Raw genomic sequence first — 72,089 nt, 5'->3', positions numbered from 1 at the left:
GTTTGAATCCATGAATCAAAATTTATTTTCTAAAGTATCACCTTATCTAACACATTATCATTATAAATCACTGGTAATTCCATTTTAAAGTTAATCTGAGTTATTATTATTATTATTATTATTAGCTAAGCTACAACCCTAGTTGGAAAAGCAGGATGTGATAAGCCCAGAGGCTCCAGCAGGGAAAATAGCCTAGTGAGGAAAGGAAAAACGGAAAATAGAATATTTTAAAAAGAGTAACAACATTAAAATAAATATCTCCTATATAAAATATAAAAACTTTAACAAAACAAGTGGAAGAAAAATAAGATAGAACAGTGTGATTGAGTGTACCCTCAAGCAAGAAAACTCTAACCCAAGACAGTGGAAGACCATGATACAGAGGCTATGGCACTATCCAAGACTAAAGAACAATGGTTTGAATTTGGAGTGTCCCCTTCTCCTAGAAGAGCTGGTTACCATAGCTAAAGCGTCTCTTCTACCCTTACCAAGAGGAAAGTGGTCACTGAACAATTAGTGCAGTAACCCCTTGGGTGAAGAAGAATTGTTTGGTAATCTGTTGTCAGGTGTATGAGGACAGAGGAGAATATGTAACGAATAGGCTAGACTATTTAGTGTGGATGTGTGTAGGAAAAGGGAAAATGAACCGTAACGAGAGAGAAGGATCCAATGTACTTTAGTACCATCTGGTCAGTCAAAAGACCTCATAACTCTCTAGCGGTAGTATCTCAACGGGTGGCTGGTGCCCAGGCCTGTTATTAATTTTAGAATTTACCAAACATTTTATATTCTACAAAAACAGGACAGGAATACATAAAAAGGCAAGAAATTACATAAACAGGACAGAAATATGCATAAACAGGAAAGAAATATACATAAAATTTCCCAATAGAACAAGCCCTTGGTAAAGGTCAAAGTGGCTACTCGGTGAACTGACTGGGGACTGGGGCTTCGAAGCTGCCCACCAATAACTACAGACAACTTGTTATAAACTTTGACAGCCAAGCAATAAAATATACGCCTTTTAAAGGACTCGGGTTTGTATAATTAGAAAAATGCAAAATACTTGAAAAATTTATATGAACATTCTTTAGGCACGGTGAGATCATCTTTGTACTGGGTTGGTTTTGAAAATATTATCCAAAAAAACAGACTTGTTTATGTTTTTCTAAAGATAAAATATAAAAAATACCATCAGGAAGATTGTTCCAAAGTTTTGCTGTGAAGGGAAAGAAACCCTTCCAGTATTTGGCAATATGACATTGAGACATTTGGAGTGACTTTGGAAGCTTATTCTCTCTAAAATATAGGGTCGTGTTGTAAAGGATACAGCAAAAGTTTTATGCTGTAATAAAATGTATGGAAGATAAGGTAGGCTTAGAAATATGACGGTGTAAACTATAGTTTGTTGTTGGGTTTGAAAAACAAAGTAATTTTGGTTATATCACCATTCAAGGATGCTGGTGCTCTATGCAATCATGAGACCAAATCCTTCAGCAAAGATGAACTGAGATATGGAACATTTAGCAAAAGGAAACTTTTTGAACAATACTTAACTTCCTGATAGGGTTTCATATATTTTGGTACAATGGGAAATATAAGGTTGTAGTTCCAGGTAACATGAAAGTTACTTTGTGTAGTCAAATAATCAAGAGTCGCGATTCAGTATTTTCTATACGCTGGGATCTTGAAGTGAGGAAGGATAAAACTGAAAATTTGGACTGATAACTTGAAAATATTTGTCCCCTAAAATAGGTTTCAGAAATTTCCAAGTTATACATTAAGTAAATGGGAAAGAAAAGAAATATTTTTGTTGGAAATTATTGCATAATAGGCAAATATCAGATTACTTCTAATCATTTTGATCCCTTTACTACTCGTAAATATGAGTATTTAAATTAACTGGTTGAACTAACAATTACATTTTATGTTTATGAAGAATTCTGTTTATTAGTATCCAGGTACAAGTTCTTTCATACAGGGCATCAACCCAATTATCTTTATAATTTTCTTGTTTTTATGTGTTAGTGCCTTAGCACAAGACCATTGTGTAATAATTTTCTCTCCTCTTTGCACCCCAAAGACGTTACACAAGATGGTTTGGTGATGAACAAGTTGCTGCTCAAGAAATGGCTGCATATGGATTGCAACATTATAAGCAGTGGGAAGAAGATATAGAGGCATGGCAAACCCCCATTCTTCAAGATAAGTAAGTTTGGTAAATTGTACAGTATAGATATTGCAATTCTTCGAAACGTCAAAGAGAAATTTAGAAAAGGAATAGTAGTGTTTATTTTTAAGAATGTTACCTAATGTTCACATTACTTCTCTCTGTAAGCTTGTGTTTATCAACATTTACCCCGAAAACTAAAAATCTCACATATTCTTTCCTTTCAGTAGACCTATGCCTCCCGTAAAGTAATGAGCCATTCTAGTGGTTCATGGTAAGAAGCGATGCTCGGACATGTCATAGAATCCTTCTCTTTTCAATCTGAGAACTGCCCCAAACTCCAGATTGTTCAACTTGGCATTTTAATGTATTTAAAGATGGCATCTTCTGGATTTATTAATAACTAATGCATAAATTGCTTAATGGATTTTTTTCTGGGAGATCAGGATCCACATTCTTTTTTGTCACCTGTCAGGGACAATATTGTGATATTTATAACCGTTGTGAGGAATGCAGAGGATTTAATATTCCTCTCATGGAAAAGTATGTTTCAGTGGTTGCTGATCAAATTAAAAGTTCCAAATGCAAGGAAAACCTTCTTTTAGGTCAGAGAGAAATCCAGAGAAGGACAGGCTAGTTGTTTATAGCAGGGATCATGACGAGAATGGCACGTCCTGTTTTAGCAAAGGTGAACTTTTTACCTGTTGTCGGGAAATTTGTCATATTTTCCAAGAAAGGCTATAGAATAAAAGGGATAGAATTACTTTGAATAATTTCCAATGAAATATTTGTTCCTACACATTTGTAAACCTTTTATCTTTTAAAGTAGGGAATATATACAGAAGACCTGGTACAGCTGTTGAGTTCGTTAACAACAGGTAATGCTCATTGGCGGGCCTGTCGTAGCCTCTTTCACTTTTGTCTTTGGCCGTGATCTTTTTCTTTTATTTTTCAGAAAGTGAATGCAAGCTATTGTTGTATAAGATGGATGCAGATAAGCAAGAGATTCGTACTTAGCAGGGAAAGGGTGGACACTGCAACTGTGCTTCAATTAAGTGGCATGATTGTTTGAAATTATTCGTGGGTTAGTAAGAGGAAGAAATGTATGTGTTCCTCTTCCTCTTCCAACAACTCTTCTTCTTTTGAATCTGATTCTGATGCTCCTTTTAAGAAGATGAAGAAGTTGAGTTGTAGTTTTATTGAAAGGGCTTCTTAAGACACCACCACCTCTTTCAGGGAGTGGAGGACACCCTAGTGGTTCTCGGCCCTATGCATTGTCCATCTTGGGCTGGGGTCACGGCCCTGTGCATTGTCCGTCTTGGGCTGGGGTCACGGCCCTGTGCATTGTCCGTCTTGGGCTGGGGTCACGGCCCTGTGCATTGTCCGTCTTGGGCTGGGGTCACGGCCCTGTGCATTGTCCGTCTTGGGCTGGGGTCACAGCCTCATGCATTGTCCCTCCAGGCCTGGGGTCACGACCCTGTGCCACGCCTCCCTATGTTTCCTCAGCTATCCTGGTAGCCAGGCAGGGCAGAGGTGTACAGCCTCATACACTTTCTGTTGGCCATGTATAGTATTGAAGGAGCTTCCCTCCCTTACCTTTTCTACTTGGACAGGTACCCTTCGGTGGCACTACTCAAGGCTCTCATTGTAAAGTTGTGTGTTGCCCACGAATATGAGGGACTGATACCCGATCAGTAAATGGAAAAATATAAGCTAATTCTTCTTCCCCTGCCATAATCATTGCCAGTGATACTTCATACAACTGTTTTTGACTGTCCTGGTCTTTCTTCAGCCCCTGATTACATTGCTCGGTCTGTCTTTGGGTCAGAGTGCTCATATTTGTGTGCTGGGGTAAATCTCCAAAACAACCTGCCAGACCCTCTACCCAGGCTGGGTATCAGTGTTAGTGAGGTACCTGAACTTAGTCCAGTAGTGATGAAGGCAGATAATCCAGAGTCAGAGTGTTATATGCAGAAGTTCTTACACAAATTTGTGAGTAAAGCAGACTGGATGAGGCGACCTTAGCTCCACCTTCGGGGAGAACTTCGGTCATTGATCAGCACTTCTGTGCCCCTCAGTGGTCGAGGTCATCTCTGGAGCTGCCTTGGTCAGATCTGACTAGTTTGGCTCTGGATCTGAGAACTCTCGCTTACAGTTGTTCAAACAAGATCCTGACCCCACACTCTTAAGGTAGAGAAGGTTCTCTGCATCATTGAAAGTTGACCAACCAGCGTGCGCACTGATGGGAGGACTCCCCTTGGGTAAACTCAAGTCAGAAGGCACACCCTTCTCAGCTGCTGATTCTGCAGTCATGGCCTCCCTCCAAGCTGTCTTTTGGCTTGACAAGTGGTCAGGCTCTGTGGTGTACTTTGAAAAATCAACCGGGTTATTAACCTCAAGAGTCTTTGGAGAAGTACAAGAGTCTCATGCTGTCTGGTGGGAAGGCAGTGACCTTTCTAGCACACCAGTCAACAAACCAGTGGGGTAACAAGGTAAGAGGACCAATTAATTTTTCGTAGATCCGGAAAAGATATATCCACAAATTTACGTTTTTTACTGATATTACTTATTGCAATGGGTGTCGACTATGGTCTTACAATCTGGATGTATTAGATTTTCCTGGAGCATTAGGGATCAGATTCAAACACAGTACTGTAACTGCACAATTTCTTGCCATTTGAGGATTTAAGTACTGTATACTGTATTCAAGCCCTAATATACACTTAATTTTATTTATATTTTTCTCATAGCGGGCACTTGATATGATCTTGGATGAGAAATAAGACAGTTTTGGCTGTTTATTTAGAAAAATCTCAATTGATATATTGATTGTATGCTTAAAAAACTCAGTGATTTAAATGGAATGTTATGCATTTTCTGTTCATGGCATGAGGTTGGCTGTCATAATTTAATAATGATTATAATAGAAAGTGATAGTAGTCAGTACCACAAAGTTGAAGTTCATTCATGAGGTACATGTAGTTGTTGTTGTTATTTTATGGCATTATGCACTGCATTCTAAACTTTGTTCATTATACAGTAATTTATTTAATGATACTTGCTGTAATTGCTTCAGATATTTTACTGTACAGCACAGTATTTAATTTCCTTCCCAATGTATTGATTAATTTTCTTCGATTTTCAGAGGTCTTCCTGACTGGTTTAAAAGTGCAATTTTCAATGAACTCTACTTTATATCTGATGGCGGTTCTCTATGGTTAGAAATGCCAACTGTCAGTGCCCCTTTACCATCGTATGATTCACGGTATGTTGACAGGTTTATATTTTATGTAAATATTTATATGTTTTGTTTGCTAATTTTATTTCATTCTGCCTCATAAGAATTTCTCTTGTCACTTGCAGAGATAACTTTAGTGACGTGTGATGGATTGATTTATACATTCCTGTACTGAATTCATGAAAGCTGATGCAGATTGCAACCAAACTCAACAAGATAATGCTACAATAGAATGAAATTTGACACCTTATTGTATTTCTGTATTTTAGAATACTGTATTGTATTTTAGTGCAGCCTATTTATCATAATAATTTTTTTTGGGCTGGAAATTAGTTTTTAGATTCACATAAAAGCGCATTCAACTAGCATCCTGTCAAGTTGCAGACAAAACAACAGTTTGAACCAACTCCATCACTCATTATTCATTTGCATGGCAAATGATAAACCGTTTGCCTTTCTATTCTTCAAATACCTGGTTTTATATCTTGGATCATTTGTTTATGAGAATTGCATCATTGCATCATTATTCATCTCCACTTCCATTTTCACTCATCTTTATTTAGCATATTTAGGCTGGGAGGAACGTAGAGAGTAGAGGTCCCCTTTTTGTTTTTGTTTCTTTGTTGATGTCGGCTACCCCCCAAAATTGGGGGAAGTGCCATGGTATATGTATGTATGTATGTATAAAGCAAATGTCGGGTGAGGCTTCTTGTGAAGTAATAAGTTTTTGTTTAGCTTTCATAGAAAATTCATGTTAATAGTTTTTATTCTCATCATCTTATTTTTTAGGACTGAGTATGGTCGATTTGCGTACCTTGAAAGTCACGAGTATCGTATGTACAATACTTACGATGTGCACTTCTATGCATCTTGGGCCCTAGTAATGTTGTGGCCCGAGTTGCAAAAATCCTTGCAATACGATGTGGCCCACTGGACTACTTCAGCAGACCTTACACCTCGCACTCACCTATTTAGGGGAAACAAAGGCGTGAGAAAGCTGGCCAATGCGGTGCCTCATGATATTGGAGACCCAGGTATACAATATAAAAGAAATTCCTTCACATTCCTTTGCATCCTTTTCTTAATCACATTATCTAAACTATTAAAACTTGTAGTTTTCTGTGGATATTGATCTTATTTCATTCTAAACCTATCATTCATTTCTAGTTGGCATTTGCCATCACTAATCTATTGTCAAACAAAAGAAGAACTAGAGCTGCAGTGCATGCAACACTGAGAAGCTCAGGTACCCATCAATCATCTGCTTCCTTTTTTATCTGTCAAGCTGGGAAAAGCTAAATGTAGTTTACCTGACTTTTTGGAGTATGAACTGTTTTTAGGAGAATTTCCATTATCATTTGACGCTTTATATTTGTTAAATTTGGAACCGATTTATTTTTTCTGAAAGAAAAAGAAAAGAAAAAGAAGCTGAACATTCTTAATAATACTAGTGAATTTTGATAAGGGTGTGAGGAATCGCATGTCTAAATCGAATAGCGTTACTGTATAATTAAGTGAAGTTCAAATAACCTTTAGTTATACAAAAATTTAACTTCTAATGTTGAACAGCTAAATACTGTCATGCAATTTGATGAATTGATATGTCAAAGATTTTCACATAACTTTTATAGACAATGGCAAATGTCTTATGATGTAATATTAGTACAGTATTTTGTTTTGACTTGATTCTTGAATGATTTGGGAGGGCATCAATATTAAGAACCTTTATTTTTTCTCTTAATTACAGAGGATGAGCCATTTGTTCGAGTGAATGCTTACCAAATTCATGATATTAGTTTCTGGAAGGATCTGAATCTCAAGTTTGTGTTGCAGGTGAGACATAAATATACTTCGATTTAATTTTATTTTAAAAAGTAGAAATAGGCTCAGAATGAAGATACACTCCAGGAGTATTGTGCTAAAGATGTTTTATCCTGTATTTCAATTGTCAGAGATAAACACAGAAAGAATCCCAATGTGGAATTACAATGGTGTGGACGTAATTGCATAGTGGAAAAACCCTCTTGCATATGAATTAAAAGTGCAATAGTTTATCCATACTTCTATCAAGAAGGTAATTTCATCATGAACCCATTACTTGTAACATAGCCTTTTTATTTGTTACACTGAATACAGATATCTCCAACCTCACTATAAATAGATTAAAATATTTGCGTCACCTGATGCTCATGTATCTTCTAAGTCACTGGTAGAGACTGTTTTAGTACTTGCTTAGTACTGTCCTTTTTATAAGTATAGTACATGCTAATATACTTATTAATCCAGTGCTGAAATAATTGTACTGATAATTACAGTACATATTAGACTCAATATTAAATCAAATCCCAGCAAGTTATATCTGACTAGTAAACAATTTAATGACAATTTAGATCCATTTATAAATTTGTCGGAAATCTTCCAGCAGTGCCCACTAATCTCCATTAGCGAATGGTGGATTTTAAGTTTGCTCCTCTGCTTTATAAGGTTCAATAATGATATGCATGAGTCTTAAAGAAGTCATAACTATACTCATAAATATCGTTCATTACGTAGACACAGTTCAGAAATACAGTAATTCAATTTTGACCAAAATCGAATTTTTTCCGTAACCGAAATACAAACCACGCTATTTACATTGGGTTTACCTTTTAGCGCAGCTGAAATGGCGAGCCATTAGAATTTAACGAGGGTGTATTACCCCCGCGCTAGTTAGCGGGGGGGTAGGGGAGTTGTAGCTAGCTACCCCTCCCCCCCCTCACACACAGATGAATGCTCACTTTCACTTTTGGCTCGGACTGTGACAGACGTCTCTGTCTTGGTCCTCTCTTGGTAGCCATTGTCTGTTTTGTCTTTACTTAATCGCTTACTTTTCTTTTACTCAATATATATGTAAACATGTTTTCATGTTTGTATATATATTTGAGTATAGAAATCAGTAAGTTTCCTTTTCAGAGTTGTGTATGTAGTGCACGATATCTACGTGGAGTCCTCGGCAGTTAGGCCACCACGGCGTAATTTTATGGGTGGCGATCGAGTTTGACTTCGGTCTCTCTCTCTCTCTCTCTCTCTCTCTCTCTCTCTCTTGAGGTCGTTCACCCTTTTACTACGTGTTACTACGCCCTTGTAGCTTCCTTTTCGTGTGGGGGGGTTGCTACGCCGTACGTTTGTCTCAATTAGTTTATGAATCTAATTGTAGTTGTTAATTTTTCAGCTTGTAGAACGATTCCTTTCGGGGTTTTCGTTCTTTCTTTAGTGTTCATTCATTTTTAAATTACATTATTACATAGTTTCATAATTATAATTGTTATAATTCAGTGTTGGTTACAGCTCTCCTTCCGTGAGTGTAAGTGGTTGTGAGGGTATGTGCCTGTTGTGTAATTCTTGTTTCCTTTCCCTCGGGATTCCTCTTCGGAGCCTTCCCGGGGGAATGAATGTGTACTAATGATTCTTGTTTTATTTTTTTACAGTTACCGATCTAGTTCGTTTCTTTAATATGGCAACGGTGTGAGCTGTCTTGTTGAGGCCTGGGGATTCAGCTGTTGCTGCCTCCCCCCTTGTATTTTCGTCAGGGGCGTGTCTCCTTCTACTGGAAGTCTGGAAGTACTCCCGTGACGACGGACAGCTCTCCAGTTCATTTTAGAACTCTCAGGAGGCTTGCCTCCTTGGGCGGGTAACTTTCCTTCCGAGGGAAGTTTTTCCTGTCCAGGCTTGAGTTTTTCCCCTTTTGGGGTGTTCTTCTCTTGCCTTTTTTTCGTGCGACTATGCTCTTGGTGCTGAGTGGTCACACCTGCAGTTTCGCTCAAGGGGCTGGGTAACTGCAGGAGCTCCTCTTCGGAGGATTGCTCCTTTTAGGTCACTGGCTGACCAGTCTCTTCTTCGAAGTGTTTCTCTTTTGTTCGCGAGAGAGTACACTCATAGAGACTCCTCTTCGGAGGATTCTTCTGCTGCTGTTGCTGTTGGCCTCCTTCGTCGTAAGGGCCTCTCATCTCCCTATAAGGGTGCTAAGAGGCGCCTTTTTGAATCTCCGTTTGCAGCCTACAACTCCTTCTTCTTGATCTTCCGCCTTGGTGCAGATGGACAGCAGTCTGATCTCGTCTTCCGACGGGCAACGGTCCTCCTGACGGACAACAGTCTTCCAACGGACATCAGTCTCCCGGCGGACAGGCAACGGTCTTCCAATGGACATCTGTCTCCCGACGGACAACGTTCCCTCCGGGGCAAAGGGGTGCCTCCCACGGGGGTTCTTCCCTTGCGTGTCCGGGTTCCCCTACGCGCCCTTCTGCTGTGTTCTCTCCTGCTCCTGCTCAGTGTTAGCGCACAGGCGCTCTCCTGCTCATCAGCGCTTCCTGATCGCTAGCGCTCTCCTGTTCGACGCTCTCATGATGATCATCCCTGCTGTTCCTGTTGGTTCCTGTTACGCGCCCTGTGCGCCCACGTTCGCCCTCGCGATCTAGAACTTCGGTTCAGGTCTGGGTCAAGGACTCTTCTATGCGCAGGCTTCCACGCGTTGCCTTCTGCTCGTCAGCGATCATCAGCTCGCCAGCGATCACCTGCTCGCCAGCGTTCACCTGCTCGCCAGCGCGCACAGGCGATTTTAGTATCGCCTATCCAACAGCGTTCTACACGTCAGCGATCACCTGTCTCTCGGCGATCTCCGGATCGCCCGCGTGTGTTACAGCCGGCGCGCCAACGTTCTCCAACGCTTCTGAAGGAACATGATTCGCCAGCTACTAGCTTGCCATCGCCCGATCGCCCACCTGCGCATGCTGCTCGCCATCGCGCGATCGCCCACCTGCGCATGCTGCTCGCCATCGCGCGTTCGCCCACCTGCGCATGCTGCTCGCGATCGCGCGATCGCCCACCTGCGCATGCTGCTCGCCATCGCGCGATCGCCCACCTGCGCATGCTGCTCGCCAACGCGTCGACATGCCACAACGCGCCATCGCCAACCTGCGCGTCAGCACTCACCACCGATCGCCTGTTGATCCACATCGCCAGCGGTCTTCCTCGCCCACGCGGCAGCGCGTTTCCTCGCCATCACGCTAACGCTTGCGTTCGCCGCCTCGGACTCGCGCTCATTCACCTGCCCACCCTCGCGACCGCTCGCCTGCGCGACCGCTTGCCTGCGCGACCGCTTGCCTGCGCGCCCACGCGATCATTCGCCTGCGCGTCCACACGCCCACGTGCCTGCACGTCTACGCTCATGCGCGTCCGCGCACATGCTCTCTAATGTTCGCCCGCGCGCGAACCGACGGTATTCCATCGCGCGGACGGACGGTGTTCCGTCGCACGAACCTACGGTGTTCCGTGGCGCGAACCTACGGTGTTCCGAGGCGCGAACCGACGGTGTTCCGTGGCGCGAACCGACGGTGTTCCGTGGCGCGAACCGACGGTGTTCCATCGCTCGAACCTACAGTGTTTCTTCGCACGAACGTCGGCTTAATTCTTGCAGTATCCATTGCTCGTCTATGGGTTATCTCTCGCCGACCACCAGCTCTCGCCCTTCCTACCACGCTCGCCCTCCTTCTGCGCTCCTTCGCTCACCTTCGTTTGCGTTCCTGCGTAACCGCGCATGGGCACTTCCACGTTCGCCCACGCGCAAAGCTTTGAATTACCATCGCGCGAGCTCCAGGGCGATTGCGACCATGATTCCCATTGGGGTTTTCGCAGCATGGCCAGCCTGGCGAGTTCTTTTGGAGCGTATTTCCAGAACACGGCCTCACCCCGTAAATGCAGAGCATGGCACTTGCAATAATAGGAAGAAACTTCAGGGAGGTCTGAGCAACACTCCTCTTTCCGGAACCTGGGTTAGCCCTTCCCCGTCATTCCCTGGAAGGATTTTTGGCGGGGGGCTTTCTGTTCAAGATTTCTCCATTGGCCAAGGGGTGATTGCTTACCCCTTCCTCTGGGGGCTTACCAGGTTCTTTCCCTCCTCGGTTACGGCCCGAGGTTTGGTTCAAGGAAGCTACAGGAAGATCATGGGTACTTTCCTCCTCTCGGGCTCAGGCACCTTGGCCTTTCGTCGTTAAGTATCTAACTTGCGGACGAGCTCGATGTTGTACCATCTGGACGCGCTGACTGAGGGCTTCCTTCGGGTGTCTCATCTGTGGAGGTCGACAACCTCAGACACCCTTCCATCCTTGAGAAGAGTTTGTTTGTGCCCAAGGACAGAGACTTAGACAGCAGCTGTGCGGAGGAAATCGACTTCCGTTTTCACTCCTCCAAGGCGCTTTCTTCCAGACTCTGCAGGGCTCCAGCGCCTTTTTCTTTCAACCACGTCGGCCTAAGTTATCGGCTACGACAACTGAGACAAGGTGTCCAATTGCAGTTTCCTCCTGTCAGGAACCGATGGCACGGGAGGCTCCCCCGGGGGGGCATAGTCCTAAAAGGAGCGGCAGAGTTCACGAACTCTAGGATTGCAGGTTTCTTGCTGGAAGGATGCTTAAGGTTACTCATCCGGATGACAGCTTCCCGATGCCCATTCCCGCACGATCTCTGTGATCAGCCAAGGATATCGCGCCTGCCGGCTTTGTCAGCGAATTCAGTATCTCTGAACCTCTATGCCATAGCGCCGGCAAAAGTTGCCCGGTTGGGCAGAATGATCCATACCTTAGGCGAAGGTCCTCCATAGGATCATCGACGGCTTCACCCCCAGCCTCTAAAGTCGATCCTTTCTTGTAAGGAAGGATCTGAGAGGGGAGTTCCGTAGTCGACCTCTCAGCCCTGATCAAGTTTGTCGAACAAACTTCGGCCAACGTAGAACAGCAGAATCGATCAGACTGGTAACGAGGCGACAGGACTCCTTAAACCCTGGATCGGAAGGACGGGTACTTTTAGTTTCCATTCCATCCATCTTCCAGGGAGCTCGTCGAATTCAGCCTGGACTGCAAGTATTCCTGCTTATGATGCAGTATGGCTATCCCGCCGTGGCATAGCAGGTTTTTATCCCCAGAGAACTCTCCCTGCCTTCCTCATGGCCGCTCAGGTGCCGGCTTCCGCCTCCTCTGCTGTTTGGAGGGCTGGTCAACTCCGGTAGGCTCAGGTTCGACCTTCTTCAGCGCCGGGACAAGCTTCCGGATGCTTACCATGAGTGTGGGTTCATGGTATTTTGCTTGGAGCCTTCTCTTCTTCTGCCTCAACATCTGGAGTATCTGGCCATGATATTGAGTCAACGGCCTTACCACGTTGGAAACCCCGCTTCTCGTCCGTCCAGCGAGGTTAAGCAATGTCGGTTCTGGTCAGTACTTGGATGGGTGACCACCTGGGGACGCCAGATTCTGTTGCCACATCTTCCGAGCCTTCCTTTCAGTTGACTGTGGCAAGACCGAGGAGAGTCGCAGTACCTGTTCTCAGTCAAGCAGAGCTTTCAGCCCTACCTTGGAACGTTTCCTAGTTCTCCTTTCCTCATTGACCCATCTATAGTCCGAACGGTCGCCTCAGGATAAGTTCCATGTGAGGCGGTCCAAGTTCCGGTGGTTTCAGGCAATGTTTAACCGCGCTTCCTGGCCCCTATGGGACCAGCGGAACTATTAGACCTGCAATGGGTGTTGGCCTATGGAACCTCTTGATGGTAGTGGATATTCTCGTCCTTTCCCCACATTCTTGATGCTGTTCTCGGACTCGTCAAAGGAAAGGGGGGGGGGGGGGGGGCATGTTCCGGTCCAAGCCTATGGTCAAGACCTGAAGGATACCTCTCCATCATTCAGGCAGGCTTAGGGGCCGTAGTCTGGCCCCTCTACAGATCCTACAGCTCCTGCCGAGTCGCTCCGTGCGCGTCGACTTCATGATTCTGGCATGTTCTAACCAGCAGGGGACGCATTTTCACACCTTCACATCTTGCAGTAGAGATACCGGGATGATTGAGATACTCTCAATACCACCATCGGCTCTCTCATTCCAGGCAGAGGAATGTTCTCTCTGACTATCCGAGCAGAGCCTCGTAGAGAGAGTGTACCTGGGGGTCTTTGACCATGAGTAACCAGCAATTGCTGGTCTGGGGGACCTGATCGCGACAGCTTGGAACCTCAAGCTTCCGCTGTTCTTCCCCCCAGTCTCAGACCCCGAGACTCTGGCAAGATGCACTCCGGTGATGGTGGGACAACTTCGACGCCTGCGTCTTCCCTCCTTTTTGTCTGTGGACAATGGTTGTCTGTCAACCTTTCAATGGGAGAGCTCCACTGGGACTATGCGCAGAATGGTTTCTGGACCCTCTGCTTCCCCTGACGGAACTCCCGGGATAGCTTCTCCCACGGCGCAGACTACTCAAACAACCACACTGCAACATCTCTCCTGAACCAGGGCGTCGCTTCGGCTTCATGCCTGGAGACACTACGCCTCCTCAAGAAGGGACAACCCGCTACAGTCGCGGTACGGAGGTCGCGTCATCTGCAATAGTCATCCGCAGGGGTCTTCCAGGCAAAGTGAAGAGTCTTCGGTGGTTGGTGCCGTGGAAGATATACCTCTTCCCTTGAGGCCTCTTCTCCAGCAATAACGGTTTTATTGCCTTTCGGCGGGAGGAAACTCCTTTCCGCTCTCGGCAATGAAGCCTGTCGCTCAGCCTTTCCCTGACCTTCAGGCTTAAAGGAATAACTTTTTCCTGCCCGCTGGATCTTTCCTCGCTCATGCGAAGCTACGATTGTCCCTGCCCTAGTCGGAGGAAGACCTCCAACTTGGAGCATGGCTCGGACTTTTTAGTCCCTTAAGAGATCTTCTCAAGACCCTTTACGACAGGCCACGGACTGTATTCCGCCTTGGGTCTCCTGCTCACTCTGGCCACGGCCAGTGTGTAAGCAATCTTCTTGGTCTCGTACGACTCCGCCCTTTCTAAGGAAGAGGGGAAGGCAACATTCAGGTTCGCTCCTGAGTTGTTGGCTAGACTCAGAATCTGGGGGTCCCGGCCCTTCGGTCCAATTCCTTCAAGATTTTGAGTCTCCATTCTGTATCTGATGTCCCAAGACCTTCTCTTTCTTGCCAGTAAAGGAATCGAGAGGTTAGCTTTGGGAACAGCTGCAGTTTGTCCTCAGTTGCAGCCGATTTGGGAGCACAAGGAGGACACGGGGGAGAGTCACCAGTATACCTCTTCAGCCCGAACTCAAGGATATTCATCTCAACCTGTCTCCAGACCCTCCCCCGTCACGTCGCCCTACAGCACGATGTTGGATACATCGCAACGTCCCTCGCCTTCGAGTAATACTACTCTGTGACGCAGGTGCTACAAGCTGGAGTCTGGAAGCGTCTAATGACCTTCGCAGCCCGCTTCCTGCCGGGCGTGACCCACAGGAGTCTCGATACGTTTTCTATCGCTCTGTGGTGGCTACACAACAGCTGGTCTAACCTCAGGCTCCTTTTTGGACAGGTAGCAGAAGGTTGAGGGCATTGTTATCAGGTTTTAGTCTGCCTGAACGAAAGAAGTATGTCTGGCCCTTATTTCTTTCTTCATCATCCCCTCTACGGGGAAGCAGCATCCTGGTCTCTGCATAGCTGACCTCGAACCTCTGCAGGTAAACCATGCTTCCTTGTGTTCCGAGTATTGAGTCAATACTGTCGCGTCCCCCATACCCTGACGAGGTGGTATTGGGAACGTCCTAACCCAGAGTTCCTTCTGGAACTCCAGGTCAACTGCCAAGGACGGGTCACACTTCTTCCTTCACACACAAGCTTATGTAGGCCACACGGTTCCTTGCAGAGCAAGGAACTTGTGAGGTGCAGGGACTCCTTCTCTCGAGTGCGACTCACTCGGATTCTGAGTCCCCAGGTAAAGCCAAAGCCAGTATGGCTGGGGACTTACCCATTGGGTAAGTCACCCAATGTAAATAGCGTGGTTTGTATTTCGGTTACGGAACAAATGACAAATTCGAAGATAATTTGTATTTTTCCTAACCATACAAACCTTAGCTATTTACACATATTTGCCCGCCAGCCCTGTCCCCCAAGACAAGTCCTACCTCTAAGTGAAAGTGAGCATTCATCTGTGTGTGTGAGGGGGGGAGGGGGTAGCTAGCTACCACTCCCCCCCACCCCCGCTAACTAGCGCGGGGGTAATACACCCTCGTTAAATTCTAATGGCTCGCCATTTCAGCTGCGCTAAAAGGTAAACCCAATGTAAATAGCTAAGGTTTGTATGGTTAGGAAAAATACAAATTATCTTCGAATTTGTCATATTAGCATTAATCATCAGCCCTATTTCAAGTCATTTGCAGAATGACAAAGTATAAAGTTTATGTACTATACCTTGTTTATGCAGGTCTTTGATTGGAGAGCACTCCAGTGCATAAAAGGTCACTGTACAAGTCAGCCATTGGATAAACAGGCATTGTGAACAATCTACGGATTAAAGAAAATAAGGCTTGATCACTAAAGGTGAGCATTGTAAATGTAGGAAATATAGAGGAGGAAAAAAGTAGGAAAGTAATGAAAGTGCTGGCAAGAAGAGTGAATAAATATTTTATAGTGGTAATATATAAAGGAGTAGGCTTTAAAACTATGTGTGTGAATTTCTGTGGCATGGCAGTGAGACAGGCTAAACTAGTAGGGCTCTCAGTAGAGTACAAACCTTCGCCGTGCCATCTTATTTCTAAACCTTGATCTTTGACCTTAACATGTATTAATTGACGTGGATTTTCATACACTCAAATATGAACCAAGTTTGAAGTCTCTGCGACAACGATGTCCAAACTTATAGCTGATTATGTGAGAATTTGACATTTTGCTTGACCGGGGCCTAGAAACTCTAAAATTTAATAATTTTCAGCTTTATATATAACAGTTAATTCCCACAAGTTTAATTACTCTACGATTAAAAGTGTGGCCAGGAAGCTGTTCACACTCAAACTAACACATACACAAACAGGGGATAAAACAGCCTCCTTCCAACTTTATTGGCAGAGGTAATAATTAATATTAAGACAACCTTATGAAAGATGGGTATACATTTGTACATGGACAGAGCTGTTTTTGAGAAAGTTATGAGTAGGTAAGGCACTGGAGAAAGAAAGAAGCAATTTTTAAATCTAAAGCCAAGGATTAAAGTTACTGAAGCTATTTAAGAAGCACAGAGATAGGTTGATAACACATAAGAATGGAGAAGCTGAAAACAAATTGGTTTTATATTGATGAAAACTATAGGCAACATTAAAGACATGAATTACAGTGATATCAAGAGAGGCTTTCTTCATATAACATGAACTGCTACATTCAGTAATAAACTGTAATTATAGTTAAATAATTTTCTTAGAAAGAAATCATAATGCTGTAACTAGTAAGTAGAACTTATAGGAATGTTTTACAGTATTTAGTACAATAAAAATTGCAAATTTTAAAAATAATTTGTATTTTTTCTAACTATACAAACCTGAATTCTTTAATGGGAGTATTTCAGCATACAGGAATGCAGCTATTAAAAGTTTATAATGAGGACTCTGTAGTTACTAGCCAGTGGAGGGTGGCGAGGAACCCCCAATTCCTCCCCGCCAGCACACAGAGTTGCTACTTTGACTTTCACTTAGGACTTAAGGCATGGATAAGGTGGGATGTAAAACTTCAAGGATTTGTTCCTACACATAATCAAACTCTTGTCCTTTAATATGAGACTTATTCTAAGGAGGGAGGAAGTCCCTATAACCAACAGGCTGGTGTAAAATCCTAGGATGTCCAACCACTATGACTTAAGGAGGTGCAAAAGTGTTGGCTCCTATGCTTCCAGCAAAATGGAAAGAAATTCAGGCAATGGGCTTGGTTACTCTGACGATAGTTGCCCAATGAAGAACCTTAACATGAGAAATTTGTTTGAAGAGTAGCCAATATAAAGTAATAGGTTCTACCTTGATTTCATCTTCCTCTCCTTATGAAGGGAGATACTTCCACATTTACTCATACAGAAAACTGCTTGGTACAGTAGCTTACCTGCTGTCATAGGCTGAGCAGCAGATGAGGATGACACGGCAGGACTGGGAGGGGAAGGATGAGGTGGTCTCTTCCTTCTCTTATCAGCAGTGTAGGTCAATGAGATTACCACTGGTGTAGACGACTCTCTGGAAGACTAGGATAGAACACCAGTAGCTTACCTGCTGTCATAGGCTGAGCAGCAGATGAGGATGACACGGCAGGACTGGGAGGGGAAGGATGAGGTGGTCTCTTCCTTCTCTTATCAGCAGTGTAGGTCAATGAGATTACCACTGGTGTAGACGACTCTCTGGAAGACTAGGATAGAACATCAGTGGTGTCTTTCTTGGGCTGGGAAGGGGCAACAGCCTTGACATTAAGGGGTCCTTCTGCAGGGGGCTGTCTGTAGCAGGCTTTGTCACTCTAGAAGCAACTAAGGTCTGAAGGATCTTCTCTGTTGAAGGAACACCTTCAATACTCAATGAAACCCATAAGGTGCACATGGTCGGGTCCATAGAGGAGTCATCATCAGCGTCAGCGATGTCAAGTTCAATACAAGAAGAAAAGTGGGGTCCTTCACTTTCAATAGGGGAAAATAAAAGTCTAGCTTTCCCGAAGTTTGCCCCCCAAGGGAAGGACAGGTTCACATTCCTTTTTCTGTCTTTCCCCAGAAGAAGGAGCAGAAGTCTGAGCACTGGAGAAGAAGTGCAAGGTATTTTTTGACCTAGGGGAAGACCCCAAATCCGAAGATTCCATCTTGGACTTCATTCTGCTGTACTCTGACCATTGCAAAGGCGGCCAGGACCTGCGCTTGTCACAAGAGGACGACTGCGAACAAAATGGGCATAAAGAATGGGAACCACCTCCTGCTGGAACATAAACCTGCTGCACCTTCAGCCAGGTTTACCAAGGCAGGAACGCATGCCTACATGTGCAGCCTCCACAACACTCACACAGATACACTCTGAATAGCAAAAGGAAAAATATTCATAACAGCCAAGCTTTGTTAAGCGTACATAATACGCATGTACCTTTTCTGTGGCTGAAATCAAAGTGGCTGCTTAGGTGTGATGGGGGGGAGGGGGTTCCCCTCCATCCGCCAGTAAATACAGACATCTCATAATAAGCTATTATCAGCAGCAATCCAGCTGTGATGAAATCATATACCTATTAAATGTACATTTGTATAGGAATATTTAACTATATTGTGGATCCCAAAGTTTAAATGTGATTTGTTGACAAACATTGAATATTTTCTCGGTGCATCTTGTTTTATTATGGTAATCCATTTGCTTTTTTACTGCAACTGGACTTGAGAGCTTTTGAAGGACTGGTATACATTTCTTAGCATTTGTTTATATCAAATATAAATACAGTACAGTACTATGTACTGTAGTAGTTGAGATTTACTAGATATCTGTAGTTCATTCCCAAGATTCTTATCATTCTAGATTTATAGTTCATTCTCAAGATTCTTAAAGAATAATTTGTATACATTTTTAAGATATTTTTGGTATTGACTGTGACTAAACTGTCTATTATACAGTACTTTGGTAATGAGATGATAATATGAAATTAAGAAAATAAAACCCAGTTTAAGGATATTGCTATGGCTTCATGTTTTAATCAAAATGTTAATATATTGCATATTCGCAGGTTTACAGAGATTACGTGTTTTTTCAAGATCACGATTACCTCGTTCACATGTGGCCAATCTGCCGTGCGGTAATGGATCGCTGTTTCACATATGATCGAGATGGTGACGGTCTGATTGAGAATGATGGTCAGGCCGATCAAACTTACGACTCCTGGATCATGCACGGGCCATCAGCTTATTGCTGCTCACTTTGGGTAGCTGCTTTGGCTGTGATGGTTGAAATCGCTGCAGAGTTGAAGGATGAAGTCGAAGAGAAAAAGTTTGCCGAGGCTCTTGCAAAGGCTAGAGTAACCCTACAGGAAAAGCTTTGGAATGGTAAGTACAGTATTTTAAAGTATATTTTGTATAAACAAATCATCTGGTCAGTGTGACTAAACAAGTACAGTACTAAAATTCATGTACATTTTCAACCTCTGTTGTACTCAAAATAGTAGTATCCATTATACTACTGTAGTATGGATGATTTTACTTTATAATATTTAGAGAATTTAAACCCACCTTAGAATGGGAGAAATAATCAATTATTTAATTTTTAATTAGAAGTATAAAGTGCTATGGGTTACAAAATAAAAATCTTTTGGATCTCAAATAGAGTGACTTAGATATCAGATAAAGTGCTTTGGATTTAAGATAGTGTGTCTTGGATCCCAAGAAATACTACACTATTGCAAAATAAGCATTAATCTTATATCATCTATTAGGGTTAATATGTTCAACCATTTTTATTAATTCCTTGTTATTTCAGGTAAATATTATAGATTTGATAACTGCACTGCTCCCCACAGCCATAGTAGTATGGCTGATCAACTAGTAGGACACTGGTATCTTTCACTGTCAGGCGCTGGTGTTGAGGTTTGTCAGTTTTTTATTCTTCCATCTAATTTTGTTTGTTAGTAATAAACAATATTGTATTTTATTTAAATTCTGAATTATTTCCATGAAGGAAGTTCGTAAGACAACAAACCCATACTCTTTAACAGTTTATTTGTGTCTGCAAATCCCATACACCATAATTCATTAAACAGCAAACGATCTGCTGATCCTATTATTCTGGTGCATATGGTATATGGTAGCTGAAGTCTCTAGTAGTTAATTTCCTAAACTTGAAGATTCTCCAAGATGGCTTTCTTTTTTTTTTTTTGCTTCTTTTTACCTTCATTTAGTTGTCTATACATCACCAAAATCACACATATCAGGACATAATTTCCAAATTGTGTTGATATTGATGGAATCTGATTTATACCTAATTTTGTTGTCAAGAAGAGCTCTATCCTTATTTCATCAGAGATATTTTGGGGAGACTTGCTTTACTCGCATCTTCCTTAATAAGGGTCACTCCTTTGAGTATCAAAATTTTATTAACTAGAGGGGCACTCAGTAGAGTGCAGACCTCTGCCGCGGCTGCGTATTTCGCAACCTTGACCTTGACCTTAACATATATTAATTAGCGTGGATTTTCTTTCGCTCAAACATGATCCAAGTTTGAAGTTTCTGTGACAACGATGTCCAAACTTATGGCTGATTACGTGAATTGGATATTTTGCTTGACCTTCCAAAATTATTTCCTGCTTTTATACGTATCAGTTAATCCTTGCAAGTTCATTACTTTACGATTAAAATTGTGGCCTGGAAGCTCTTCACCAACAAACACACACACAACACAAACAAACAGGGAGTAAAACATAACCTCCTCCTAACTTCGTTGGTGGAAGTAATAACAGTCATCAATACTATGGCCATCTCTGCTACAGTCCTCTTGCTTCACCAGTGAGAAGAAATCTTGTACAGTAATTTAGTAAGAATAAGTAGAGATAAGGGGCTGTCCTCTTCTACTGTAGTGGATATATAAAAACATAGTTTCAAGTCTTTATGACTTGGTATGAAATATTTTTTCTATTAGAATATTTCTTTAGTTCTTATTTGTGTTTTGACATTTGAATTTTTCAGGTCTTCCGTCGAGATTGTGTGAAATCAGTATTAGAACATTTATACGAGTTCAATGTCCTCCGTTTCAACAATGGAGAGATGGGCGCTGTGAATGGAATGAACCCTGATGGCAGCATTGATCGTTATACTATGCAGAGTGAAGAGATGTGGGTTGGAGTTACTTATGCATTAGCAGCTACTATGATATTTGAGGTTAGGCATTAATAGTACTGTACATTAGTGTAGGATTATCAAAATATCATACATTAGTATCTCGGTTTATGAGTTTAATTCATTTCAGGAACGAGCTCATAACATGAAATACTCGTATATTCTAAAATAAGTTTTTTCACAAGAAATAAAAGAAATTCACTCGATACATTCCACAAGTCCATGAATACATATATACACTCTTTTTTAAAGGTTTGAAATGGAATTTATTGAACAAATTATAACCTCTAACATCAGAAACGAATGTAAATTAATAATTCAAAATTAAAAAAGAAATATTGACATTACTGCTATTATACTGGAGACAAAAGGAGGAGGAGAATCTCCCTCCATGAGCAATTTTTTTTTTAAATAAAATATTGACAGTTCTCTCTCTTGAACAACATTTACTATCACCAACTAACTCATTTAATTTACTCTTTAAGGACACTATCTTTTTATCTGTTTACAATCTTACATTCAATTTTTTACAAGGAACCCACCTAGAGACGACTGGTTTTGCCGTTTCTTTAAAATGGCATGAAAATGGGGTAAAAATCACACAAACACAATTTCAACACTGCATAATTGATTTCATACTAGTCTCGTTAGTGCTTGGCCACAAAAAATGCACATATGGAGAGAATTCTTGCTTGCAGACTAATACAGTACTCACAAAATGATTGGAATTTTTATGCTCGTAAATTGATTTGCTCGTATTCAGTCACTTGTAAATCGAGATACTACGTATATTATTCTCAGCATCAAAAGTCTTAATGAACCAGCAAGATAAACTAGCACAATACATATTTATAATTGTCAATAAACTTATTGGTTATTCAAAGAAGGAACATATCCAGAAATAATCTATTTGACGTAGTCTTTGAATTGTAATTTTTCATTACTCTATGATATTTATTTTTAAATTTAAGGGAATGGTGAACGAAGGGTTCAAGACTGCCGAAGGCGTGTACCGTACTGTATACGAAAAGATAGGCCAGGGGTTTGAAACTCCAGAGGCATTGTACGGTGAACGCAAATACAGAGCAATTGGTTACATGAGACCCCTTTCAATTTGGTCTATGTATCACGCATTTCTGTTGCAACGCGAGAGGAAATCGCAACAGAAGACCGAGGATGCAGAGAAGGACCCATCACCTGCACCTTCAGAGGGGAGCATGGATAATGCTACGATGTCAGACTCTGGAAGCGACGTATCTAAATGAATGGAATGTAGGTAGTATTCTTAATAGGAGTTTTGATGGTAGCTTTCTTGATTTTTATAACAGTTTTTACATTTGTTAAGACTTAGTATGTTTGTAGTCATGGCATCTGTGATATTTCCATTACCTATATATCATGCACAAAGTTTTTGAAAAGGTTTTAGACAACATATTTGAGTGAATTTTTTCTCTTTTTATAACTTCTTAAGACTTAAGATGAATTTTTAAAGTAGGTTTTTCATATGCAAGGCTCAAGGTGTGGTTGCTTTCTGTAGAACAGATAAGACCCTTGTTTTATATTTTGATGTCGTACCATGCGTGCAGAGTGAGATTGTTGCTCAAAGTTTCTTAATCCTTTGAAGATTACTTCATTTTTGTAGTGCATTAGTACTTAAACTCTCCATCCATTCAATAGAATGTATGTAGACTAGAAAACAAGTGCTTCTAGCAAATTAATACAAATGAAAAGTCATGTTTAACCTGCACAGAGATTCTACCATCAGATTTCTCAGAAGATACATTTAGTCCAATAGAAATGAATTCACTCATTATCTTATAAATCAACGGAAGCGACTTAGGGTAACCAAATCTTTTGATACAACCTTTGGAATGTTATTAAGGCAGTAATGGAGATTACATACCCTATCCATATGGCTGTGTTTAGCTCGACATTCTAAGGATCAGGATCTTGAATGTAAGATTGACTTGTACACTGCCTATATATGACAATCTAAATATAATGTTTAAATATAATGTATAATCAAATTTTAAAATACAAAACATTAAACATTTTAAATTAAGTAATGTTCCTCTGTAGAAATGTAGTGAGAGGGAGAACTTTAATAAGGTTGCATACATTATTTTAGTGGTATTTCTAAGTAGGGCCATATCCCTATTTTTGGGATGGCTGTCTTCACCTTCATCAGGGACATCATAAAACTTGATTAGTCATTGTTTCTTTTTAGAAAATTACTGTTGTCACAGTAAAGTTTGCAACCGAGGTGAAGTTTACCAAGCTTAGCTCATTAGTTATTTTGTTGTTGGAAAGCACACTACTTAATATTTTAGAGAAAATGCCCAAGATGATTCAGATTTATTTGCTTGGTCAATTTTAATTATGCCTTATCATATTTGGCAGATTATGAGGAAACAGCTGGTTGTACTTACATTTAATTAAGTATAGAAATAGAGCGTATTGTTGATCTGTTGATGGGCTGTGCTCATATTTTCAGACTAAAGAACAATCTTAGCAGACAATTATAAGACAGTAATTCATCTGACACACGTATCAACCTAATCATTTTATTCCTGCCAAATATTTTTTAGAAAAAATCTTGTTTCTCCGTGTTAGACAAGTAGAAATAATAAAAACTGGGTTTTTTGTGATTATTCTTTAAGCTATCATACACATTTCATTTGTAGATTCGTAATAGTTAGAAGTTACTTTCTGTTTGAAATAAGACACCACAAAGGTCTTTTAAGAAAAATAATCGGCCGTATTTCAAAGAGGACGTATAATACAGGATCTATACTCAATTTTTTTTAATGAGGCGCATTTGCACCGACTCGCAGCGGTACCCTTGTAGCTCGTTAAAAGTTTCCTACTAGCTGATTGGTTAGAATGATCTTATCCAACCAATCAACTAGCAGGAAGCTTTTCCAAGCTAAAAGGGTACCCATGCGAGTCAGTGCAAATCTGCCTCATTAAATGAAATTGAGTATAGTTTCATTCTTTGCTCTCTTAATCATTTATCAGTGCAAGATAGTAGTAACATGCAGGACAAGTACTATTGTTTTTTAATAATTATCATGGATGTTCTTTCGCGAGCTTCTGAAATACCCGATAACCAGGCACACTGATGCATAGCCATAATCTTTCCCTTTTGTTTTTATCTAGTTTTATTCATCATGAATTAATAATGTAAATAAATTTTGTTCAACTGTTGTCTTCCTAATATTTCCTTTGTTTGAAGTCATTGTGAAGATGGATAGTGCATTATAAATCTGAATGATATGGAGTACAAATATCTGTTAATCATTACTAACAAACAACAGTGAGGAAGGGAAATAGTTTGCTTGTTACAGTCAGAAGGTCAGACTATATAAGTTCGATTTTTATAAACATACTTCAAGTAGTGCCAAGTCTTGTTCAGTCTTATTGTTCCCAAGCCAATCATTTTCAATTATTGACCCTACTGTATTGCATTATTAGAATGTACACTATACAGTAGTGGATAAGAGGAGGACAGAACTATCATATTGGGACTATCATTACTTGTAAGCATGTTAAAATATAGCTTTGCTATATGAGGATATAAATCTCATTATTTCCTACATGGTTTGGATATTTATATCATTGAAGTGAAAATTATGTTTCTTAAAAGTACAGTATTTGATAATCATGAAGTGGAGCATTATTGACAAAGTTGATTCAAGTTATATTCATTTGATAATTGTACAGTACTAGCATTCAGTATTCTTTTTAACCTTATGTACATTATAATATTTTACATATTGCATTTTACCTGCTTTACCACAAGTTGATTCTTTTATATAACATATATATCCTAGAGTTAAGATACACATATATAGTGGACACTAACTTGTATTTACTGTCAGTTTTTTATTGATGAGATTTTGCTCAGATGAAGAGTGCCATTTCCATGTATGGTAATAGATTCAACATTTGTATAGAATTTGAGAGGTATATGAATTCATCTATGTATAATTATAATTGTTTTTAATTTAAAGTTTTGCCAATTTTATAATAAATATTTGGTGGTGTTTGTAGTTTTTTAAAAGTTGATATGAAACCAGAATTAATCCCTTCAATTTTGTTCTTGTGAGTTGTTTAGTATTTGAACAAATAATTTATTTAATTCATGTAACAGTCCCTTGCCAGAAATGTTGAGTATTTCTTTGAACTTTTCTTATTTAAAGAATATATATTTATGGATTTTGCAGTGTTTACTTGTCCTTGCTTAAGATTTAATCAAATATTTATTTCTTGGAGCCTGGTGAGTTACATAAAGATAAAATTGTATTAAAAATTAAGTTATCAAATCTAATTTATTAACATAAAAAATTTCCACTTCATTTAATCGGTGTGGCATCGTGTCCGGTTCTACTTTGTGGTAGAACTATGGGTTTTACCAGTTGTTTGTGGTGTTGAATGGGCTCCCCAGACCCAGGAGTAAATCCATCCACCCTCATACTGTACTTCAAATTTCCGTATCTAATTTCTACTTTTATAAATCAACTAAAAGTAACTTGCATGTAACGGTGTATGAAAGAGTAAAAGAATGCTGTTGGTAATTCTATTAGGAAGACATACTGCTCATAGTAATCTGTCAGAAAATAAAAAAATGAGCAGATCCAAGATATGTCATTTGTAGTCAATTTTCAAAGTGTACGAACGAGTCAATTTTCAAAGTTGGTGTACGAACGAGTCAATTTTCAAAGTTGGTGTACGAACGAGTCAATTTTCAAAGTTGGTGTACGAACGAGTCAATTTCCAAAGTTGGTGTACGAACGAGTCAATTTTCAAAGTTGGTGTACGAACGAGTCAATTTCCAAAGTTGGTGTACGAACGAGTCAATTTCCAAAGTTGGTGTACGAACGAGTCAATTTCCAAAGTTGGTGTACGAACGAGTCAATTTCCAAAGTTGGTGTACGAACGAGTCAATTTTCAAAGTTGGTGTACGAACGAGTCAATTTCCAAAGTTGGTGTACGAACAAGTCAATTTCCAAAGTTGGTGTACGAACAAGTCAATTTCCAAAGTTGGTGTACGAACAAATCAATTTTCAAAGTTGGTGTACGAACAAATCAATTTCCAAAGTTGGTGTACGAACAAATCAATTTTCAAAGTTGGTGTACGAACAAATCAATTTTCAAAGTTGGTGTACGAACAAATCAATTTTCAAAGTTGGTGTACGAACAAGTCAACTGTTTACTCAAGTTCAAAAATTGAATAGTCGCTCAGTCTGAAACATAATCATAGTTCAAATTGTTGATTGACTTATTAGCATTGATTTGCCATTTTTTATAATCTGCAAGAATATTAGTGTTATTGTAATTATGTTATTTTTATTAGTAAAATAAATTTTTGAATATACTTACCCGATAATCATGTAGCTGTCAACTCCGTTGCCCGACAGAATTCTATGGAGGGATACGCCAGCTATCACAATACTAGAAGGGGGTGTACTTACCAGCGCCACCTGTGGCCAGGTACTATAGTACTTCTTGTTGACACCTCCTCAATTTTTCCTCGGTCCACTGGTTCTCTATGGGGAGGAAGGGAGGGTCGATTAAATCATGATTATCGGGTAAGTATATTCAAAAATTTATTTTACTAATAAAAATAACATTTTTCAATATTAAACTTACCCGATAATCATGTAGCTGATTCACACCCAGGGGGGTGGGTGAAAAACCAGTGTACAAGACTAAAGGATAGCTAAGTATCCCGTATTTCATATAATCAGTTATCCACAATAACGATGAAATAATAAGTACCTGGTAAGGAAGTCGACTTGAACCGTTACTCTGCCTTTAATAAGATCGTCTTCCTTACTGAGCGCAGCGTTCCTCTTGGGAGGCTGAATCAACTCAAAGGTGCTAAAGTATACAGGGCTGCAACCCATACTAAAGGACCTCATCACAACCTTTAACCTCGGCGCTTCTCAAGAAAGAATTGACCACCTGCCAAATCAACAAGGATGTGGAAGGCTTCTTAGCCGACCGTACAACCCATATAAAGTATTCAAGAGAAAGGTTAAAAGGTTATGGGATTTATGGGAATGTAGTGGCTGAGCCCTCGCCTACTACTGCATTCGTTGCTACGAATGGTCCCAGGGTTGTAGCAGTACTCGTAAAGAGACTGGACATCTTTGAGATAGAATGATGCGAACACTGACTTGCTTCTCCAATAGGTTGCATCCATAACACTCTGCAGAGAATGGCTCTGTTTGAAGGCCACTGAAGTAGCCACAGCTCCCACTTCATGTGTCCTTACCTTCAGCACAGCAAGGTCTTCTTCCTTCAGATGAGAATGTGTTTCTCTAATCAGAAGCCTGAATAGTAAGAAACTGAGTTCTTAGAACTTGGAAAAGAAGGTTTCTTGATAGCACACTATAAGGCTTCTGATTGTCCTTGTAAAGGTTAAGACCTTTTAGATAGTACCTAAGAGCTCTAACTGGGCAAAGTACTCTCTTCAGATCATTCCCCACCAAGTTGGACAGGCTTGGATCTCGAACGACTTAGGCCAAGGACGTGAAGGAAGCTCGTTTAGCAAAAACCGAGCTGCAAGGAACATGTAGCCGTTTCAGATGTGAAAACAATGATCCTGCTGAAGGCGTGGATCTCACTTACTCTTTTAGCTGTTGTCAAGCACACGAGGAAAAGAGTTTTTAATGTGAGGTCCTAAAAAACGGATTTTGAGCGAAGCGAAAAATCTATTTTTGGGTGAGATAGCCATGGCGTCCTGATGGAAGGTTCCTGTTGGTAGCTTCCTTGGGTATAAGACTACTAAGATATTCCCAGAGAATTTAACCACAGGTTATCACAGAATTCTAACTTCTGGAGCGAGTATCTCAAAGGTTTCCCTTTAAGACATCGTAATACAACAGGGGACACGCATGTCTGAACGTGCCACATAGCTATCTTCACCCCGAACAGAGTTAATGCTTCGGTGTGTAAGGGCTGAGAATAGCTGGGAGCCGTTCCACAGCTAATCTCACTCGTGGCTACTACTGATACTCGAGACGTAAACAAACGGACGCCATTGCTCTAATGACGTCACGCCCGTCTTTATCCTGACGCCAGTTGCTGCCCATCACCATGATACAATTGTGTAGGGTGGGAACAAAACTGGACGAAGTAGTAGGGAGGGTCCATCAGGACGCCATGGCTATCTCACCCAAAAATAGATTTTTCGCTTCGCTCAAAATCCGTTTTTTTGGGCTCAAGCCATGGCGTCCTGATGGAAGAGTACCAGAGAATCAATGTATCGTGGTAGATTTTCCCCCAGTGTTAAGTGCCTAGGCATTGACAAAACAGCAAAGTAATCTTAGGTAAAGAACCATAGGAACGAAGTATCCTGCCCCCCATTGGTAGGAAGTTCCCATGGGCTATGCCGACGTCAAAGTGGTATTGAAGGGCTATTCATCCTGACAGAAGAACTTTTAAGAACTTAGAGATGAAGCAGAATGTTTGATATTTGTATAGGAACATTCTGAATTAGGCCAGTGGTGGTTGGGCACTGTGTATAGAGTTCATCTCTTGGTTATCAGAAGTAAGTATTCGTGTAGGAACCTTACTGAGACAGGGTGAATATAATTTAGATTAGACATCTTAAATTCTTCATGACCATAAGAGAGGAGGAATAAATAAAACTATGACAGTATGTATTTCATAGTAGGTAGGAGCTGAAAGAGACGCATAAGTAATAAAATAGAAATTTTATTTCACAATGCAGAAATTAAAATAATTTACAGCAAAAGTAAAGTTCATTTACAGTAATAATAATGTACATAGAAATAAAGGCTTGCTCTTGAATCTGAAAAGGAATTTCAGGATTAGTAGGTACTCGTTCTCGAGGAACGCAAGTCTTTAAACAACACATCATGCTCAAGGCATGCGGGCACTTGTGTGACACTATGACATTTCACCTGGGATAAGAACAGTTATAAAAAGCACTAAGTGTTTTTAGACATCACTATGAATCGCTCGAGGGTCAACATAGGCACCCCGAAGAGTTAGAGTCCCAAGTAACTCACTGTTCTACGCAGAGTTAGGTGCAGGTTTCATAACACTACCTGCGGCTACCACAAAATGTTTGACTTCGTGCACTTGTTTCGCATAATGTTTAAAGAAAACTCGCGAGGACTTCCAGCCCGTAAAGTTTTTAAGGCTTTCAAAGTCCATGCTCTGAAAGAAGTTCAGAGACGATGCCACTTTTCTAGGATCATGACCAGCGGGTGTACTGTTCGGATCCGCTCTGCGAATGAAGTAGGTGATTTTCGCTCTTAATTGTTTCAGTGACAGGTCGCTGCCCGATGTTTCTCCTTTGAAGAGTTGGCCTCCACCAAAGTTCGAAGTTCTGCAAAGATAGACCTTGAGACTCTCTACTGGACATAGAGAGACATCCTCCTTCAGGGGGCATATTCTCCAAGGGCCCCATCTTTTGGTGGGTAATTCGTTTTTAGCGAGAAACGTCGGATCATGGGAGAGGGGTCACTTCTCCTGAATCAGCAAACAGGATGTGTCCCTCTTCTCTTGATAATGCCACTATTTCGCTGACTCGAGCTCCCGAGGCGAGAGCAAATAAAAATATAACTTTCTGAGTCAGATCCTTGAGGGGGCATGAATCGTTGTCCAAGTTGGAGGCGAAATGGAGTACCTTGTCTAGTGACCAGGAGATCGGTTTCGGAGGGGGTGCTGGGCGTAGGCGAGCACATGCTTTTGGTAATTTGTTAAAGATGTCGTTGGACAGATCAATTTGGAAAGCATATAGAATTGGTCTAGTCAAGGCCGATTTGCAGGTTGAAATCGTATTGGCTGCTAATCCTTGTCCATGAAGGTGAATGAAGAAGGACATACAGAAATCAATGGTGATTTCTTTAGGATTTTTTGCCTTGACAAAGGAGACCCATTTCCTCCAGGATGATTCATATTGCCGTCTCGTGGATTCGGTCTTGTATTCCTCTAGGAAGTCTAGACTTTTCTTCGAGATCCCAAACCTCTTCTTTGCGGCAAGGGAGAGAAAATCATGAGATGAAGGTCCTTGATTTTCGATGATGAAGCGAAGACAGTCGACTTCTGTACTTGTTGAGAGAGAACTGGGCCCGGGAGAGGGATCAGCTTGGGCTGCAGCTCCAGGACCAGGGGGTACCAGTTGCTCCGGGGCCACTTGGGAGCCACTAGGGCCGCTGTCCCTTTGAAGGTTCTCAGTTTGGAGAGGACTTTCAACAGAAGGTTGGTGGGAGGGAACAGGTATATCTTGGACCATCTGTTCCAGTCCAGTGACATGGCGTCCACCGCTTCTGCTTTGGGGTCCTCGTACGGGGCTACGTACAGAGGAAGTTGATTGTTGTCGCTCGTTGCAAAGAGATCTATCTGAAGTTCTGGGACTTGATGAGAGATGAAGGAGAATGATCTTGCGTCTAGAGACCATTCCGACTCTATCGGGTTTGTCCGAGATAGAGCATCCGCTGTCACATTGCGGAATCCTTGTAGGTGAACTGCAGACAGGTGCCACTTCTTCTTCTCCGCCAGACGGAAGATTGGGAGAAGCACCTGATTTATCTGGGGCGATCTTGAGCCTTGGCGATTGAGACAACGAACTACCACCGAGTTGTCTAGGGTTAGACGGATGTGGATCGAGGGCGGCGGGGATAACTTCTTCAGAGTTAGAAGGACCGCCATGGCCTCCAAGATGTTTATGTGGAACGTCTTGAATAGTGGAGACCAGGTCCCTTGAGCCTGTTTCAGGTGGGAGTGACCTCCCCAGCCTTCCAGTGAGGCATCCGTGTGGATGTTGAGTGATGGAGGAGGGTGTTGGAGAGGAATGGACCTTTTCAGGGCCTTTGCTTCCGACCACGGCTTTAGGAGGCGTCGAAGTCTGTTTGGAAGCCGTCTCTTGAGGTCTCTTCGAGCGATGGATGCCGAGCGTCTCCAGACTCCCGCGGCATCCTTTAGCTGTGCGCGAAGCACTGGGTTTGTCACTGAGGCGAATTGTAGAGAGCCTAGAACTCGTTCCTGCTGTCGTCTTGAAATGCGTTTGGATTTCAGTAGTCGCTTGACAGACCCTGCTATTTCCTTCCTTTTCTTCTGGGGGATGGAAAGGCGGTGTGACTGAAGATTCCAGTGGATTCCCAACCACTGAAACTTCTGAGCTGGAGAGAGGCGAGATTTCTTCTCGTTGATCTTGAATCCCAGGTGTTCTAGGTACTGGGTAACTTCGTTGCAAGACTTTGCACACTCTTCGGGCGATGGAGCCCAGACTAGCCAGTCGTCGAGGTAGGCCATCACCTGGACGTTTCTTAGGCGGAGCTGTTGTACTATGGCATCCGCCAGCTTTGTGAAGATCCGAGGGGCCACATTGAGGCCGAATGGCATGGCCCGGAAGGCGTAGCTTTTCCTTTGGAGTCGAAATCCTAGGTAGGAGGAAGCGTGATGGTTCATTGGAATGTGCCAATAGGCATCCGCCAGGTCTATAGAGACCGTGTAGGAACCTTGAGGAAGAAGGGTCCTTATTTGTTGAAGCGTCAGCATCTTGAATTTGTTGTTCTCTATGAACTTGTTGAGGGGGGATAAGTCCAGAATGACTCTGAGTTTGTCTGAGTCCTTCTTGGGAACGCAAAACAGTCTCCCTTGGAACCTGGTGGACTTTACCTTCCTTATCACCTTCTTGTTCAAGAGGTCTAGAACATATTCTTCCAGAATGGGGGTCGATTGTTGGAAGAACCGCTGGAAGATTGGGGGTGGTTGCGTCCAACTCCAGCCTAGACCGTTCTTGATGATGCTGTGTGCCCAGGGATCGAAGGTCCAACGATCCTGGAATTGGCGGAGTCTTCCTCCCACCGGAAGCACTTCATTGCTTCTGGTGTCCCGAGGACTTGTTGCCTCGGCCGCTAGCTCCCTTTCCTCCTCTACCTCTGGAGGGACGACGAGATGCGTCTCTGCTTGCACCCCTGGACGAGCCTCTACCTTTGGCATGAAAGGTAGTGGATGGTTGCTCAAAGGCAGGGGTGAAGACCGGTGACTGTGACAACACCGGTTGGGGGACCAATTGAAAGGTCTGTTGTGGTTGGGCAACCACTTGGGAGGTAGCGGGTCCCGGAAACTGACGTCGTTGCTGACGTTGCTGGGGTTTTGGCTTTTGCGGTTTCCTCTTAGGCTGAGGTCCATCGTCCTGAGAGGGTTTCCTTTTTCTGGACATGCCCCACTTGTGGAGAAGGTTCCTATTCTCCGTGGCGGCTCTGTCAGTTATTTCCTTGACAAGGTCAGAAGGAAACAGGTGCTTTCCCCAGATGTTGGAGGAAATCAGCCTCCGGGGTTCGTGTTTCACGGTGGCACCGGCAAACACGAATTCACGACAGGCTCTACGAGCCTTTATGAAATGGTACAAGTCCTTCATTACTGTAAGTAAGTGGGATTTGGCTAGTACCATGTAGTGATCTGGTACTCTTGTGTCACAGGCCATCACTTCCAGTTGGACTTGATGAGAAAGAGATGCCGCAAGCCTCTCCTTCGTGTCTTGTTCCCGGCGAAGGAGGTGATCATTGAGCTTAGGGAGGTCTTCATTAAACTGACGTCCGGCGACGTCAGGATCGAGCCTACCCACGACGAAAGTATGCTGAACATCTTTCCAGTGTCGAGCGTCAGGGGGGGTCACGATGGAGAAGGGTCTGCACTCCTCCAGTGCAGGGCAGGGTTTTCCTTCTTCCGCCGCTTTAAGGCATGCAGCTAAGGCCTTTTCCAAGAAAGGAAGAACCGCAGTGTCAGGTGCGACGTATGTAGGATGCTTCTTGCTCAAGGCTGGAAGCTTAGAGCAGGTAAAGCCCCTACTCTTAAATGCGGAGGCTAGCATAGCCTGGGCCTTTGCGAGATCGAACACTATCTCTTCTTTAGGTTCGGTCTCTTCCTTCGAGGCAGGTTCGGAACGAAGCCGGACGTAACAGTCCGGGTAGGCCTCGAAGCTTGGGAAGAACTCCACATCTTCCAACGGGACCGTGCCGATCTTGTCACTAACAAAGATCCTGCCGGTCGCAATAACCATATGCTCTGCATACCTCCACGGGTTGGCATGAGAGCAAGCTGGGAGATCCTTGACCGAAATCTTCTTCGGTTCTCTGGATCCAATCATTGACCTGATGGACTCCTGGTTCTCCTTCAGTCTGTCGTCCATGACAGCTCTAATCAGCCGGATCAGTTCTTGGGTAGAAGAGGAAGGATCCGGGGTCGAGGAGGTAGACGGAATGGACATTTCCGTCGGTGTAGGAGTAGGCGGAGGGATGGACGAGGGAGCAGCTCCAAGCTCCGACTCGGTGTATTCCACCTTGTCTTCGTCCTCTTCGGCTCCTTGAGCCATAAGCGTCTTCTCCGTGTCTTCCGAGACGTCTGAGATCTGTTCATCATCCTCGGAATCTAAACGACACTCGTGCATGGACTGAGCCATGACCACATCAGGTTCCACCGTAATTTGGACAGTGGGGATTGCTTCTTTTGGAACCACTGAGTCAGGGGAGGCCTTAGGGAACAACAGGGACCTCAGTTCTTCGGTGGCCAGGTACGGTCCAGTAGCATTTTTCTGAAAGCCACGCACCCACTTGCGCAGCTTTTCACGAGAAATGTCTCTAACCTCCGCTGAGGGAGGGTTATGGAAGGCCTCAACTAGGTGGGCCTGGCAGACCGTACAATCCAGTGGATTCCAGAACTTCAAATCCCCTTTCTTGTCTGCACAAGGGGCGTGAGTCCTGCAAGCCGTATGCCCGTAAAACTGCGGGCGTTTCACAGCGCAGAAGGCGAAGTCACACTTCATCTGCTCCTCCTGTGGAAGAAAGAGAAAATGAGTATGGGGGAGTCATAAGAATGGCTCTTAAACTAAGTTAATATTAATCATTAATTTTAACTTAAAGAAGGTGTGATGCATAGAGAATGAAAACAGTAAAGGAGAACACGCTCCATGCATCTCGCCCGGCTGGTTACCATAAGCTTGGTCCTGGGATAATCCAAATGACCGAGATCATTGGATATAGTTTCCTAGGATTCCCATTATTTTGGAACTCCATGGAAAACCAAGGACAAGATTGGGATCGAATTCATTCGGTTCCCAGTTAAGAGCCAGAAGGCCTCATTAAAGGTAACTGCTTCTGGCAACCAGCCGTGCTAAGATGCACATAGCATGCTGGAATTAGAAGAATGCAAAGAGACAGCATGATCACTAATAGAGCAGTACTAGGTACTGATCTTAAAAGCAAAAGCAGCTTATCTATTTGCCATGTAGGGCTATCCTAGTCTTATGATAGCTACAGTGAGGGGGTGCAAGTATTCTTGACGCCTCCGAGGCATCCGGCAAGCCGCCGGCATGCCGGAGCTCGCTCCAGCATAGATTCTGGCATTAGAACAGACAATTTTCAAAAGTCAGTTAGATACCAGGATGGCGGCCGCCGGCACAACGGCGGCACTCCGGCAGGAAGCGGCGGCTCCGGCAGTCGGAGGATGCCAGGTTGGTGACTGGGATAAGGATGGTACAGGTAGTATCGGGTTGCCGGCAGTATATGCCGGCACTCCGGTGATCGACCGGCAGGCGGACGATTAGATAGGAGTAGGAGAGCCGCCGGTAGTAGCCGGCGGCAGCTGGCAGTCCCTCGGTACACGGGGGGCTGGCGGCAAGGGTAGGGAAGTCACCAAGAAGGAGGCAGGTATTGCCGACAGTAGAGGCGGCAAGAGACCGGCACCCGGATAGATAGAGAGACAGGGGGAGGGGGGAAGGGATGCAGGAAGTACCGTCAGGGTTCCAGACATCCCTCCCCCTCCCTGAGAGGGTGTACCCATGATAGAGGCAGGCTCTAACATCCATAAGCAGGGGTCACTAGGGACCGGGAGCTAGGTAGCCCAAGGGAGGGCTAGGGAACACCCAAGAGGGGAGGGGGGGAGACTCCCATATGCAGAACTATACTAGTAACTAACCTTATAGGACACTATGAAGGTATATGTACCAGAGCGGACTGCACAGGGAAGCTCGGGTAGCCCTACTCATCCACCCTAAGGAGGAGTTGTAGGACAGGGGACAGATGAGTATAAACTAACCTAAGCATAGGCTAGGCTATACAAGAGATAGGTGGGGAGGGAGAAGAGAGAGGTCTTCCCAGGAAGGGTTTCTGTACCAGAGCGGCCACTAAGGGAAGGGAGGACACTCCCTAACCTAAGATCAGGCTGATCGGCTAAAACGGTGCAAGAGTACAGTTTCAGCATGGAACAGAGAAACCTTCCTAACCCGACCTAGAACAGGGCTAAAAGTCCTGAACTAGGCAAGGAAGAAGACATATCGCTATCGCAGGAAAGTCATAGACTATCCTAGCCATAGAGGTAGGCTAGCCTAACCTCACTCTCAGACGCAATCCTAAAGGGGGTTCATTCCTTTAGGGAGGACCGAGAGGCGATATATACTCTATTAGACAATTAATCCCTTTACTCAGAAAAGGGATCAAGGCTAAATAGAGGGAATGCCAAGGCAGGGGATGAAGGAAGCATATAGGGGTCCTAAGGTTAGGTTAGGCTAGAAAGAATCACTGACTAGCCTATCCCCTATAGGGTCCCTGAAGGCGAAAACATTTGCATCACTGTCAAAAGTATTGTAAAATAATAATGCCACTATCTTCATAACTTAGTCTAGGATCACTAATAAATCATGCATGAACACTTGTATGTAGGCTCCTGGCCTGGGGGCTATAGTAGCCGACTGGTATGAGGTCAATCGATGACCGATAAAAAGCGTCTAAACACGATATAAAAGTTCCTAGCTATGAAGACTAAATAAACTAATGTATTCGATTAGTATATAATGCCGGAAGCGTTGTTGTGGCTAACTAAATAAGACATGCAAAACAACAACGACGCCATAAAATGGCGGGTCCGGTAGAGGCACAGCTCTGCCACAAAACATCAATTATTTCGCAAAATAATATTTACTTTACGGCCAGAGCTTAATTAAACAATACTGGAACCTTGTACTCAACTTTCCAGAAGAAGGCGAGGCTGAAGGTAACGACATAGCGAAGATGCAAAGCAATAAAGATAACACAAGGGAAAATCCGTCTAAGTAGGGCAGCTACTAAACAAAGGATAAAGACGGGCGTGACGTCATTAGAGCAATGGCGTCCGTTTGTTTACGTCTCGAGTATCAGTAGTAGCCACGAGTGAGATTAGCTGTGGAACGGCTCCCAGCTATTCTCAGCCCTTACACACCGAAGCATTAACTCTGTTCGGGGTGAAGATAGCTATGTGGCACGTTCAGACATGCGTGTCCCCTGTTGTATTACGATGTCTTAAAGGGAAACCTTTGAGATACTCGCTCCAGAAGTTAGAATTCTGTGATAACCTGTGGTTAAATTCTCTGGGAATATCTTAGTAGTCTTATACCCAAGGAAGCTACCAAACAGGAACCTTCCATCAGGACGCCATGGCTTGAGCCCAAAAAGAGGCTGATTGGAGAGGTTCAAATCTTGATGACATAAGGAACCTTAGGACCACGTCTAGATTCCAGCCTGGAGTGGACAACCGACGTTCCTTTGAGGTCTCAAAAGACCTAGGGAGGTCCTGTAGATCTTTGTTGGTGGAAAGATCCAAGCCTCTGTGGCGGAAAACCGCTGCCAACATACTTCTGTAACCCTTGATCGTAGGAGCTGAAAGGGATCTTACTTTCCTTAGATATAACAGGAAGTCAGCAATCTGGGTTACAGTGGTACTGGTTGAGGAAACTGCATTGGTCTTGTACCAGCTACGGAAGACTTCCCCTTGAGACTGATAGATTCTGAGAGTGGATGTTCTCCTTGCTTTGGCAATCGCTCTGGCTGCCTCCTTCGAAAAGCCCCTAGCTCTTGAGAGTCTTTCGAAAGTCTGAAGGCAGTCAGACGAAGAGCGTGGAGGATTGGGTGTACCTTCTTTACGTGAGGTAGACTTAGAAGGTTCACTCCTAGAGGAAGAGTCCTGGGAATGTCGACCAGCCATTGCAGTACCTCTAAGAACCATTCTCTCGCGGACCAGAGCGGAGCCAACCAACGTCAGCCGTGTCCCTTTGTGAGAGGAGAACTTCTGAAGTACCCTGTTGACAATCTTGAACGGCGGGAATGCATACAGGTCGAGATGGAACCAATCCAGCAGAAAAGCATCCACGTGAACTGCTGCTGGGTCTGGAATCGGAGAACAATACAACAGGAGTCTCTAGGTTATCGAGGTAGTGAACAGATCTATGGTTGGCTGACCCCACAGGGCCCAAAGTCTGTTGCAAACATTCTTGAGAAGGGTCCACTCTGTGGGGATGACCTGACCCTTCCGTCTGAGGTGATCTGCCATGACATTCATACCGCCCTGAATGAACCTCGTTACCAGTTAGCTTTCGATCTTTAGACCAGATGAGTAGGTCCCTTGCGATCTAGAACAACTTCCACGAAAGAGTCCCTCCCTGCTTGAAGATGTAAGCCAGGGCTGTGGTGTTGTCAGAGTCCACCTCCACCACTTTGTTAAGCTGGAGGGACTTGAAGTTTATCAAGGCCAGAATAACCGCCAACAACTCCTTGCAATTGATGTGAAGTGTCCTTTGCTCCTGATTCCATGTTCCCGAGCATTCTTGTCCGTCCAAAGTCGCACCCCAGCCCGTGTCTGATGCGTCCGAGAGGAGACGGCGGTCGTGTTTCTGAACAGCCAAAGGTAGACTTCCTTGAGAAGAAAGCTGTTCTTACACCACGCGAGAGAAGACCTCCTCTCTTCGGAAACAGGAACTGAGACCGTCTCTAGCGTCATGTCCTTTATCCAGTGAGCAGCTAGATGATACTGAAGGGGGGGGAGGTGGAGTCTCCCTAACACGATGAACAGGGCCAGCGATGAAAGTGTCCCTGTTAGACTCATCCACTACCTGACTGAGCATCGGTTCCTTCTCAGCATGCTCTGGATGCATTCTAGGGCTTGGAAGATCCTTGGGGCCGACGGAAAAGTCCGAAAAGCTCGACTCTGAAGATCCATACCCAAGGAGACAATGGTCTGGGATGGAACGAGCTGAGACTCCTCAAAATTGACCTGGAGGCCCAGTTCCTTGGTCAGATCCATAGTCCATTTGAAAATCTCCAGACAGCGACGACTTGTGGGAGCTCTTAAAAGCCAGTCGTCTGACGGAGCCGGACACAAGATCATGGTACTGCTGCACAGTCTGTGAACTGTCAATCATGGGCAAGCGAGGAAGTACAGTGACAACCCGAATCTGTCTAGACTGTCTGGGTCGTACAGACAACTCCTTATCGGGTTGCAGAGGTTGCCGCACTGCGTCACAACAAGTCACTTCTGTTGGTTGTTGAACGTCTTCCCCGTGACACATTGACTCCGTAAACAAAAAATCCTCTAACAAGGACTAAGCTTGGACTGCATGTCTTGCAACACAGCTCAAGGTCTATGGGAGCAGGTGTGGTAACAGACGGGATTAGCGACTGAAGTGGAACCATTACCTTCCCTGGAAGCATGTTATGCTTAAATAAAAGTCCATAGGAGGCTATGCAGCTAAAGGCTCCCTCCAAATGACAGAGTCCTCAAGGGAATATCAGAAGGAGGGAGAAAAGAACTTTCTCATCTACAGGGACCATATCCTAGAAAAGCTAAGTTCTCTCAGTGAGGGTTCACTGGTGCAAAAGCAGCAGACTAGAAGGCAACGTTATGAAACTGCTTGACAGTCTAGTGAGTTGGCAACAACCAAAGATGTGTGACTGAGAAGCATGCGGTAAGGTATGCAGAGCATGTTGTATGCAGAGTATGCTGTATGCAGAGCATGCTGTATGTAGAGCATGTTGTATGCAGAGCATGCTGAATGCAGAGCATGCTGTATGCAGAGCATGTTGTATGCAGAGCATGCTGAATGCAGAGCATGCTGTATGCAGAGCATGTTGTATGCAGAGCATGCTGTATGCAGAGCATGCTGTATGTAGAGCATGTTGTATGCAGAGCATGCTGAATGCAGAGCATGCTGAATGCAGAGCATGTAGTATGCAGAGCATGCTGTAAGCAGAGCATGCTGTATGTAGAGCATGCTGTAAGGTAAGCAGAGCGTGTGCATGGCGTTTAACATTTCTCAGAAATTCCATGACCAGTGCTAGAGTGCTTTATGCATGCTTGCATGGGGTTTTAATATCAACATAATATTTACCTTACATTCATAACTCATGATTCATATTTTTGCCATATTTTGCGATATTGTTAAAAATATATTGCAAGGAATACAAATATATTTTTATAAGTAATACAAATAACCTCCATTATCATAAGGTTTGAAAATGGAGGTAAGGTATGCTGAACAGCAGAGTCAGAACGAGCTGGAACAACAATAGTTGTGGTTTCCTCTTCAAGACTCTGTTGAGGGAACACCTGAGGCTCAGTCTGCAAAGGCTGATCAAAGGAAGTAGCAGAAGGTAGGCGCATGGGTGGAGGAGGCTGACTCCTGGCATGAGTGGCTGAACTCAAGGGTTGCGCTGCTGAGTGGTTGGCGGATGCGCAGTAGCAAGTTCCTGAGGAACGAGTTGAGGTTCCTGCGGTGTGAGCTGAGAGCGAAAAGGTAGTGGCTGCGCAGAACGCAGTAAAAATCTCGCAAGTTGAGGCTCCTGAGGCGCAAGGCTAAGGTGTTGAGGTGCTTGCCTTGAGGAGGGTTGAGCTCGCTGCAGCGAGAGCTGAGGAGACTGACTCATGGATGGGAGAGGTTGTACCTCAAGCGAGTGTTGCCTCACTGGTGGAACAGCAAGTGGAAGCGGAGGAAGAGAGGTATAAGCCTCCTGTTCCCATTGCTGAGGTTGCCTTAAGGAAGGCGGAGGGAGCTGCACACCACTGGGATCAGTAAACTCATAACGTGGCTCAACATCGTACGCCTGGCAGGTGGTACTGCGGTCAGGCGGAGCGAGCGCAGGCGGAGCGAGCGCAGGCGGAGGGAGCGCAGGCGGAGGGAGCGCAGGCGGAGCGAGCGCAGGCGGAGGCGCAACCTTCTCAGCCCGACACTCACGCATCAAGACCGAAAGTTGTGACTGCATGGACTGCAGTAGAGTCAACTTGGGGTCGGCAGACACTAAGGTCTGCTGAGGTAAAGCCTTAACAGCAGAGATCTGTTGCGGCAGAACCTTACTCCTCTTAGGTGGAGTGCATTCAACTGATGACTGAGGAGAGTCAGAGCTAACCCAATGACTGCATCCGGGTTGTTGAACTCTAACTTCGTACGTCTGGCATAGGTCTGGACTTTACGTTTAAGAGGTCTTGAGACCTGAGACCAGCGTTTTCTCCCCTAAATTTCTTCTGCAGACGAGCAAAATAAGGGCTCAATCGTCTGCGGGTGGGAGTGACGGTCTCGGTAAGACACGCCCACAACCACCGAGGATACTTCTGTGCACCGATCAAGGCCTGCTGAACCCTTTTGTCCTTCGACATTGCTTCTCCCCTGGGCTTGGGAGCTTGCAAGAGGTCCCGGACTGGGAGGACCCTGACTGGCGCGCACAGAAGTACCCTCACGCACAACACTGACACACTTTGCGCTAATCACTTATCACTTTTGATTTTCTGTTTGCACTTATTTCACTGAACTCGAAACTTTAAGTGGTTTGTACCTGAAACACGCAATTCTATCCTTTCTCAAAAGTTAGTAATTGCGAAAACAGAATTACAATGTAACAGAAAAATCTAATGAAAGATAAATAATTCAGTGGCTGGAAAGAGACTAAACACTAATCACTCTAGAAACGTTTACCTTCTTCCCCTAAAGAGACTAGGGAGAAGAGCAAAAACGATAACAACGTTACTCGCTTGAATGAAACGTTTATCCTCCTCTTTCTCCCTCCGTCTCTATCTCTCTCTCTCTCTCTCTCTCTTGACTTAGAACCTGAGAGAAGAGCCCAATCATATATATCGTTAAAACATATTATTGTTAAAGGAAAAAACTGAAATATTTCCCAAAATGAAAAGTTCCTTTATTAGGATTAAAACCATTAAGTTAAGAAAGAATGAACAAAACGCTAGACACGGTTACTCTTACTGCAACGTGAAACCGTGAAAATTCTTTCTCTATCGTAACGATAGAGCGCAAGTTGAACGTTCTGAACGTCAACAACTGCAGAGACAAAACAAAACGTTAGTTCAACTTTGAAAACAGTACTAGACTATCAAAGAAATTCTTTCAAAGACATTAAAATAGCATAATATGTTAACCGGTAAAACCGAAATGACGGGCTCAATGTTAATTAACTTCGGTACCAAGAAAAGACCGCCTACTATTAGGAAGGTCGAATATAAACAAATATAAAAATTAATTTTAATAAGTTTATAATAAAAGGAAGTTAATCGAAGAGGCCTATAAGAGGCGGAGAGATAAAAAATAAATCTATAACTTTTGTTAAGCAAAATTAAGAAAGAGAGTCTATACTCTCTTAGACACCAACACTTCCGTCTAAGGGAAGGGTCGGCCATTTAAAGGTGAAAGAGAGTTCATACTCTCTTCGTCACCATAATTAATCAAATTAATTCCAAAAGCTAACTAAGCTAATATAGAAGTTTCCAGTAAAGCGACAGCCGAAATCAAAGAGAAATACTTCACCAAAGTCGTGAAAATACTCCAAGAACATAAGCGTATCCCAGAACGTCTTGCCGGAAGCATGACAGAGGAATAATTGAGGAGGTGTCAACAAGAAGTACTTGAGTACCTGGCCACAGGTGGCGCTGGTAAGTACACCCCCTTCTAGTATTGTGATAGCTGGCGTATCCCTCCATAGAATTCTGTCGGGCAACGGAGTTGACAGCTACATGATTATCGGGTAAGTTTAATATTGAAAAATAGACTTTATTACATAGGTCTATACTATTAGTCAGGGGCTCTCAACCAGAGGGGAATTGGGGACCCACAGATTGGCAAACTTAAACTGTTAGAACGCTGATTTTTTACTGCCTTTCAGCTCCCCAGGCTTGACCTAAACTCTTGTCAAAAGTAACCTCTGCCCCATATGCATTAATAAAATATGGATTCACATCCATCGTCATCAATGGAGAGGAAAAGTCTCAATTTGTTATTTTTAGTAAAGCATTTTCAAATAATTTTATGTAACTAACAAAGATGAAGCATCATTTGAAGAATGTTCATTCTCAACACAAAGACCACATACTTCGTAGGTGATAACAGGGGCCAATCTGTACAGAGTTGGACCTCTTAAGAATGTAATCAGATCGCTATGTAGTAGAAAGTCTTTAGCTACCATAAGCAACACTTCTAGGAGAATGACACTCCAAAATCAAACCATTGTTCTCTAGTCTTGGGTAGTGCCATAGCCTCTGTTCCATGGTCTTCCACTGTCTTGGGTGAGAGTTCTCTTGCTTGAGGGTACACTCGGGCACACTATTCTATCTAATGTCTCTACTAGTTTTGTTAAGTTTTATAGTTTATATAATCAATATTTATTTTAATGTTACTGTTCTTGATTTTTTTTTGCTTTTTTTGTTTCCTTTCCACACTGAGCTATTTTCCCTGTTGGGCCCCTAGGCTTATAGCATCCAGTTTTTCCAACCAGGGTTGTCGCTTAGTTCGTAAGAAAGTAATAATAATAATAATAATAATAATAATGATGATAATATACAATGTTGGCCCAGTAAGATATAAAATTATGGTGAATGCAAGGACAAGAATAAACACTATTTTGGAAAGGGGGGGGGGGGGGGGTGACATTCTGACATATGGTAAACAAGGCTGAGATTCATTGCTATAAATACCTGATCATATTGCAAACATGATGCAAAGTTACGCAGAACTTTATTTTGTGATCAAACATTGAATAAGCCTTCTGTTTTCATGGAAGTGTAATTACAAATCAATATTTGTGAGTTTTCAAATGAAAAGATAAAATATCTTTTCTTTTTTACCTTTGTTGAATGACAACCTGCAGGGACATGAAGAAACCCTTCTTTTTTGTCAGAATCATCATTTTCCAGAGTATTCAGTTAATGAATACTAAGCCTCTTTCAATGTTCAAATATAAATCTTTCAGCAGAATACACTGCATTACAATTCATCTGAGGCTCTCTATCTCTCTCTTACAGCGCAATGAAATAAAAGTGGAAGATTACCAAAAAGGGAAACTGCTTGTTAAATCATGTTTTATGAAATACCCTTTCGCTCATGAAAATGTATTTATGACAAGATTACCCTTAATGAGGAAGTGGTGGGAGAGATGCAGTACTGTATTCAGTAACTTTTGACAGCTCAAGATCTCAAAGAATGAGATCATTTGGACTTGTGAAAGTTGGTAACTGGCCTATTTTTGTTAAACTAAGGTCTGGTGAAATCAAAAGAAATTATGGATGGAATAAATATGTGGGACTGATAATAGAGATTTTGCCTGGTGGGCAAAAGGTGACTGTCTTCCTAACCAACACCACGGGGTTCTTGTATTTCTTTAAAGCCTCAGGGGGTGACAACCTTGTTGACTTTGCAAAGTATGTTACTGATCCTGACCACTGGCTGAGCCAAGAAACAGCATGGATAGAGGCTAAGGCTGAAACCTCCATGGCTAAATTTTGCCTTTTCTCTTGAATCTCTCTAAGGGTGCCCCTGTGAGAGCACATACTGAAGGGTCGCCAACAGAGGTTCATATGTGGCATTTACTGGCGTATAAAACTTCCGCTGCCTAAAGAGTGGGAGAGGCAGGATCTTGCTTGACCTGCTGAATTATGGTAAGTTCTCAGATCCACAGATGTCATCATCCACCCAATCCAAGGCCAAGTCCATGAGATCTTACCATGGCAACTCCAACAAGGGCTCTGATCCTTGAGATGCCCCGAAGTGTCGATCAATGACAGAAGCCCTCCCTGAAGGTGGTGCCAAGGCTGTTGCAATCATGAATGAGGACAAGGACCTTCTCAAAGGATCCCTCAGACTCACCGGGCTTTGGACCACAGTCTAAAGTCTTAAGACACCCTGCCCCCGATCACCCTCATCTCTTGCCAAGGTCGAGGGTAAGGCAGCATGTTCTAGAGATTCTGCACTTCCCATATGAGTATGAACATTCTTTCCCAAGGATGGAGCCATGAATGTAACCAGGAGCTGATAAAGGCCCAGTTTCGGGCTCGAGCATGCCAACAGCAAAGGAAGAAGTCCTGGCACAGGACCCCACAGGAATGCGAGTAGTACCCGGAACTTCTCCTACTGCGAGTTGGAGCAGAGGAACAACCACTGCCCCTTACTCCAAGGCATGGGGAACAAAACCCTTCATCCCACATTCTTGGCCTACCAAAGAGCACATTCGCTCGGTTACAGCCTCAAATGGTGTCATCTTTTCTACCAAATTAAAGGATTCAATGGTAGAAGAAGCAGGCGTCCAGCATCCTGAAAGGAAGGGAGATGGAGGTCACCGTAGTTACTCCATCAACTGTGGAACAGATAGTGTACGGGACCATACACATCTGTCCCGGCTAGGGTGACTAGGAAAGCTGGGGCTGCGGCACGAGGCCATTGATCAGAAACCACATGGGTGCCGTCCACCTCCCTTGAAAGAGATGTGATATCGCCAGGACAACAGCTGGCCTTCCTGTATTTCTTTGACCTCTTCCACTTCTTAAAAGAAGGGATGTCAGAATCCAAGTCGGAGAAGGATGAGAAATAACAGCACACATACTGTTTCTTGACTTTCATTCCTGGCTCTGCAAGCAGAGCGGTCGAGATCTGAGTGACCGTTGTCCCTGAGGGGTGAAACCACACAGGTTGCTCTAACAGGAGCCACAACACTGAGGCACACTGTCATAAGGGGAGGGGAAGGCACACTAATAAGGCCCCATGACCCTGCAATGAATGGGGTTGGAGGCATAACTACTGACATTGGTGGAGGAGGAACGGGCCCCAGACCCCGTGACACAACGGTCGTGGAAACTGTCATGGGGCAAAGGGTGACGATCAGTGGGACAGGATCAGGGATCAGGGTAACCCAGGGGCAAAAGTAGCACTTACCTTTACAGCTCCAGCTCCCAACACCAGCACCATATCTGCTGGGCTGGAAGTTACCTTGATTAACTTACCCACCTTCTTGGGCCTAAGTGGGAAACCACTAGCACCCTGACACTGGGATAACCACTATGCACCACTGAAGACACGTGTACAGTAATTGCATAGGGGGGACTGAGGAGAAGTAGCCTTAGCTACCAACTCCCTCGAGGGCCTACCTGAAAGACCTAGGGAAGCCTAGAACTTTCTTAGGTCAAACTCGTTGTCAGCAGCCTACATGTAAGCCAAGCGCAAGGAATTTCATTTTCTAAAGGGGAGCGGCAACCAATAAAGGTTCACCAAGCACCAGTGTAACCTGAAGACATCAGACTCCTGCAAACTGCAACCTATTTCCCGAGGATTGATCCAGCGGCGTACGCACAGGGGCAACCTCACCAGTCGCAACCCCTTGAAAAAAGTAGCAGAGAAAGACTTCACCTGAGTCTTCTTGGGCGTTGCCCAGTCCGACATCGAAAAACACTTCACTAGCTTCTTCCCCTTTAAGGAATAGGCCTGCTGCTGCACCAGAGGGTACGACCTACACACTCATTACACAGGGATGCCTGTGATAAGCCAAGCCCCTAAGATGCCATAAACTGGCCTGTAGAGTCTACCCGTCCCCTGATAAACATGAGCTTCTTGCTTCCATTCCACAATAAACAACCAACATTTGCTTCTCGCAAAAGAGAAAGAAAATTAATAAGTTTGACAGGAGCTGTCAGTACATCAGTGCACGACAGCGGTCAAAACAAGAGTGAAGGCTCTACGATTGGAAAGGGGGTGGATTGAGGAGCTGGAAAAACACTTGTTATCCAACATGAACAACGGATTCCAGCTCGCACTGCAACAATCTTCCTAATTAAAGAACGAGGGTTTGTATGACATGTAGGAACAATATATTTACAAATGTACAAACAGAAATAGAAACTTGAGCATAAACATTGGAATGGAATGTTTCATATTTTGAAATACCGGTATATGTTTCTTTCTTGAAGAGGACTTCAAATTTAAAAGAGGAGGGGGCAATGCAATGGAAGAAATTGGGTTGAAATTGAAGATAGAGTAAAATGCTAAACTGTGGGAAAAACTATTGTGAGAACACAGGACTAGCTACAAACCGCTTTGAATCATCCCAGACATGATGCACCTCAACTGAAGGTTCTAGATTGGATTGTCATGGATTCCAAGTAGGTCACTTGTAACAATTTTGATTAAATATAAAAAAAAATAATTCAATAATAAAACTTTTATTAGAAACAAAAATTATGTCCTGAAAGCTCTAGAGCAGTGGTTCTCAAACTATGGGTCGCGACCCAAAGTTGAGTCGCGAGATCAATTTTGATGGGTCGCAGGGACACAGGAACATTATCATGCTTTCATTGTATTTCAGTTGCTTAATTGAATTATTCTTCTTTAACCACAAATTACTTTTGTTATGTATGTTCATCTTCCCCCCACCTCCCTCCTCCTGGGCCCCATGTAATGGTGTCTAGTTTTGTGAATGAAAAGCTGTACACATTATTTTTTTTCCAAAATAAAGTGTATATATCATTGCATGTTTTCTTTCTCTTCACTTTACTCTGGGTCGCGAAGGAATGAAATGTTTCAAATAGGGTCGCTCATGAAAAAGTTTGAGAACCACTGCTCTAGAGCCTTCAGGACATGATTTTTTTTTCCTAATAAAAGTTTTATTATTGAATTATTATTATGCATTTGAAGGCTCTAGAGTCTAGAGCCTTCAAATGCATAGTTCAAGATTATCCATTATAAGTTCCCAACTTAATATCAAGATGACTGTATGTATAAAGTGTCATGATTAAGAATCATGGACCTTAAATTCTATGAATGTTAATATGGTTTGAATTTAACAAAATGATCCTTCAAATGTTACTATTGCTTGTGTTAGTCGTGCAACGGACCTTCTGCAGAGAGGAACCATTTAAAGAGGTTTGGTCTAATTTACTTGGGTATATGATAAATATGAAGGTTTATCTATATCATATTTTCTATAGTCTTTTCTAAATGGTCCCAAAATAAAAGTTCGCCAGCATTGCACTTTCTTAGTGCAATGGTGGGCGCACTTTTATTTTGATATATACACAAGCAGTCACACATTTGATGAATCATATAGTGTAGACTTGATAAAATCACAGTATTTTGACAATTAGGAAATAAACCGACAGTTCTTTTCACAACACTATACACTTGAGAGAGAGAGAGAGAGAGAGAGAGAGAGAGAGAGAGAGAGAGAGAGAGAGAGAGAGAGAGAGAGAGAGAGAGAGAGAGAGAGAGAGAGAGTTGCAAATATAAACTATAAGAACTTAAAAAAACAAGAGGAAGAGAAATTATTATTACTTGCTAAGCTACAACCCCTGTTGGAGAAGCAGGATGCTATAAGCCCTAGGGCTCCAACAGGGAAAATAGCCCAGGGAAAAAAAGGTAAAAAAGAAAACTAAAATATTTTAAGAACAGTAAAAATATTAAAATAAATATTTCCTACATAGACTATATAAAAACTAACAAAACAAGAGGAAGAGAAATAAGATAGAATAGCGCGCGAGTGTACCCTCAAGCAAGAGAACTCAAAATAAGATAGAAAAGATGGCTTTAATTTACTAGAGCTAAGATTCACTATGACTTTAGATCTAAAATCTCAGAAAGTTTATATTATCTAGTATTAATTGAGTTATGATAGTGTGCACTTGATAATTAGTATGGACTACGTAAATTGTGTGCACAAGTGCATGTGGTAATCAAATCTTGTGGGTACAGATGAGTGAACGAATAGAGAAAAAAAAATATTCATCTGTGCATGAAGTATAATAGAACGATCACAGTGAAAATAATAAGATTTTTCTATGACTAATTTGTTAGCTTTTTTTTATGAAGAAAACTAGTCCAGTTTAATGGCTTGTACTGTATTAAGAGAACAGAAGAAGAATGTCTAAAAATAATTAATTTAAAGAATGTAAAATAGAAATTTCATAATTAGTCATCAAAATGTTAATTATCATTCCAAAATGTCTATAAAGTAATTAGTTGAGGAGCAGTGATGTATTTTCTTTGATCCTATTTTTTGTTTTGTTTACATGTGACGTCACAAGGTCTGATGCAGAAGAGAAACCATTTATGCCAGATAACCTTTAAAATTCGCAAATACCTCAAATAAAAAGGGATTTTATGGAAAATTTTGATAAAAATCACATATACATCATTTGAATTAAAGTTAAACGTATCAAATTGTATAAAAATAATAAAATCAATTGCAAAAGATTAAATTACAGATAAGATCGGAGCTTTCCGGTGGTTTGCGGGGATTTGCGATTTAATAATTGCCCTACAATATGAAATAATTTTTTATTAACATGTAATACTTTTATGAAAAAAGAACAGCGAAAATCACCTTAGCTGAAGGGTACATCGGACACTAATAAATTTATATATAAATTAGATTATCAACATTAATAAAATAAAGAACATAACCTTCAGTACCCCTTTGTTCTTTATGTATCTATAACGATAAGAATTTAGCTGTCATGAGAGTTAATTTTCTTTTAAAAAGAAGTATCATATGCTATCGATTAAAGCCTAAATAATAGTTAGTTTATATTGCTTAAATATCTATTATAGGCCTTGAGAAAATCTGACGTTTTCCGATCGCCAGCGGAAATTTAGGCCAGAACGCTTCATCCGGGAAAAGGCTCCACTGTTGCAGATAATATTTTCACACCAATTAACTTTGGTAAGTTTCACCTGCTTTCATTTCTAGGGAATAAGAGGTTATCTTAGTAGTGTAATTTTAAAGTAAGTGAGGTTAAAATATACAAAATTACACCGTGTGTAGCGAGATATTAGCATACCGTGTAGGTCTAGGTCTAGGCTCCCTTACGGTAGGCCTATTGGCGGTTATAGGTTTTAGCCTACGTGATGTTTAAAATCGTTATGAAACAAAAGGGGATAATCTAAAATAAAACCAATTTGCATCGTTAGTTATGAGATACAAAAAATAAATTAGGCCTATTCTATTCTATGGTTATTTAGCTTATGAACATGCTCAAGCCTAGGCCTATATTTTGGCATCAGTATTTGTGATTTGGATAATTGTGACTACCGAATATCGTCTTTCACTTTACCTTTTCCTAATCATAAACTTACTCTTAATTGTTTTAAGAGACCACATTTGAAGAGTAGGTTTTTTTGGTAGGCTTACCTGGCTTATTGTACAGTACAGCACAGCTTACTTTAAGTTAATGATAAAGGGTAGGTTATAACTTAGACATGCACTACTCAGATATTACGGATTTTGGCGAGTATGATAACAAGTACGCAAAGTAAATGTTAGAAGGTTAGGGGTGTGTAGCAGCGGCCACCTGTATGTATGATGATGGCAGACTAAGAATACGGCAGTGTAAGGGGGATTGCAAGGGTTGCTCTGTTAGTCCCGTTAGGTAAATAGGTGAGGACACGGCTTTAAGGTTAGGTTAAGGGGGAGAATTCTAGGTTAGTTGGTGTCCATTTTTTATGCATTCTGAAGGAGGAACTGACCGCTGATATACAAAGGCTCTGAAGGGTTATTTTCTATAGGCCATCACACAGTTACAGACACATCCTCCTAAGTGCCATTGAACGGTTGGATGTCAGTAAAAAAATAAGATACATAATTACAAAAGCAATGTTCAAACTGATAGATTGTTCTTGAAAATCCATACTGTGCATGTTTAAAAGGTACCCTTAAATGCAAAAACTTCAGACATCTTTAAAAATTCATGAGAAAATAACTCGACCCACATGAAAATCGAGAAATCTATTACGGCAATAGCTATGTGGTTCCAATTGAAAATAATAAAACGATTAAGAAAGACCAAAATGAAATCCTTAAAAAAATCAAGACCATTATGTTAATATAAATAACCCTACAATTTCTTGACAAATATTCAGACCACATATTTTCCCAACTTGTATCAGTATCTATTTTTTTTTCTAATCATGTGTAAGAATTATGGTGTAACCCATAAGAAACTTTTTATTTTTGGTAGAGAAACCTTAACTACTTATAAAACATGTAAATGCATAAAGATTATTGCTTCGCATCCCGGGTCCATACCTGAATGAGGTCTGTGTTACACCTAACCTGACATAGAATTCAGTACGACAGAAAATATAATTCTAAAATAACCTTACCTAAACTAGTGCACGAGTTGTTACGCGAGCTGGGTGAGGGTGAAAGAGGGTCTTGGCCAATGTGGACACCTAAATCAACCTGACCAACAAAGTCCCTAAATCACAAACAAATGGAATTTCCCCAAAAAGCATACAGTACTGCCCTACCTAGCAAGAAATTGTCCTGTTTCTCCTATAGCATTGTTGTATAGGTTCACATATTTCTCAAACTCGGAATCTAGTATTGTCTGTATATTATCTTGTTTAATAAACTGACTCTTATGCAGAGTAGATTACATAAATTCTAAATGAGCATCACTAATTTTGAAAGTTATTTGTTTACAAATCTAATACTTTAATAGGAGTGCATGATTTCAGAGCTGAGAACTCGGCTGTTACAATTTATAATGAGGTTTCGGTGGTAACTGGCAAGTAGCACAGGGAAGCCCTGCTTCCCCCTGCCAGCTCACTGAGAAATCACTTTGACCACCTAAAACTCGCGGGGTGGATGCCCCCGGAAGTTTTACTTGAAGAACTCGGGTTTGTATAGTTAAGAAAAATACAAATTACTTCAAAATATGTGATTTGTTCCTATACAGAAACAAACCTTTTTCCTATAATAAGAGACTTATCCTTAGGAGGGAGGCAGTCCATATGACCAAACTGGCTGGTTTAAAATCCTGGAATGTCTAACTGTTGGTCCTTAAGAAGAGCAAGGGTGTTGACTCTGATCAACCTCCTGTAGGCTGTAGAGTGCTCAGAGAAGAGCATCCTCATATGATGGTACGCTATCAGAGAAGATCACTGGAAAACAGAAGAGTACTAGTCTTGATGCACATGGTTGCAGCCAAATCTTCCAAGTCTGAAGGACTAGTGCTACAAAGTTACAAAAGCATTAAATAGTATATACTTGTGTGAAAAGGAGAGTGCTCCCTCAATAGAGGACATAGGTAAATAGGTGACTGTTTAACTTCCAGATAGTGTGCAAGGACAGAGGCGTGTGTGCTACGAGTTTAATGCTCTCTAGGAGAGCTTAGAGAGAGTAAGATCCAGGTGAGAGCTCAAAAAAATGAACACACCTTGAGCTTCTCACTTCCCATAGAAAGACTTAATTTCTTTATGAAAGAATTCTTCCTCTGAGGACATAATTATATGCCTCCTGACAGGAAGTGAATGGTGATCCTTGGGCGAGATAAAAACATTGTCTTGTTTGAGAGAACCTCTCCTCCTCATCTTATAAATGAAGTCCAAGTTGGGAGATTATTTTTCCGATGAAGGTATACCCAGTAAAGGGGTAGGCGGTGAAGGAGGGCGTAAGTGCTCCTCCCTTGGAGCTGAAGGCTAAGTGGGGAGAGCCAAGGGCTTCTGCAGGTTCAAGCAATGGAGATTAGATAAAGCTAAGGCTTGCAGGAGTCTTTCTCTGAATGATATTCCTTCCAGTCCTAAAAACAGCCGTAATACGTTTTTGCTTGCAATTTCATCAGGTTTGTTAAGAGCACAAGAGATATCTTTTCCTCTAGGAGAAGCATATACCACTCTCTTTTGGACTTGCCCTAAAGTTACATTACAGTATTGTTGTAGTTCTTTGTAGTCCCCCCGGAGGAGGATGACAGAGATAGATCAGAAGCTCGAGTTCCAAGAGGGGAAAGAAGATAACCAGTGGATTTCTTTGCTTAGTGGAAGGGGAGGAATCTCGCATGGTTTTCTTTATCCTTTTCTTGACAAACTCCTGCCACTAGGAGGCCAACCACTACCCACACTTCTCGTTAGGGGAAGACTGTGTAGAGTCATGCTCCCTAAAAGTAGTGGTTTCTCCAAGGACAGGCATACACAAAATCAACCTGTGAAGAGAAAGAAAATTATAAGCAAAATTTTTTGATTGAGAGTATATCTGTAATACTCGGCGGCTGAAGTCAAAGTGGTTACTCAGTGAGTTGGGGGGGGGGGGGGAGATTCTCCCGTTACCTATCAGTATCTGCCGACACCTTGTTATAAATTTCAACAGCCGAGTTTCCAACTTCGCTGAAATCATACTCCTATTAAAGGTATAGGAATAAATAAAATGCAGTAGCTTTAAGTCTTGATTTTGCATACAGTATAAAAGCTTCAGAATCATTATTGATCTCCACAAGCACTTTTTAAACACAAGGTCATATTTGTTAAAGTGTTCACAGAGTACTGCATACATAGTAAGCATAGTAAGTAACCATCACCTTCAGTCATCATTATTCAATTCGGAATACATTATTTTTCACATTATCAGTAAATACATATTAATCACTTGGCTCTTATATGCCCTAAGAAAGATGCCTGAACATGCGGTACTCAATCGATTTGGTTGTGGGTAAATTATCATCATAGCATTTCTGTTTCTTCTTTGGGATAAGACAGTCATAGTTATGCCAAAGTTGTTGTTCTTTCTAGTGCAAATCAATTCAAAAGTACTTAACACTTTATCAATCCAATCAATCTGGTTAATAAGATTTTTAATATTGCAGGTTATGTTGATTGATTAAAATTTGATTTTAAAGTATTTCCGAAATTGTAAAGCAATACATGTACTGTACTGTATTACAAATATTATGAATTTTGTAGTTAGGATTACCATTAAAAAAATGTACTTGTTAGTTAGGATTCACTATCATTGATTAACTACAATTTAGGATTCATTTTACAGAATATTTTCAATAGACTAACTGGCATTCCTAAATGGGCTGGAGGATGATTTTGGCAAGGTTGAAGTATAAATAAAGTCTTAAAATAATGCAAATACTACTTGGCAGTTCCCTTCGCCAGTTCTTATTAAGGTATAACAAGGTAAGTGGCTTCCTCTCTGTTTTGTCCTAATCATAAAATTCAGAGAACTTGGTAATATTTATTTGTTTATGATGTCTGTTTACAAGCTCTTATATAATATAAAAGATTGGAATTTATGATGTTTTAAATATTCTCATGAAAATTAATGTTTAAATTCTCAATATAGGCTTTTCTAGAGGAAAGACTTTTGAGTCTCAACATTATTTTTTTTTAAATATAAAGTATTATACATTTCATAATGTATGTAATTTATTGAGCAGAGATTTAAATTTCCATTGTAAGTTATTCAGTCCTTTCTTATCCTTCTCCCATTTCATCTTTATATTACATTACTCCCTCTTTCACCTAGTTGTTATATTACATTACTCCCTCTTTCATCTAGTTGTTAGCTTATTCGCTCCATCCTTCCTCGTGGTTTCCTTATCTCTATCTACTTTATTCTTACAAGAATGCAAGCACTTTTTTAAGTAGGTCTGCTCTCTGCATGAGCTGAAAGTGACCCTTGAAGTTTAGTAACAAGGTACAGTAGTTTATTGCCAACAAGTGATCTTTGGGCATTGTCGAGTCAAGACGCACACTTTCTGAGCAGTCAGGGTTCTTGATACAGCTTTTGTTTTGAATAGTTGTTCAGTATTTCAGGGACATTACAACAGCAATTTGTTTCAAGTGAGACAACCTGTATCTTTATTCAAAATAAGCCTTAGAAAGTCACAGGCTTTACATATCTGTACAACTGAGCTGGAATCACATTACGTTTTTTTTTTTGTCCAGCAGTGAGCTGTTGCCTCCAAAAATTGGGAACTGGGAGCTTGTTGCTTGAAATATTGGCTTCCAGACTAGAAAGGAAGCAGCGACCACAAACCACGAGCATGATTTTGGATGTAAACAAACAAGATGGCTGCTGCAAATAAGAAGTGCTTTTTGCTTGGCAATCTTGGGTCCAATAAGCTTCAAGAGATAATAAAATTATGCTTTGTTCATCCTGTGGTCTTTGTAGAATTCTTTAATTCACGTAATATTCCGAGAATACATGTTACTGCAACAGTCAGAAAATTTCAGGGCGCCATGGTGATGTCAGCTGATCGAGTTTGTTTACACTTTTTTTCTATTTGCTCTTCGAACCACAAGATCGTAGCATGACACTACAACACTTTCGCTCGCAAGCATTATTTTAATAACATTTGTCTTTACTGAATGTCTTTTAATCTGTAAACAAGAGAAACAGAAATGCAGTCAATTTAGGTTTCATGATTATTTTTATTGCAAGGTTTGATCATGTGATTCTTTTAGGAGAGTTCTCCTGGTACTATCTTTGCCCTCCAATCTATCCCCTTCCTTATGAGCCCTCTAAATTACATACAATACTGTAATCTATATGTACTTGACATTTTATGAAGATTTAAAGTAATTTTCTTTTCACATAGATACCAATTCCTTCCTTGTACTAAGATTACACATTACAAAAGTAAGGGTTTGGAAAGTCTTATATATTTAAGTTTAGTTATTCAGTGCCAATTTAGTCTGCCTGGTATAAAGATAGGATTAGATTTATGAATCTTGAGAGGAATGTAATCATACTGTACTATAACAGTACAGTACCTGTATTGTATTTTATCACATACATATACCAAGGCACTTCCCCTAATTTTGGGGGGTAGCCAACATCAAACAAATGAAAAAAAACGGGACCTTTCCTCTCTACGTTCCTCCCAGCCTGACGAGGTACTGAATCGAGTTCGGCTGGTACTGCTAGGGTGCCACAGCCCACCCTCCCCCGTTATCCACCACAGATGAAGCTTCATAACGCTGAATCCCTTACTGCTGCTACCTCCGCAGTCATCCAAGGCAACCGGAGGACGCAGCAGGGCCTACCGGAACTGCGTCCCAATCAGTTGCCATTCATTCCTATTTCTAGCACGCTCTCCTGCCTCTCTCACATCAATCATCCTATCACCCAGAGCTTTCCTCACTCCATCCATCCACCCAGACCTTGGCCCTCCTCTTGTACTTCTCCCATCAGCTCTAGCATTCATCACCTTATTTAGCAGACAGCCATTTTCCATTCTCTCAACATGGCCAAACCACCACAACATATTCATATCCACTCTTGCTGCTAACTCATTTCTTACACCCATTCTCACCCTCACTACTTCGTTCCTAACCCTATCTACTCGAGATACACCAGCCATACTCCTCAGACACTTCATTTCAAACATTCAATTTCTGTCTCTCCGTCACTTTCATTCCCCACAACTCCGATGCATACATCACAGTTGGTACAATCACTTTCTCATACAAACTCTCTTTACATTCATGCCCAACCCTCAATTCTTTACCACTCCCTTCACTGCCCCCAACACTTTGCATCCTTCACTCACTCTCTGACATACATCAGCTTCCACTCCACCATTTGCTGCAACAACAGATCCCAAGTACTTTAACTAATCCACCTCCCCAAGTAACTCTCCATTCAACCTCGCACCACCTTCCCTTCTCGTACATCTCATAACCTTACTCTTACCCACATTAACTCTCAACTTCCTTCTCTCACCCTTCATAATAAAACTGAAGTGAATGATTGAAATGTAAATTTTCTGGTTAAACTGCAAATTTATGTTATAAAATAGCTACACAGTATTTAGAAAATTTCACAATAGGTTGGAAAACTGTAAAATAATGTTGCAAATTTCCCACGAGGTAGGAAAGCACATAGATTTTATTTTGTGTATTCATATCAATGTTTCTCAAAGCAGTAATGATACATTATTGCATTGAAATAACTTATGGAACAGTGTGTTTCTTCTACTTCTACAGGGTAATGTAAGCCAAAAATTAATGTGAAACTCAATCTTCAGCTGTTCCGTGTCATTGCTTTTATACATGGTGGTTGCATAATAGCCAAATTTATTCTAAAAACTTTAATATTTGAGTTTCATAATAAGATTTTACTGATTTTTACTCTTATCTTCTACCGTTCATTATCCAGGGGTAAGGAATGGCCTGTTATGCAGCTCCAGTAGGGGAAAGATGTCGTTTCTGTGGTTTGGATCTTCCGCCTGATGCTGTTGCTGTCATGACGCACATAAGCAACCATTGGCGACAGATTAACCTGGAGTCTTTGGCTCTGAGTCCCTGCGCTTTTGAACCTCAACTGGACATTCGAGTTGGAAACACGCCCCTGAATCCAGAGGACTTGGAAGTCTCCTCTCACTTTGAGCAAGGATTCCAGTACACTTACTCTCCTCAGACAGAACCTTCAAATTTAACGGTAAATGGTACAAGATGTTCACCTTTAAATTTAACTGGTCGACCGAAGTCTTCATCACCGCTTTCTTCCCCCTTACCTCACCATCAGCCCCCACTACCAGCCGCTCCACCTTTGCAACACCATCCTTCCCCTATACCGTCAGGCGGTAATGTAAATATTCCTCCTGCTGGTCATCCGCACCATTCTTACCCTGTGGGGATAATGGGTAACCATCATCAAGGTATGATTCACATCCCACCTGTTCATCCTAATGAAAATCACTTAACTATGGAGGGCCATTATGAAGCACACGACGAGCACAGCTGTGTCATGAAAAGAAAGAGACGTCACGATCGCTTCATGGAACTGAAGTGTCAGGCTTGTTGTAGACCATTCTACACCAAAGGTTCATTTGATGAGCATATGGAAAATCACATTAAAGATAATTCTTATATGCTGGGACAACAAATCGACACAGGCCAAGCCATTCCAAATCCCATGCAGTGCTCAATAGTAGATAAACCTTACAAGTGTGCAATGTGTGATACAGAATTTACATACAGAGAAGAACTCTTGGAGCATGTGGAGAGCCATGAAGCCGCCAAACCATATAAATGTGACATTTGTGGCGCCGGTTTATCCCACATCAGTGCTCTGCGACGACACAGACTTGCCCACAGTGGCTATAAACCCCATCGGTGCGAAATCTGCAGTCGCAGTTTTTTCCAGAAATGTGACCTTCAGCGCCATTACATTACACATAACAAATCAAAGCAGTACGAGTGTGGTATATGTAAGAAAAAGTACTCTTCCCTTCATTTCTTGGAAAATCATAAGTGCAAAGCCCCAGAAGAACCAAAGCCATTCAAGTGTAACATATGTGGTGAAGGATGTGCCAACAACATGGCTTGGAGTTACCATATGTGGAAACATACTAAAAATCCCATTTTTGTCCCATTTCAGGAGAAACTGACTTTGCAAACAGGTCAGCCAGAAACCAGTTGAAAAGGTGTGTGGAATAGTAAAGCATTGTACTTTCCTTGCTTTAAAGAGAAGCAAATTGATTGTAATGCTGACTAATATGTCTCGGTAAATATTTGAATATACTTTATCCTTATTTTAAAGTATTCCTCGTGTTATTTCCTTGCTTTTAATGGTAATTTTTATTTCATTATCAATGTTTATAGCAATTGAAAATTTGTCATCAATTTCATCTTTAGTTTGAAATGGCTATATTCAAATTAAAGAAAGGGTTCTTTGATATGTTGGAACTAGAATTCATATAAAAAGAATTTGAAAGATATTGCATTAGTTAACATACAATTTTCTTAAATACAAGTAGAATTGTTTGTGCAAACCTATAATTTTATTGTAGCCTAATTATGTGAAAAGCTAATTTTTGAGACTTGGCCGTCTGTACACTTGGGATAAAATTTTCCTTTAACAGCAGTACAGTACTGTACTGTATGTATAAGCCTATCAATGCGTTATCTGCCCCCACAGCAAGAGAGGAGGACGGGAGGCTAAGTAAATATTTCTGTAGAGAGATAGGGTTTTATTAGAAATAAAAATTTTATTTTTCAAAAGGTTTACTTGTTTTATACCACAAACCTCACTTGCTTATAGCCTAAATAACTAATTTGGGGGATGACTCTTGAAGCCTGTAAACAGAGGACTCGCAAGGGATCACAAAACGGATTACTTCATTTACTGTTGGTAATGTTGTAAGGAGTACAATATAAAAGTGCTCTAAAACAAATCTAATGCCTCACTTAATCTATCATCAAAGTGTAGAAACAAGTATTGTGAAATCCTTTGCTATGTGACTATGAACAAATTTTCTAAGGATGAGAAGAAAGTCTGAAGTAAACACTTCCTCCTGCAAAACTTATAACTTGTACCACAGTCTTCAGGGCCAGTAATCAGTCTCCTAAATGAAAAAGAGAATAGTTGGTGAAATCTAGAAAGCAAAATTAATTTAGGGAAATGAGAAAAACAACTCAAACCTGTGATTTCTTGTAGGGATGAGGCATCTGAGTTTGAAGCAAGACACTTTTTATCTGAATAAAGGCATCTCTGGAATTACGCTTTGCATTATGAAAACGACTTGAAAAAAGTGTTCTCATGTTTAAGACAAAATACTAGCTTAAGCGAAACGAGTTACCCTCATAAGTGATTGGAAGAATGTCTATGTATCTTCTCAGAGCTATTTCTTATTGTGAAGGAGTATATAGCTGTGTACTATATTTAACTCATTTATTTTTTAAATTTGTTGTTGGTTTCCAAAGAATGGTCAAGAGAGTGACAACCATGTGCTTCATCAGGATATACTTTTAATCATAATCATTTACTTTAACCTCATGTAAAAGATTTTTTTTTCACTAAATGTGAAAATTGAAGTAAGATAAACTTGAAGAATAGTAAACCCTAAAGGGCGTACAGTATACGATAAGTAAAATGCAGGAAATTCAGGCTGCAAAGGACCTATCATGTATTGCAGAGGGACAATGTACTGCATCATGCCAAGAATGCTTGGATGACCTGTATTAAATTACTACCACTTGTGATTTGTTTAATCTTTTGGGGTAGAAGAGTGTCTTTGGGATGACATGTGCCTGAATTATGAACAATTATCTGGCAATACAGTACTGTCATTAATGCACACTGGCACTCCCACACCTGTAGGAAAATATAGGTTGCCAATTAGCAGCATGTTTTCTTCTGCCTAGAAGTAAAAGAGGTCAGCTGTTTTGTCGATATCAAGACTGTTCAATTACAGTAAGTATTTGCTTTCTTGATCTTGGGAAAGACTGTTACATCTACTGTAAACAGTAGATTTTGTGAGTAATGATAACTGTAGTCTTTTAGGTTTAAACTTCAGTTTACAAAATGAAGTCTAAATAATCTATGCTTCAATTTATGTATGAGGCTCTCACTGAAAACAATCTCTCATAAATTTCTTTTAGATATCCTTTGAAAAAAGAATTACTCTACTGCAGCCAATGAGTATCAGGGCTACAGTTACTGTACAGTATATCTCCTTCAGTAAATTTATCACAGGATATGATCGCAAAAACCTATAAAATGACAAATTCGTAGATAATTTATACTTTTGCTAACGTTACAAACCTTAGCTATTTATTTAGGGGTATTACTTTCGGCATAGCTGAAATGACCCATACCACTAGTTAGCGGGGGTAGGGGGAGGGGTAGCTTGTTACTGCTCCCACTCGCACACCGGTGATTTAGTTCACTTTGCTTGGAGGTAGGACTTCAAGGGGGATTGGGCTGGGGGCCAAGTTTGTATAAATAGCTAAGGTTTGTATCATTAGAAAAAAGGGATTTTGACGAAGGAAAAATCTATTTCTGGGGAGAGACCTATGACGCCCAGTGAAAAGGGTCCTTCTTTACACTTTTCTAATATAAATCTTCCAAATATACTAGAGAAAGATAAAAGCATGGAATGCAGAGGTTACAACCCTCGCGCGAACACCTTGTTGGTGTCGTGTATACCACTATTCACAGGCTGTCTTCCATTTAGATAATCCCTTCATCAAAGGGGAGGGCCGTGACAGGCCCTAGAGAATACAGTTGGACTACTCCACCGACACCTACTACTCGCGCTCTCCAGGTCATCCTTCTGCAAGAACATATGGCTTGGCAAGGAAAGGGGGGGTCCGTACAAAAATAACCGGGAAGGGTTTCACCGGGCGTCACAGGTCTCTCCCCAGAAATAGATTTTTCCTTCGTCAAAATCCCTTTTCTGGGTCGATCTGTGACTGCCGGTGAAAAAGTACTAGAGAATGCCTTCCAAGCCAAATGAAGCAATAACATAATGCGGAGAATACAATCACCATGTACGACAATAATATAATATAATAATGTAAGAAACGTCCAATTACCAACTAGCCAAATGACATAGGGAGCGTAAGGCTAAATAACTAAGACAACAAGGAATCAACAAAGTGTCGAATCGCAAAAGGCATCAAACCTTACATGTCTAAGCATATCTAAACCTTAAAGGAACCGTAACTACAATAACAGTTAAACCATAGGAATTAAACATGGCAAATATCATAGGGCTAACGAACTACCCAGGAGAGTGGCGACGTGGTGTGAGTGGCGGGTAGGAGGGAGAAAAGAAGAGATGGAATAAAGGAAGAAGTAGAGATTAATGGGGAGGGAAAAGGCTCCCCGCTGCCATCGTCGGGTATTTAAGGGCCTGTAAGATCTTTAGATAGTGGCGTTTGACAACCATAGGGGATTTCCAACCCGTATATTTTTTAAAAATCATCAAAGTCCCTGTTCTGGAAGTAATTGATGGAGGTATCTACTGTCCATATATCATGAGCCTGGGGAAATGATTCCGGATTAGTATGTTTAAAGAAGTACAGGATTTGTTGCCTGATACCGTGAATGGAAATACAGTAGTACCTCCTTGTTCCCTGACAACCAAGGGGCCAGACGAGCGGGTGGCAGTTCTAGCTAAAAAGGCCTTGAGAGTAGATCCTGGGGAAGAAGAATAATCTTCCGAGGGGAGCACCTATTTTGCGGATCCTCATTTTTTAGCTAGGAAAGCATTGTCTGGAGAAAGGAGTACTTCGGCTGAAGGGAGGAAATCTATGTTTTCCGGGTTCGTGAGAGAGCTGCTAGTTCTGATATTCCATCACCTGAGGCCAAAGCTGTTAGAAATAAAGTCTTCCTAAGAAGAGGGATAAGAGCAGGATTCATTGTCCGTGTCCGGCGCAAGTTTTGAGGACACCGTTCATAGACCAGAGTCCTTTTGTGGCTGAACCGAAGGTCAAAGCCTAGCACATGTTTTTGGAATAGATGAGAAATAGGAATCAGCTAGGTTAATGTTAAACCCAACAAGGAAGATCTTCTCCAAATCTGACTTGATGGTGGTTAAAGTTCTAACTGTTAGGCCTTTGCCAAATAACAACCTCAAGAAAGAGATGTCTATATTCGGAGACATACGAGTATGGTCTGAACTCTTAGGGAAACTGCTAGTTGTTAACGGCCGAATCATATTGGCAAATTGTTGAGTCCCTTTTGTCTGATTCGATGAAGAGATCGATTTCCGGTTCATTGTTCGCGTCTCTACGAGCTGCAAACTTCCTGTAGTCCACAAAGTCAGTGTTTTGGCTATCCTTGAGCAATCTGACACAGTGAGTTTGGATTACTTGAGTCAGTTTGGGGAACGGAATCCGGAAGGAACAGTTTCAACTCGAGGAGGAGAGGAAACCAACTGTTCTTGGCCAGTGAGGTGGTACTAAATCCACTGCCCCCGGAAGGAACGTAGTTTGTGTAAAAGTCTCATTAGAAGATTCACTGGGGGAAATAGGTAAACCTTCTTCTAATGGTTCCTGAGTATCCACCGAAATGAAATTATGTATAGAGACCATTCTGACTCCAGTGGTTTTGTCCTGGCTAGTGAGTCCTCTCTCACATTCTGAACTCCCGCAAGGTGAGTTACTGACAGGATCCAGTTCTTTTCTGTTGGCCAGGCGTAGATAGCGACCAGGATCCGATTCAGGTTGGGTGACTTGGATCCTCCCCTGTTGACGCATTGTACTACGTCTGTGCTGGCTGACACCACTCTGATGTTGCTCGACCTCGGAGGAGAGTCTCTTCAAGGTCAAGAACACTGCCATGGCTTCGAGAACATTGATATGGGTCTGTTTCATGGCGGGTGACCAAGACCCCTGAAACATCTGAAGTTCGGAGTAATCCCCCCATCCACTTAGAGGCGCGGCTGTATGGAATGTCTCTTGTGGAGGTGGGAATTGTAGAGGAACCGATTTGGAGAGGTTCCTCAGTTCGGACCATGGGCGTAATCTCATTTTTAAGACAGAGGGGATCTTCGAGACCTTGTCTCTTAAAGGTACTGTAGCTCTCTTTCTCCAAACTCGATTGATGTCTTTGCATTTTTGTTATTGAAGTGAATTGGAGAAGGCCGATGATACTTTCTAAGGTTCTTCTGGACATCTGTTTGTGTTTGAGAAAATTCTTGGCCTTGGAAGCTATTCCTCTTACCTTTTTGGAAGGGAGAGAGAACATGTGCTTCGAAAGGTCCCACTGAATGTCTAACCATTCTAAGTGGCCTGATGGTTGCAGGCGAGACTTTTAGAGATTGACCCGAAATCACAGGTTGTCGAGAAATCGAAGTACTTCCTTCGTAGCTCTGTTGCCTTCTATGGCCGACCGGGCCCAAATGAGCCAACCGTCCAGATAAGCCATGATCTGTATCTCTTGGTTCCTGAGTTGTACTAACACTGTCCCTCCCAGTTTCGTGAATATCCTGGGATCAATGTTGAGGCTGAAGGGCATGTCTTGAACGCAAAGGCTTTCCTGCCTAGGCGGAAACCCAGATAAGAAGAGAAGTTTCGAGCTATAGGCACATGATAATAGTCGTCGGAAAGATCGACAGAGGTGGTGACGGCCCCAAGGGGAAGTAAGGTCCGTACCTGAGAGATAGTCATCATCCGGAACTTGTCGCAGAGAATGTAAGAGTTTAGCTTTGACAAGTCCCGGTCCACTCTCAATGTCGACAAGCCTTTCTTCGGAATTGTGAAAAGGAGGCCTTGGAACTTCGGTGATCGGTCCCGTTTGATTGCTTTCTCCTTTAGTAAATCTGTGGTGTACTCTTTCAGGATGGGAGTGGATTTCTGGGAGAAGGTCACTGGTGGAGGAGGAGGACCTTGTGGCCATTTCCACCTCAAACCTTTAGAGATTATGCTATGAGCCCACGGACCGAAGGTCCAATGGTCTTGAAAGTGGTAAAGTCTCTCCCCTACCAGGACCACCTCGTTGTGAGGGAGTGAACCTAGGTCCTTTCCTTCCCCGAGCCCCCTTTTTTCTAGGTCCGCCTCGATGGCGGAACTGTCTTCTACTCCTGTATCTTCCTCTCTGGTGTCCACGAAAGGAACCTGAGGGTTCGGCGCTAGGGCTGTATGCAGGCGAGGGCATCGAATGAATGATTTAAAGTTTTCAGGCATCCTGACATCTAAGGTCATTGACGCCGGTAACATTTAATTTATGTATACAAAAATAAAAAATGAAATAAAATAAAAAATTAAAGAGTATTCAATTAAAATCATAAAAATTGAATGTCATAAAAGTTAAATATTTTTCAGAAGACCTGCTTCTGAAAGAAATCTAAGGGGTCGAATCAGAGGAAGACTGTGATGACGAGTGGGTAACTGACTTTTGATGGCAGTGACCCCGGTTCGTTTTGTAGAGGGCAACTCTCTGCTTCTTCTTGAAGAAAGCTTGCTTTTGGTCTTCGATCTTCTTTCTGGCAGTGAGGCCCCGCCTTTCCTGCAATTTTGGGTTGCTCTCGTATCATCTTGTAGAACCTTGTTAACCTCCTCCTGAGGGAAGAGGGTTTTACCCCATCAGGGGGAAACTATCAGCCTGCTCGATTCCTGTCTGATAGAGGCCACAGACAGAACGTATTTCCTACAACCAACCCGATCAGACCACCAAACGTGTAGGTCGAATTGGAAGGGCAGAGATTGGTTTTTCATGAATATCCAAAACAAAGTCTCAGTGGGATAAACCGAGGCTAGGGTCTCCCCGAGGTGGGGTCCGGGTCTTTAAGAGCCGGCATGGCCGAACCTTCTTCTCAGCTTGAATAGTAAGACCTGTCCAAATATCCGTAATAGGCAAGGCAACAATGATAGCAGTTGTAGATATGGCGTATTCCCCATTGTGTGGGGTGAGCTTGGAATTATCGTACCCCCCAGACCGACAACATCCTGGTCCAGACAGATCGGGCCTGCCCTTTAGGAAATAATACCGTTACCTTCGGTACCTTGCCTAACCTAACCAAGTCATGCTCTTTCAATCGAACGAATCCGTTGAATGGGTATTCTAGTCCCTGAGAGTAAATTCTAGGTCCTCCAGAGGGCGGACGTCTATGCCATCCAGAGTTATGTTATGGTACCATCCATATATGGGACATGTAAGGCAAATTTCTATGTGTTGTTTTTATCGAAGGAGGTTACTTCGATACGCCTGGGGCTGTAGGGGGAGACATCTGAGTTCCTGCCCGGAATGAAGCGTGCCGATAATGATATCGAGTGAATCTCGGCCATCTCAGTATCTCTACTCCTAGATGGGATAGGGGCTGCGAAAAAAGTACTTCCTTGCTTGTTGATGTAAGCCACTACTGTGGTGTTTTCGCTCATCACCACCACTGAGTGGCCTGCCAGGAACTGTTGAAGGGCCAGAAAGACGACCTTCATCTCTAAGAGATTTATGTGTTGGTACTTTTCTGACCAGAGGCCAGAGGTCGTGTGGTGCAGCACGTGAGCCCCCACCAATTTTTTGAAGCGTCTGAAAACAGCATCAAATCCGTAGGGAGGACGAGAAGATCCAATCCCTTTCGTAGGTTCTCCTCTGCCACCCACCACTTGAGGTCAGTCTGTTCTGCTGATCCCATGGGGATCCGAATGTCCGAGGAATCAAGAGTCTGATTCCACTGGAACTTGAGTCGCAATTAGAAAGATCTCATCCTGAGGCGACGGTTGGGAACTGGACAGGCCAGTAATGAAAGGTGACCGAGGATAAGTAACCACGTCTGGGCTGGAAGTGCTCCTCTAGGACATTTTCCTCCCCTGGAGGACTTAGTGCCTTTCCTGTCCTTGGCAGGAAAGGGCTTCTTAGACACCGTAGTCTTCGCTGCAGTCTTGTTCGTCATGGTCTTGGCTGGATGGGACTGCTGAGGAGCTGGTGGTTTATAGGGCTTGGAAGTCAAAGCTCTATGGAGGATGGAGTCCTGATAAGACTTCCTTCATCGCTCAGTAGCATGTTCCACGTCCTTAGGCTCGAATACATGGGCTCCCTCTAGAAAGGAATATCTGAGCCTCGCGATCTCTGCATCTGGGACTTGTTGATGGAACCTGTCAGACACCGCATCCCAACGTTTCAGGATAGAATTTGCCTACAAGTTCAAAACTTGGTGGGCGAGAAACTCGATTGTACGAGTGCCTGAGAGCAGGAAAATCTCCATTGCTTTCCTGGTACATTCCTTGGAGAAACCCTCAGTCTGTATCAGGATTCCCGTGGTCCTTGTTAAGGATATCGGTTGCCAAGAAAGAGACCTGTCAATTCAATTGGAGAGTCTCTCTAGGGAGACTCCATTAGTGAGTTCTTCCAAGGAGTGATGGAGAGGAAGAACAGGACGAGGCTCCTCCAGAATCTCAAAATACCTCCTCTGTTGGACACGAGGAAGTGGGAGAAGCTAATTGGTAGAGCCGAAACGTTGGGAGGAGGCATGTTCGGAGAGCTGTAGGGCACTCTTAGCCCTGGTACCCTTCAGCCCTTGAGACCAGGGCAAGGCTGCACTGGATTTTGAGGATTTCTGGGAGCCAAAGACATTTTCTAAGACCGTGTCCTTGCTGTCCCGTGCTGTCTCTGGGTTGGTAAACCCATTGAGAACTCTTATGAGAGTCAGAACCTGCCAGAATGCATGTTCTGACTCTTTTTGCTCTCCTTCCAACGTTGGACTTGCAGCGAAGTCTCCTTCTTCCACCCCTGAGAGCTCTTCTCTGGGTGGGTCGCGAACATCCCTCGAGGGACTGGCTGTCTCTGTAGACTTAGAAGTCCTAGAAGAGGACTTTGGAAGTGTCTTGGAGTTCTTGGATTCCTTCCGAGGAAGGAGGTAGGACTCCAGCATCGAAGGCCAATATGTCGTGTCCCTTCTGATTTCCGTTGGTGGTGGGGAACTCTCTGTGTGAAGGGAGGAGGGCCTTTTCTTACATGACTCCCTCGGCTGAGGTGAGGTAGGAGAGTATCCGGAGGAAGATGCAGGAGGAGCTGGCCTTGATGGTCTAACCAGTGTCAGCTTCACCCTCGAGTAAGTGACCGCGTCTGAGACTCCTCTTTTCCTCTTTAGGGGAGTAGTAGTTATGGTTCCTTGCAGAAGGTCTGGTGAAGCTTTAAGATGCTCTGAAGAGCGGCCAGACAGAGCAGGATTGAAGGTCTGTACCACTACCCTTACCATAGCACTGAACCATGGCTGTTGATTGACTGACGCACTGTCAGACAGATCCCCTGAAAGGAAAGGGACCGAAGGTTCCCTACAAGGAGTCTCTGCTGTAAGTGGGTCCGCCTTAGAGGAAGGCAGTTTCGGAATCCTGGACCCTTCTTTAGAGGCCCATTTCCCTTTCCCCGGGGAACATGCTGAAAGGCGTTTCCAGGGAGGGGAACGAAGCGATGGTGACCTGTCAATGTGATGCTCCTGTTGCGAGTGCGCAGGTGAGCGCTGACGCATTGGCGAGGGCAAATGCGCAGGAGAGCACTGGTGTACCGGAGAACTTTGGCGCGCAGTAAAGCGCTGTGCAGCTTCCTTAGAATGTGCAGGAGAGCGCGGGCGCGCAGTATGACCATGCGCAGGGTGTTGTGCAGTTCGACTGTGCAGGAGAGCGTTGGCGAGCCAGACACCGGAGTTTGTGGGGGCGCGCTGAGTTTCTGGCGAGCTCTTTTGTGCCGGCAATCGTAGGTTGGCTGGTGAGCGCTGGCAAATGTTGTTCTCTGTGACGAGGTTGTGCTGGAAGGCCCTGAGGACGAGCAGGTGAAGGCTGTTTGTTTAACGCGCACTGAAGCGTTGTAGAGCGCTGACGAGCTGGTGAGCGTGGGCTGGTACACTGGAGGGCGCTGGCGAGCTGGAGAGTGTTGGTGCACAGCTGCAAGCTTAGGTAGGCCCTCAAGAGGCTGTACTGGAGACAGGAACGATGATGGTAGGTCGGCTGGTAGGAAGCACAGGAACAGGAATGTGCCTTTGGGAGGGCGAACATCCACCGATGGAGATCACAAATGATCTACAGAAGAGTCCAGGACCAAAGTCCGAGGACTAGCAGCAGCATCGTCGGGAGAAGGTCCAGGAATGGGCGAAGATGAGGTCCAGGAGACGACTGAAGCAGAGACTCCTCTGCGGGGGACGGCTGCAATGACGAGGCTGAAGTACCGAAGAGGTGCCTTTTCACCGATGTTGAAAGAAGACCTCTAAGGTGAAGCAGTGGGTGAGCTCTGCGACGGAGATGCCCTCTGGGGGCCGTCGGATCAGCAAGCTGACCATGAGCAACAGCAGTCCTCAGAAGAGGAGTCTCTATGAGAGAACTCCTCAAGGGAGAGAAACACTCGCAGGAGAGACAGACATAGGACTAAGTTTCCCCCTCGAAGGATGATCAGGAACGGGTGAAACTAAGTCAGCAGCAACAGCTGGAGAGTCTGGAGGGGCAGGGCCATCGGCAGAAACCACAGAAGACACCTCTGACACCACGATGTCGATGAGTGCAAGAGGATCTACCTCTGAAGTTGAAGACGACAGTTGCACACTTGAACCCCAGAGGATGAGCTGCAGCAAGGAGTCCTTGGAGGGTGGACTCGGAAGCCCCAAGGACAACCATACCTGTAAAATAACAAATTACGAATCAATTTATATTTTTCTTAACATACAAACCTGTAGTCCTCTTTAGAAGGGCATCAATTTCGCGAAGCTGAAAACTAGCCAATAGTTTTTTCAACTACTGAGCTTCCTCCTTCCTCTAGTTAGCGGTAGGGGTTGGAGTGAGGTGACAACTCCCCCGTTCCCCGCATACTGCCGACCAGCCGTCACTCTGAAATTCGGCAGGACTTCCAGGTGGTAGGTGTTGGCGGGCACAGTATGTATAAAGAGGACTACGGGTTCGTATGTTAGGAAAAATACAAATTGACTCCCAATTTGTTATTTGTTCCGACACAAACCATTCTGTCCTCTTTAGTAGGGACTCACCAACAGGAGGGCAGTAGTCCGGGTCCAACTGGCTGGTCCACTGTCCTGGGAAGCCTCAGGATACTCATTGGAGTATCATGCTTCAGGTTAATGGCCTGCTCATATGACAACTGTAAAGGAAGGCAGTCGGTTAACATCGGTACAACAATATGGTCGTGTCTATCAGATTATTGTTCCAGATGTCACCCAAAACCCGCCTCAGCTAGGGAGATGGGAGACACCACCAGTTGTCAATGACAACTGAGACTGCTCAAAAATAAAATACTAACCCACAGTTAGATGAGGTCAGCTTGTGCAAAGGCTCTCAGATGCTGTGACTCCACGAGAGGGGAGAAAATGAAGAATGAAGTACGCCAGTCACTCACTTATTCATTCCAGACTTACTCGCGAGTAATGTCCGCCCTTGATCAACTGATACTTATCCTACAAGGGAGCCGAGGTTAATTACACATTTTGTGCTGTCACCACATGCCCTAGCAAGAATGTGTCTAGGGCCCTGTGGGTGATGTCTTGCAGGTAATGAGCTGTAAAGGTACAGTAATCTGGCATTTCCAGACACCTGCCTGTAGTACCAGGGCGACTGAAAAGTTCTTCTTGAACGATAGTGAGGTGCCTATAGCTCTCACGTCGTGTGCTAGGGGGCGACCATCCGTTGATTCTATGACTCTCGATGACTTGACGGATCCATGAAGAGATGGAATTCCTCGTGATGTGTCGCTTCGTCCTCCCCGTGCTGACGAAGTGTCTGTTGAGATGAGGACGGCATCCTCTTGTTCGTTTAGAGTATAGCCTCAGCGCCCTTAAAGGGCAAAGTAACAGCTGATCATGATCATCAGTTAAAGAACGGAGACTCTCAATCCAAAAGGTCCCGAATCTAGGATCCGCTACTGACGGTTTTTGAGTCTTGGCTACAAACTCAGGTACGAAACTGAGAGTAACCTGCCCCCATCCCCTTGAATGGTTGATGTCGTAGGAGAGACCATGTAGCTCGATGACTATCTTTGCAGAAGTCAGTGCTACTAGGAAAGCTATCTTCAGTGTCAGGTCCCTGTCGGAGGCCTGACAAAGAGGTTCGTAAGGTGCTCCTTTCAAGGAACGTAGAACCCTTACTACTTTCCATGGGAGTGGTCTGACTTCCGACTGAGGGCAAGTCCACTTGAAGTTTCATACGAGAAAAGACAATTCTCTCGAGGAGGAAATGTCTACGCCATTCAGATCAAAGACGAGGGTTAAGGCCAAGAAATAGCCTTTCACCATCAATACAGTACTGAAAGGCGCTTTTCCTCCCTGAGGTACAACAAGAACTCCGCTATTGTTGGAACAGAGGCACCACTACAGAAGATTGTCTACTTGGCCTGATAGAGGGACGAGGTGGACTCTCTGAGGTACCCAGACAAGTACAGTGATGCCTCTGGATACGAAAGTAATCCGTTCAGAATACGGTTTCGTATCCTGAGTCGCGTTTTACATGTAAATAGCCTAATCTGTTCCAAGCCTTACGAAAAGACACCCTTTCTTCCATAAACACGCTAAACTGTAGTAATAAACATGCAATGCAGCCATTTCTATCATTCAATAATTAACCCAACCGTTAAAAACAGCCTAATCCATTCCAGAAACCACTATGAGTTTATTCAATAATGTAGTTATAGCCTAGTTATCCCCCCCAAGCCCTAAGAAACGGTCCGTTTTCTTTACTACTGTATAAAAGTTACGGTACTGTATGTAAAGCATTTGGATCAGTGAAGGTGCATTGTTACCTGTACGTACACCTAAATTAAGGATCGATACCCTGAAAAAAAGGTTACAGTTAATTAGTGTAACAAAAAAGTTGAAACATGACAAATTCGAAGATAATTTGTATTTTTCCTAACCATACAAACCTTAGCTATTTACAAAGGGTTTACTTTTAGCGCAGCTGAAATGACGAGCCAATAGTTTTTAACGAGGGTTAATTACCCCCGCGCTAGTTAGCGGGGGGTGGGGAAGGGTAGCTTGCTACCCCTCCCCCCTCCACACACCGGTGACTTGCTTCACTTCACTTAGAGGTAGGACTTGACTTGGGGGTCAGGGATGGCGGGCACATATGTGTAAATAGCTAAGGTTTGTATGGTTAGGAAAAATACAAATTATCTTCGAATTTGTCATTTGTTCCGTATCCGAAATACAAACCACGCTATTTACAAAGGGTGACTTACCCCTTAGGAAGGGTGGAAAGTCCCCAGCCTTACTGACTTCGGCTTGCCCGGGGGCTCGATCCCTTAGTGCGCAGCACTAGAGAGAGGGAGCCCCTGTACCTCACAGGTTCCTAGCATCGCTAGGAACGAGTGGCCTACATAAGTAGCGTGAGGAGGAGAGTGTGACTCGTCCTATGAAGTTGACCTTGAGACCTTCAGATAGGAATTCTAGGATAGGACGTTCCCCATACCACCTCGTCAGGGTATGGGAGACGCAACAGTATTAAGCTTAATACTAGGAGCACAAAGAAGCATGGGTTACCTGCAGAGGTCGAGGTCAGCTATGCGAGGACCAGGATGCTGCTTCCCCAAGAGAGGGGAGAATGAAGAAAGAAGTAAGGGTCAGACATACTCTTTCATTCACACAGACTAAGACCGGGTAACAACGCCCTCAACCTACTGCTACTTGTCCAAAAAGGAGCCTGAGGTTAGACCAGCTGTTGTGCAGCCACCACAGGGCCGATAGAGAACGTATCGAGGCTCCTGTGGGTCACGTCTTGCAGGTAGTGGGCTGTGAAGGTCGTTTGACGCTTCCAGACCCCCGCTTGAAGTACCTGCGTCACAGAGAAGTTTCTCTTGAAGGCCAGGGATGTAGCAATACCCCTGACATCGTGGGCCCGAGGGCGACGTGACGGAGGAGGGTCAGGATTCAGGGCATGGTGGATAACCCTTCGAATCCAAGCAGAGATGGTGTTCCTTGTGACCCTCCTCTTTGTCCTGCCTGTGCTCACAAACAAAGCTCGCACATGAGGACGGACTGCAGCCGTTCTCTTCAAGTAGTACCTCAGACACCTCACTGGGCATAGTAGCAGCTGGTCTGGGTCGTTTGTTACAGAACGGAGACTCGCGATCCTGAAAGAGTCGAACCGAGGATCCGGCACTCCAGGATTCTGAGTCTTGGCCACAAACTCAGGGACGAACCTGAACGTTACCTCCCCCCATCCCCTTGAATGGGCGATGTCGTACGAGAGACCATGAAGTTCACTAACTCGCTTGGCCGAGGCCAAGGCGAGTAGGAAAGCCGTCTTCCAAGACAGGTGGCGATCGGAGGCCTGGCGTAATGGCTCGAAGGGAGGTCTCTTGAGAGACCTGAGAACTCGAACCACGTTCCAAGGAGGGGGTCTCACTTCCGACTGGGGGCAGGTAAGCTCATAGCTACGTATGAGTAAAGAGAGTTCTAGCGATGAAGAAATATCCACGCCCTTCAATCTGAAGGCCAAGCTTAAGGCTGAGCGATAGCCTTTCACTGCCGAGACAGAAAGGCGCATTTCTTCTCGCAGATACACAAGGAAGTCCGCTATTGCTGGAATAGTGGCATCGAGTGGAGAGATACCCCTTCCACGACACCAACCACAAAAGACTCTCCACTTCGCTTGGTAGACTCCCTCAGAGGACCTTCGCAGGTGCCGAGACATTCTCTCCGCAACCTGTTGCGAAAAGCCTCTCTCCGCGAGGAGACGCTGGATAGTCTCCAGGCGTGAAGCCGAAGCGAGGCTACGGCCCTGTGAGGGACACCGGAGTGGGGTTGTCTGAGAAGCTCGTGTCGTGGAGGAAGCTCCCTTGGGAGTTCCGTCAGGAGTTGCAGAAGGTCCGGAAACCATTCCGCGTGATGCCATAGCGGAGCTACTAGAGTCATGGAACAGTTGACCGATAGTCTGGTCCTGTTGAGCACCCTTCTCATCAGACAGAATGGTGGGAAGGCGTACACGTTGATGTTGTCCCACCGTTGCTGGAAAGCATCTTGCCAGAGTGCCTTGGGGTCCGGGACTGGTGAGCAGTACA

General features: G+C 43.0%; 3 protein-coding genes and 1 pseudogene across 3 annotated transcripts in view; 3 read left to right on the top strand and 1 right to left on the bottom strand.

Annotated features, from left to right (window-relative positions):
- The window catches only part of LOC137654690 (methylenetetrahydrofolate reductase (NADPH)), a 153,438-nt gene extending 137,781 nt beyond the window's left edge, over positions 1–15,657 (bottom strand). Inside the window, exon 1 of the mRNA XM_068388569.1 lies at positions 15,639–15,657. The gene's annotated coding sequence lies outside the window, so the exon portion shown is untranslated. The remainder of the gene's footprint in view (positions 1–15,638) is intronic.
- LOC137654689 (non-lysosomal glucosylceramidase) overlaps positions 1–25,263 on the top strand; it is a 116,428-nt gene extending 91,165 nt beyond the window's left edge. The window contains exons 9-16 of the mRNA XM_068388566.1: positions 2,084–2,209; positions 5,316–5,435; positions 6,198–6,442; positions 7,156–7,241; positions 18,945–19,260; positions 19,691–19,797; positions 20,893–21,084; positions 22,014–25,263. Coding sequence (XP_068244667.1) covers positions 2,084–2,209; positions 5,316–5,435; positions 6,198–6,442; positions 7,156–7,241; positions 18,945–19,260; positions 19,691–19,797; positions 20,893–21,084; positions 22,014–22,307 — 1,486 coding nt within the window. The 3' untranslated portion in view covers positions 22,308–25,263. The remainder of the gene's footprint in view (positions 1–2,083; positions 2,210–5,315; positions 5,436–6,197; positions 6,443–7,155; positions 7,242–18,944; positions 19,261–19,690; positions 19,798–20,892; positions 21,085–22,013) is intronic.
- Positions 12,576–12,694, top strand: LOC137654858 (5S ribosomal RNA; annotated as a pseudogene).
- A 23,296-nt stretch (positions 25,264–48,559) lies between the features above and the next one.
- On the top strand, positions 48,560–57,439 carry LOC137654688 (zinc finger protein 227-like). Its single transcript, XM_068388565.1, has 3 exons — positions 48,560–48,809; positions 52,905–53,044; positions 56,031–57,439. Exon 3 carries the CDS (start codon positions 56,040–56,042, stop codon positions 57,294–57,296), a length of 1,257 nt encoding a protein of 418 aa, XP_068244666.1. The 5' UTR covers positions 48,560–48,809; positions 52,905–53,044; positions 56,031–56,039; the 3' UTR covers positions 57,297–57,439.
- The last annotated feature ends 14,650 nt before the right edge of the window (positions 57,440–72,089 follow it).

The sequence above is a fragment of the Palaemon carinicauda genome, chromosome 15, assembly GCF_036898095.1.
Source record: "Palaemon carinicauda isolate YSFRI2023 chromosome 15, ASM3689809v2, whole genome shotgun sequence".
NCBI lineage: Eukaryota > Metazoa > Arthropoda > Malacostraca > Decapoda > Palaemonidae > Palaemon > Palaemon carinicauda.
This window is presented reverse-complemented; position numbering and strand designations above follow the sequence as displayed.

Bases quoted from the DNA above. Each gene is read 5' to 3' on its own strand.
- LOC137654688 (XM_068388565.1), top strand. From the start codon at position 56,040: ATGGCCTGTTATGCAGCTCCAGTAGGGGAAAGATGTCGTTTCTGTGGT.